This window comes from Aquila chrysaetos, chromosome 25 (genome assembly GCF_900496995.4).
Source record: "Aquila chrysaetos chrysaetos chromosome 25, bAquChr1.4, whole genome shotgun sequence".
NCBI classification, from domain to species: domain Eukaryota; kingdom Metazoa; phylum Chordata; class Aves; order Accipitriformes; family Accipitridae; genus Aquila; species Aquila chrysaetos.
Genome location: NC_044028.1, coordinates 1,033,015 through 1,093,962, shown reverse-complemented (window position 1 = coordinate 1,093,962; position 60,948 = coordinate 1,033,015). Strand labels below are relative to the sequence as shown.

The 60,948-nt window shown below is 45.9% G+C and overlaps 2 protein-coding genes and 1 long non-coding RNA gene across 5 annotated transcripts in view; all 3 read left to right on the top strand.

The window, feature by feature from the left end:
* The first annotated feature begins 2,878 nt into the window (after nucleotides 1–2,878).
* On the top strand, nucleotides 2,879–35,187 carry RBBP6 (RB binding protein 6, ubiquitin ligase). The gene is made up of 18 exons (XM_030002362.2): nucleotides 2,879–3,564; nucleotides 11,255–11,354; nucleotides 14,042–14,078; nucleotides 18,950–18,994; nucleotides 21,402–21,490; nucleotides 21,603–21,699; nucleotides 22,542–22,681; nucleotides 23,582–23,754; nucleotides 24,517–24,620; nucleotides 25,048–25,403; nucleotides 26,493–26,589; nucleotides 26,670–26,748; nucleotides 26,841–26,898; nucleotides 27,805–27,869; nucleotides 28,057–28,408; nucleotides 28,766–28,867; nucleotides 30,302–32,050; nucleotides 33,194–35,187. Exons 1-18 carry the CDS (start codon nucleotides 3,399–3,401, stop codon nucleotides 34,761–34,763), a joined length of 5,379 nt encoding a protein of 1,792 aa, XP_029858222.1. The 5' UTR covers nucleotides 2,879–3,398; the 3' UTR covers nucleotides 34,764–35,187.
* On the top strand, nucleotides 5,080–6,434 carry LOC121232601. The gene is made up of 2 exons (XR_005931397.1): nucleotides 5,080–5,260; nucleotides 6,307–6,434. It is a non-coding gene; the product is annotated as an uncharacterized LOC121232601 (long non-coding RNA).
* Nucleotides 35,188–46,093: 10,906 nt separating the features above from the next.
* TNRC6A (trinucleotide repeat containing adaptor 6A) overlaps nucleotides 46,094–60,948 on the top strand; it is a 105,487-nt gene continuing 90,632 nt past the window's right edge. For 2 of the 3 annotated variants that reach the window (XM_030001326.2, XM_030001325.2), the window contains exons 1-3: nucleotides 46,094–46,377; nucleotides 51,009–51,079; nucleotides 51,592–51,660. In XM_030001326.2, coding sequence (XP_029857186.1) covers nucleotides 51,595–51,660 — 66 coding nt within the window. In that variant the 5' untranslated portion in view covers nucleotides 46,094–46,377; nucleotides 51,009–51,079; nucleotides 51,592–51,594. The remainder of the gene's footprint in view (nucleotides 46,378–51,008; nucleotides 51,080–51,591; nucleotides 51,661–60,948) is intronic. The other variant, XM_030001329.2, reaches the window with a different exon arrangement.

The window sequence follows — 60,948 nt, the reverse complement described above, 5'->3', positions numbered from 1 at the left end:
GGAGGTTCCCAATTTGTTTTTTAAAGTTATGAATGTGGGCAACTGAGAACACTTTCTTGCTGCAACAGCAAGCTAATTGTTTGTTATGACATGAGCATTTCTGCTGAATGTGGTAAACATCGTTTAACAGGCATCAAACCTTTTGTGTAAGATGAATTTGTCTAAGTAAAGATACAGCAGCATTCCCAGGCAGTCAGGATCTGGTCACACATCCTCCTCTGGGTGCAGCTGGGTGGCTGCTGCCCAGATTACCATCTTTAACTGCTTTCACCACTCTCCTGCCAGAGGGTACTCCTCCGATCTCACAGCTCGGATGCTCATGGGTGCATCCCTTATCCTGCTTTGGTCCAAACGAGCAGCGTTAGCTCCAACGGCCTGAGCTGCAGATCATCACCAGGTCAGGCCATTTTGGCTGAAATGCTTGAGGGAGCAACCAAGCAAGTTCTGCTGGACTCTGGAGGGGGATTAACCTTGGGCAAGGCAGGGCTGGGCAGTGCTGTGGAGAGCTGGGAGGTGTAAAGCCATCGGCCACCTCCGATACATTATCTCCTGGCTGTGTGAGCAGACCCTAAGGCTGGGCTTCATCAGCCGTTGTGTTCATTTTAGGACGCCTAATACCAGATCAAAAGGGCTGGGATGACACAATGCAATGTGCTGACCTGGCAGAAACTCTGCTGATACAAATTTGTTCTGAAGTTTATTGAAGAGGTAAGTTTGTCCCAGCAGACCTTATCCAGATCAGGTATCAGCTGCTGTCCAGCTGCTGGCAAAAGCCAAAGGACAGCATAAACGCAGTATGGTGTCTGCTGTCTGAATCAGCCTGGTACGGCTGTGCCCACATCTGATTCAGAACAAATTGATACGGCAGGTGATCCGCAGTACACAGATCTGGTACTCATGTGGAAGCTGGTGTAAAAAACGGTAATCTGGGTATGTTGACGTTCTCTAATTATTGAAAACTAAACCAAAGACAATCTACTCCCCCCCCACCCCCAATGGAGACAAATTGTTTTACACAGACCCTATGTAGTTTGGAGACCCTATATACCTGACAGTCACCTTGTTCATGCAGATCCTTTTTCCACTGGAGTGGACGAAATCTCTAAATGTTACCTTTAGGGTTGAGGTATCAGAAGTCTCCTAGACTGAAGTTTTAGATGTTTTTTCCAAGCCTTCACTATTTTTACTTAAAAAATGTATTTGTCTTTGGATTTATTTGTTTGAGATAGCGCTGTGCCAGCTGATGTTCAAAGGTTCAAAAGGTTTTCTCTGTAAAGTGTTGCGGCCAGAGGGTTAGAAAATAAGTATTTTTTAAGTGGAAGATTGTACTTTGTAAGTTTGGACAAATGGATTGGATGTGCAACCAGTACATAACTTTAAACAGTTGGGGGTTTAATCATGACATTAATAAAAATAAGAAATCCACAAGAAGGTGACTAACATTAGTTGTATAATTTAATTTTCTGCAGTATATTAGTGGGCAAATAACTGGTAAATGAAAAATGAGGATTCATACAGAAATGTGCACGGTATAAATTACTTGATCTTGTAAAAAGCTTAGATGCCTGGAAAGAAAGTAAAGTGTGCATCATAGATTCGTGGAAATAACAAATAGCTCCTTTACTAAAAAGCAATCATCTGCATAATAAAACATTAATAGATACTTTAAGTTGCAGTCATTGCCTGCATAATGAAAACTATAAGATAGTAATGATTTTTCTGTCCTCATGTGGTGTATTTTGCTGTTTACACGCAGCATTTAATTCCCTTATTTCTGCTCAAGTTCTGTTCCCTGTTCTAATTAATTTCTTTCTCATTTCTAATCCAGACTACCCATTCTTCCCTTTGAAAAAGAGAACATATCTAGTCGGTTTGAAATCTGCTCTTTTTGTTTTATCAGTCACCCTGTCAGGCATGTCTTTGATACTGGGGTGGTGCTCGGCTGTGTGTCAGTAGCATAACTGCTTTGTAAATTCCGTCACTTGTGTTTTCACGAGACATTCTGAGATGCGGAAAAAAGCGTTGTTTTCTCCCGGCATTTTTGCCATCTGTGCCCCGTTCACGAGTGCCAACACGCTCCCAAGATCAGCCCTGCGCGGCGGGGTCCTTCTCCCACCCCCGGCGCCGTTGGCTTTGCGGGACGCTGGCGTGCGCGGCACGGGGGCTCGCTCCTCCGATCGGCTGACTGGCAGTGGGGGGCTTTTACCCAACCGCTGCTTTGGTGTGGCCCCTTCTGAGCAGAAATGGAAACCTAACGATGACCTGCTGTGTCGTTTGTTCGCTCGTGTGGGAGATAAGGGGAACGCTCTCGTTCTTTCGCACGGATAAGGCGGCAGGCCAAAGCCCCCCGAAGCTCGTGGGGGGCCAGGAGGGATGTCCCCTCCCTTCGCTGGCCCTGCGGCAGCCGAGCACCCCGCAGCAAAGCCCGCCGCGTCTCCCCCAGGCTGGCTGCTGACAGGAGGGGACACCGGAGGGTGACGGGCCTGGGGGGTGACAGGACATGGGTCGGTGATGGGCCCCGGGGGGCTGCTGGCACCGCAGGCCCGGGCGCTGACAGGAGGTGACGCTGGGTGGCGAAAGCCCGGGAGGTGACGGGAGGGACACCACAGGCCCCGGGGGTGACAGGACGGCGGGCGGTGACAGGCCGGGGGGGCAGCAGGGCCCGCCGCGACTCGCGGCGGTGACAAGCCCGGGGCCCCCAGGGCCGCTCCCGCCCGCCCCCGTCCCCTAGGGGGCGCTCGGCGTTGGGGCGAAGAGGGCGGGGCCGCCGCGCCCACGTGACGCGGGCCTTTTGTCATAATGCGCTGGGTCACGTGGGGCGCGGGGGGGAGGTGTGGGAGAGGGGTGGTGGGTGCGGTGCGCCGTTGCGCCTGCGCAGCTGAGGCGCTGGCCGCGGCCCGTGCGGTTGGCGGCCGGGAAACCCCTCGGCGCCGAACGCTGAGGCGGGGGCGCCCGAGCCGCCATAGCGAGCTGGCCGGGCCTGGGCGCGCTGCCGTGCGAGAGAGGGACCGGAGGCCGAGCCGGGGCCGCGGGGGGCCCGTCTCCCCGTTGTCCGCCCGGGTCTGCGAGGAGGAGCCGGGCGGGCGGGCGCCGCCGCGGCCCAGCTCGATCGCCGCGGGCCGGTAGTCGTTGCGGAGGCGGGGAGCGGGGGGGGGGCCTCGCAGCGCCGCCGCGATGGAGTCCTGAGGCCTCCGCCAGCCGAGTCTGCCTGAGGCCGCGGGGCCTGGCCATGGCGGAGCGCCGCGGCCTCTGAGCGCCGCCGGCCCGCCCGAGCTCAGCCCGCGCCGCCTGCCCCGGCCCCCTCCGGCGGGCCCTGCCCCGCGCCGCCGCGGGCCCTAACCCGGCGCGGAGGCCGCGACGCCGTCTGCCGCGGAGCAGGCAACCGCCGGGCCCTGACAATGTCGTGCGTCCACTACAAGTTCTCCTCCAAGCTCAACTATGATACGGTCACCTTCGACGGCCTCCACATCTCCCTGTGCGACCTCAAGCGCCAGATCATGGGCCGCGAGAAGCTGAAGGCGGCCGACTGCGACCTGCAGATCACCAACGCCCAGACCAAAGAAGGTGCGTGAGGGCGGCGGGCGCGGGGCCTCGGGGACCGCCCGGCTGGCGGCGGCGCGGCCTGCCCTTTGTGGCTCGACCCCGTGTAGCGTGAGTCAGCCTGGGGCCCGTCCCGCCGGCGTGCGGGGCGGGGGGGGGACGGGACACGACCGGGAGGGCGAGCGGCGCCGGGGATGCGGCGGGGTGGGAAGCGATAATGCGGTTCGGCCGCCGTCGGTAGCTGTGACTTGGCGTTGGGGGCCTCACAGGGCTGTTCTTTTGTAGTTGCTGTTCTGACAACTGCCGTCGGATGTGTGTTGTAGACGCGGAGCTAGGCACGGAAGAATACGTGGTTGGTGTGCGACATGCCGTGCTTACAAAAGTTTTGGTTTCCTGGGATTCTTCTGCGTAAAATGATAAGCAAATGTGGGAGGAGATCTTGTAATAACAAACTTGCCGGATTTCTTTGAAATCTGGTAGGGGAGGCTGAAACTGATGGAAATAGATGGCTAATTTGAAGGAAAAAAGTGGGTTTGGTGACTTAGTTTTGTCTTCAACTTCTTTTACCCCACTGCGTTGGAAAACTGGGTTTTGTGCCGGTTGCAGAAATTGCTCACTAGCAACGTTTGGGATCCAGAGCGTACCTATGAGTTATACTCTGTGCAGACCGTTTAAAGCCGTCTTGCACGTGAGTGTTCTCTGCATCTAAATTACACTTTGGAATTTCCTGTTAATGTAACTTGTTTTCTACACCAAAGACATTGTCATTCAGATGCTACTGAGTATCATTTCATCATTCATTTCTAACCCCCCCCCCCCCCCCCCGTACTATGTGTTAACCGTATAAGGATAGTACTGAAGTTTTATGGCAGAACATTTATGGTGAACATACGTCGGAAACGTTCTTGGAGAAGTCGTAAATTCTTTTAAATCTAATAAATGGTGTTTGATTCTCAGAGATGATAACGGTTTCGTATTACTTGGTACGATATTTCAGTTCGGTAATCTGCCATCTTGATAAGTTTGAATGTGATTAAAGACTTTGGGATGTGGCTTTTCAGAAATAAAAAGAATTGTAAAGTGTTTTCATTCCTTAAACCTTAATTTTTTTGGTTTTTTCCCTGTGGTGCTGTGACACTCTTACAACAGTCTTTTCTTTAAAATCTGTGCTAGTGTTTTTTTTTCTTTTCCTGTTTCCTGTATTAAAACTTAAACAGAATGATCTGTACACTGTGGTAACTAACTTCAGCCCTAGCCTTCAAAGTGGTTGGACCTTAAGCTTGCTATTTATTTACAGGTATTTAAACTATTTTGACGAGGATGTCTGTGAAGAGACTTAACAGTGCAATGTTAGGGGTCTTAGGGATGCCATTGGATTGCGTGACATACATAGGTAGAGGTACGTTTCAGAAGTCTTGAATTTTTCCAGTAGTATTGAATAAAATTTTCAAAAGCTTTTGAAAAATGTTTAATTTGCTTTAAGGGCTTTGCTGCAGAAGGGTCTCTGAATTTTGTCTTCAGTTGCTAATGTACTTTCAGCTTCCTAGCAGGCTGAATGTCCAACTGGCTGACGTCACTTCTGTAATAGTTGGGTCTGTGTAAAAAAAGAGCCTTAAAAACAGAATGCTGGATGGTAATAAACTGTGATGGAGGCCAATTATTATCACCCGAAGAAAAAATGTTTTGAAATAGGCCAAACACATGGATTCTGCTATAGCAGGTGAGGAACAGAAGGCAAAGTTTTAGAAGAAAAATTTATGGTCATAAATATGTTACCCCATAAAGTGTCACTGTACTAGACATAAGACTGGTCTTACCAAGTGTGTTGCTTTGTTTTCATACATAATCAGAATCCTGTGAAGAAAAAGTATGTGCTTCACTAGGACCTGTTAAATGTGGTGTTGCCTAAATGTGAAATTAAAGAAGGAATGTCTTTCATACTTCAAAGAGCATCGCTCTCGTTTAACAGGGACAAGATCCTCCTCTGCGTAGGTTGTGTTGCACTTTGACCTTTGTAAAATGAGTATAAAATTTTAAATAATATATTAGTGACACAGATGCTTACTGAAGTTTTTGTAAGGGCATTTTCTGTGTGAAAACGCAAAAATCCCCCAGTAGTTTTCAGAGCAAAGCTAGAGAATACATTTCTGTGCAATATATATGTATGCCAAATTTTTGGTTTATATGCATAAGTGTGAATTTCGGGTTTTATTCATCAGATGTAGATGCTTAAACTCACCTTCAGAAGATAAAGAAAAAAGTTAGACCAGCATATTCCGCTAAATGGAATGTTTGGAATTCTTACACGTGGACATAAAGTATTGGGGTTTTATAACTTTGTGCAGGAGTCCTGACTAAATGTTGAAATGATTTTGGAAAGAACAAAGTGAACCTTGAGTGAAGATGGCCTACTTGTTCAGATTTTTCAGAGTACTCTAGCCTTTTACAGATCAGTAACTGTTACTTTCATAATGGAAATCTAGTAATAGAAACAATGCTAATATAAGCTAAAAGTAAAGAGGACTTTAAATATCAGTGGGGAAAAAAAATGATGTGATGGACTCTTTTAAGATGCTGGGAAGGCAAAATGGATGGTTGGGAGCAGTTTTAAGAAAGGGGGGACAGGGTGTCCTCTTCCATGCTTACTGTAGAGGCATGTTCTATAAAGGCAGAATTCCCTTCAAAAAGCCTGTGCTCAAGAACGATGCATTTAAACTTGCCACCTTTTAATTTGATCTGAATTTCTTGACCTGTCTTTTATAATAGATGTTCTCACAACGTTGTGGAAGAACTGCAAACTCCAGAACTCAAGTTTCTTGAGTGCTCTGTCCTGCCCTGTAACATCCTGACTGAAAACACTTGGAGAATGTGCTATTCTGCTTATCAGACAAAATGCAAACAAAACCCCAAACAAACAAACAAACAAAAAACCCCGCAAAAATGTGACTCTGAACTGGTCTTTGATGAATAGTTTTAAGGAAGAATATTGCTCTTATAAGACTGTCTCTTGAACTCAGAACTTGCTTGAGTTCAGCATTGCAGCATGCACTTGACTGTTTAGTAATGCCACAATGTGATGCCTTCAAAACAAACTCATGCTAACTCTGAATGAAATCATTTGGCCTCACAGCTGATGTCTGTCTGTCTACTGGAATGTCTTCAACCCAGTGCAAACGTAGCATTTTAGAGAAAACATTTAAGCAACTTTTAAACCTTGCCCTTCACTGTGCTATTTTGTGTTGCAGTGCTAGTACGGGGGATTACTTTGGTTATACCTCAGAGTGCAATTAATTCTTGTGCTGCCATGCAGCATTACGGTGTAGAGCTTTCAGAAAGGGTATGGAGTTCCCTGTTTTCCTGGTTGGGTTGAGGGTAAGGCGTGTACCCATTCAAAAAAGATGATATTACAGTGAGCTCATGCACTGCCTTTCTGGGAGCCAGCTGCTTGGGCTCCGTCACCAGCAGGGTTGGGACCTCTTGGGGGTGTGCTGTCAGCTGGGTTAATGTCCCTTGGCCAGGTGCTTAGGGCAGGCTCAGTTTGGTTCATTACCATGTTGTCTCCAGCATTGCTTTCGCTTTCCCAGTCACACTGAAATGGCAAGCATTGCCAATAAGACATTGGGTGGTCTGTATAATCAGATTTATGATTGAAAGTATGTTAGATTTTATTAACTCATCCTTTCAAAGCAATATAGGTGCTCTTTTGGAGCACAGTACTGTATAGTAATAATGCAAATGAAAGTTCTATGAGCCGTTTGGCCTACTGAACTAGCTAATTCAAGAAATTATGGTATACCAGTTGTAGATGAGATCATTGATACCTGTTTTGGTGGAAGCTGAAAATCCAGCAATAGTAGTCCAGTCTGTTAATCAGGATGTTTCGAGGCAGTGCTTTCAGTGCTGGCTACATAGATGGTTTGTTTGTCGCAAAGTGTGCAGGTGGTGGTGATTAGAACAGAGTTTAAAAAAATCACATAATGAGAAAGCATATCTTTAAGTGCTAGGGAGAAAATGTGTGCTTGGGAGTTAGCCTGTTTTCTGGTAGAGGTAGTCTGGCATGTAAGTAGTCGTGTACATCTCTTACTCTGCAAATCCTTCCCCCAGTAGCATAATAGCTGGTTAGCACGGCATCTAAGCCTAATAAAGGCTTTTCTTTGTCGTTTCTCATATAGGCTTGCCTTCTGATGATTTCTGTTTTTATGAGCTTCTGTACTTTATCTAGGTGAAAATACTTCTCTAACTGGTGCTCAGAGGGATGCTTTTGCAGTGCTGTCAGACTCAAAATGGTGGATTAAAGCAGGCCATAAAGTAAAGCAGGAACTTTTTTTAGTAGCTTGTTTATTGTATACATATGACACAAATTATTAAAACTAGCAGATTTTCAGAATTATAGATCAATTTAAAAATGGGATTTTAAAATTGTGCATTAAATGTAAAGCAGTACAAACTTCAGAGCATAGCCTGAGCTGTTTGTACTTTTTTGCAGGAAGAAGGTTGTGGACCCTAATGCAATTGTTGATTTCAGATTTCTAAGTCAGTGTGAGGCAGCAGTCAAAGTAGCTGTTGTTTAACTTGTCTGCATCCATTCATTCCTTGAAGTACTTCTTCCCCTTGACTCTTTCAAGTATACTATTTACTTGTAGAATAGATGGCAAGTTTTAGACTGTTATGTCTCTTCTGCTCTTGACTTTAACATCTGAATCTTCCTTTGCTTTTGCAAGCTTTCTGAGTTAATGGAAACCTTATTTTTAATCACAGCTCAGATTGACAAAAGCACAGTAGCCGCTTACTGGCCATCACTGGCAGTAAAACAAGTTTTGTGCTGTAAGGAAATAGGAATCAGCAACGTTGTTACCTCCAGCTTTGTTGAACATTTCTATTGGAGCTTTGCTTTGACAAGTGTGAAAAGTAGCCTTGTTGAGCATGACGTCACTGCTCACTTTGCAGATGTGGAGTCATGTGGTGAGGCAGAGTGACACTGCTTTGTAGGTCCTGGCAGTTGCCAAGTCTCTACTAGGGGATGTAGCTGCCTGCAGGGAACAGGTTCCTGCTGGGAGATGCCAGTTTAGTCTGAGAGCTGTTAGACTAAGCTGGAGTCTGTTAAATTCAAATTGAGCAAACAAAAATTTCCAAGGCCTTCAGGAATAGCGCTCCAGTTTTAGTCCTTTCCTATTTAAAAAAAAAAAGTTAACTTTTTAGTCTACATTGTTTGACTTCACTTCTAATAAAATTTCATCACCAAAATGAATTCAGTTAATTGAGGTGACGGAAAAATAAATGTACTCAAGCCAACTGGTATCAGGTCACTTCACAGAACTAACTCAGCAATGTACTCTGCTGGATGTAAATGCTCTTCCACGAATTCTCTGACACAGTGATCAAGCTAGTGGGATACTTCAACTACCAACTACAAATATGTGCCGTGATAAGTGTCCTATACAAATAAAGCCTTTATTTCACCAAGCTGTTGTTGCTCTTCTGTTGATACATTTAAATGTGTACTGATTGACTTTTAAGGTGAATTCATTTTTATATCAGTCTGTTATTAGATGGCTGGAGCTCTTTTCACTGTGCACTTAATAAGCAGACTGAAAACAATCATGTATTTCTATACATACACACACAAGGATAGGCTCTTCAGAAGGCAGATGTCAATGTTTCTCTTCTAATGGACAATGAATTGTCACAAAATACTTAAAGGGGATTTTTTCCTCTTTTTGCATCATACACCTGTTGTGCATGTTCAAATTGACGTCTGCAGGCTTGCATAATTTGTGAATAAATGCATTGGTTGCTGTCCTCATACATACAATCTCTTTCTGGGAGAGGTGCTGCCACTTGTAATCTTCTGCAGAACTACCGCAATCCTCAGTTCGGTACAGGTGTGGCAAACTCCTGCCTTTTTGTGGAGCCACTGTTGCTTATCTTGTATCTCTGAAAACTCAGTCCAGTGGTTTATGATCTGGACCAGAAAGAATACTCTGTATGACTCCACTCAACAGGTCGAAACAGCTGCTTTGGGCTTCTAGAACTGCAGTGGGCATGATCTCCCCGTTGTTGGTCTGGGGCTCCGTACTCTTTGAGCTCCTTCTCCATCAGAAAAGTCCCAGTGTGGGCCTTTTTTGGCAAGTGGCTGTGTAAGGGTTAGATCTTCCTTTTGAGAAGAGCTCTAGGGCTTGGTTTAAGGATATGACTTCTGTAAAAGGCTCTGTTTTCATCACTAGTAGTCCTTTCTCCTACAGTTTTAAGCTACTGTGAAGTCCAGAGGAAGCTTGCTGTTCAGTTCCCTAGGGGAAGATCAGAAATAGTTTCAGCTAAATGATTTCTCAGTTTTCTGAAGAAGCGTTCTGTCATTTGGAAATAGAATTAACATTTCCATTTTGTTGTTGAAGAGATGTCTTCTGGTAGGTATGTTTTGGTCTATGGGAGGTTCCTGCCTGTAGGAATAATATACTGAAAAACGGAGCATAATTGTGAAATTCTTGTATTTTGTGTGTGAACACTGAGAAAAACCACCCTAAGAGAGCTTGACTAGATAAGATATACAGCATCTTTGGTTTTCAGGCCATTGTTCTTACCTGGTCTGCAAAGGTAAGGGCTTTTAATATTTAAAATTCTTGGCAGATTACAGGGAATGGCTGCTGATAGTGCTTTAAAATATTTAGTCATATCCAGCTTGTGTATGTACAATATAGAAACCATTCTTCTGGAGAGATCTTTGCTTTTTAAGCTTACTCAGTCAAAGTATCTCAGGTAGTTGTTTTTTTTGTTTGGTCCTTATGTAAAAGGTCAGAAAGCTTTCCTCCTTTTCAGAAGACTAACATGGTATAAGCCAAGGCAAAGCATGGGTAGCTTCAGGCACACACTGTTTTCAAAAGGCTTTTCAAGGCTGTCTTCATAAGTAATTTAGTTTGAGTCTTTCTGCTCTGCAAAAAGTGAATCGAAAGAATTCGCATCTCTGGTTAATTCGAACTAGATGATTAGCTTAAGGGGGGAGATACCACTTTAGTTTGAGCCAATTCTGCCCTACTTGCGAAAGCAGGCTCAGAAAAAAACCCTCATATTTCTGTGATCCAAGTTCTAGCACTGCCAGTTTCGTTTCCATTTAAATGTAAAGCACTGAGCAGCTGAGAAGTGTGGTTGTTGAGAGAGTAAGCTCCAAGAAATTGACAGAGATGGCGGGCTCTGTTCTCCTGTGTTCTGTCAGTCTTGAGCACTAGCAGCATAGGTGAGTCGTTTTTAGGTAACAGCTATGAAAGCAATGGCACAGAGTTTTCATGCTTTAGCTAAGTCCCTATTTTGTTGCAGGGCAAGCTGGTCAGTCTTTAGAATCCGGTTTATGCCTGTGGCTTGTTTTTCTCCAAAGATCTATTGGTTTTGTAGCCTAACAGAAGCAAAAGCAACTTAAGCTAGATCAGGAAAGAACTTCGTGCATTAGCAGGCTCTCTTTTAGTGACCATTGAGTCCATTTTGCTGTTGGCATTCAAACTATTTTAAAAAAAATAAAAATATTTTGCTGCTTGTGTTTGATTATCAAACCTGAAGATTTCTTGAAAGGTACTGTTAGTGTGTTGAGACAATAAAAGCGTGATGTTACATACAAAATTTTGCTTTTAGATCTGTAAAGGGATTCTCTGAAGTGCTATGTAATTACATGTTAATATACATTCTTATGAATTGACTAATGTTTTTTCTGTATTTATGTTGTTTTCAGAGTACACAGATGATAATGCCCTGATTCCTAAGAACTCATCGGTAATTGTTAGAAGAATACCTATTGGAGGAGTCAAAGCTACCAGCAAAACATATGTTATGTAAGTATCCATAAAGCATTGTAATCTTTGTGAGGGGTTTCAGTGTGTTAACTTTTTTTATTGATATTAGTTTACAGAGGCATTCAGATTGTGTCTTTCTTGTTAAAGCTGCTGTTAATTTTTGTTTTAATGGGGTAGATCTTAATTTATCTGTCCCAAAGGAGACTTAAATTTTTAGGCCTGCTGGGACATGGGGTTCAAACTCCAACAATGGTAACTTTCAAGATTGAGTTTGTTCTTGGGGTTGATTTTTCTGAGATCCAAGTTTTAGGTCCTGTTTCCTCCACGTGGGGAGGTTCCATATTATATGTGTTTGCTTTTATAGTAGACAGATATGCATTGTAGTGTAAATTTATAATTTGTTCTCATCTCAGAAGAGTCTGATTCTCAGTGTTTGACTATTTCTTGCATTTGGCAGAGGGAGGGGTGGGATATGGCAGGTATTCTTTACACCCCAAATCTGGGGGGTTTGCACACTAGCTATAGAGGCAAGATCAAGGATTGCCAGTTGGCGAACCACGCAAACAAGAAGTTCCATTCATAAGTGAATCCCATTAGTTTCCTAAAGACAATGTCCGTTTTGGGCAAGAGAAAAAGCACAGCATTCTCAAGTGTATCGCCTTTTGTGCAAGTATGATGAAGGAATAGTTAATCCTTTCCAAACCTGAAACTCAGTAAGCAGTTTAGCACATTACCAAATGTTACTAGCTATCTTTCTAAGTCTATTTTTACCCTAAGCTGATATCTGTGCTCCTGGTTTTAATTCTGTATTCCTAAGATTTATAGAGGGTAGAGGATCAGATGTATTGATTAAAATTACACATATTCAAATGCAATCCTGACTGCAGGATTATTGCTATCATTTATGTATTCATACAATCCCGTTCTATATTAGCTACATTAGCATTGTTTGAATGGCCATGTCTTCCAGCCCTCTTATAGATATGCCTCTTCACCACAATTAGTAGATATTACTAGCTTGTGGTTTTGCCCTCTTTCTCATGTTGGTTCTCTATAAATAGACTGATGAGTTACAGTGTGTCTCGGACAAACAGTACAGCAGCATCCTGGTACCCATGAAGCATTTGCAAGCTAAAAACCCTGCATTTGTGTGGCTCTGCATGTAAACTTTGGGCATACTACTGCAATAGTTGTTGCAGTGCTTTCAGGCACTACCTAGTAATTCTGGATGCCAGAGCGTTGGGCTTACAAACATGGCCTTGTTTGGGGGGTTTATTTAAATATGTATGCTGAGTGCTGTCTTGTCAATGCACCCTCCATTTCTGGTTGGATGGCACCGTCTCCTGGTATTGTAATGTTGCCCTAAAATGAGACTATAGATGCTGCTAGCATCAAAGATCAAATAAATACCTGTATGTGGGGATAAGGAAAGAAGGGTACTGCTGTTCTAGCATTGACAATTAGCCAGGCAGATTAGCTTTCTATTCCTTCAGCTGGAAACATTGCAGAAACAACTGGTAGAGGGGTTAATGTTTGGGATTGATGAATGTATGCTGTAATGGTGGAGAGGCCTTCAAAACGTGTTACTCGCCTTGTAGTATGTTCTTCAAGGTAAATGGATGAAGAAACCATTGTGTGGTAATCTAAAGTATTTCCTTGTACTTCCTCATCTTCAGGAGGTACGTGGCTGTACTTGCGAGCCTGGTGGTGTTCTAGCAGTGGCAGGAAGCACGAGCCTTTCTATTTGTACATAAAATCCACAGCAGCCTTTGAATTGCCTCTGCTCATGGGACACTTTGGATGATGTATGAATTGTTTGTTAACTATATCAATGGTTGCATGTCTGATTCATGATGAGTAGCATGCAGATACAGATCAATGAGTATGTGGAATCTCAGCAAGTTTTCAAATGTAATAAATATTTCCTAAAATATTGTAGCATTTTCAAGAGTATCTTAAAGCAAATTCTGGCAATTAAGACCTTTTTTTTTGTCACAGGACTCCTAAATCGCACAAAATCCTAGAAACTGCTTTCAGGTGACATTTCTACTACTATTTTTAGTCAATATAGCATATGTAACACGTTTAGTATTTTGGCACTTTCATGGCTAAATATAGTAGATATCTGAACACAGTGCTTGGGCTTCCACAAAGAAACACTGTTCTAAAGACTATGCTGCTGACATTTTTTTATGTTATTCCTTTGTCAGATGACTGATTTTTTTTTTTTTTTTTTTTTTTTTTTCCCCCACTTAAGTAAACTTGCACCTCGAAGTGCTAGACTATCACTGTTCTTCCTTAGAAATGAAAGTACTGTATCTGGTACCTATTTGTCATACTAGGGATATACAGATTGGCTAAAGCTACCTTCATGTTTTGATGGTGGATTATTTAAGAACACAAAACCATAGAACAGACTTCGTATTTTTGATACTTACATAGCAGAGACAAAATATCTGAGGACTTCCTCTTGCACTGTTGTGTTGTATATCTGTAAGTCTTAGAGTAATTGGTGACAAAGTAGAAATGTGATTTTTGGGGTTTTTTTTGGTTGCCCTGAATGTACCAAGAGAGAACACTTTATGTATACAAATAAATTTCCACATTCGCTAGACTATCAGAACACAATGTTTTGATGTTCAGGTTTTGTAATCTGTTTTCACTGCTTTATGTTGGGTACAAGTGCTTTATTTTTAAATTCTGATCACCTTTATTTCTTCTTCTAGAAGTCGAAGTGAGCCAGTGACTGGAACATCAAAAGCAGTATGTAAAAACACAATCTCACACTTTTTTCTACACACTGCACTTAATTTTAAACAATGTAGCCTTTTATTAATTTTCCAAACGTTAACTTAATATATTTTCCAGTAAAGCATAGTATATGTTGTAAATACCATGTATTTGATTCAGCATAGTAAAAACTGAGTAATACCATCATTTGCACAGTTCTAATGTGAATATTGGTATTTGTGCCTAGTAATGCATTGTATTTCATATTGAATATGCTAGAATATTTCCTGTATGACTTTGTGTTGTACAGATAATGTATGATCATTTTTAGATCATGTAGGTTCAAGGTTTGCACAATTGAACATGGTGCCATGTTCTACATCTGTCTGTCTATAGCTAGTAATATGTATGTTTGTATAGGTTGTTGTGTGCTTTTTGTTTCTTGCAATAAAAATTGTTTGGAGTGTATTTTTTGCCATTTTCACATTGTATCACTTAGCTTTTGTTTTTAAATACTTTTTTTTGCCTAATGGTTTTTGAAAATGTTATCAAAAACCACTGAGAAACCATTATTGTTAAACTTGATACTGTTTCTTACTTTTGACTTGGGGGTTCAAACAAATACCAAAACTAACATAGCCCGTATGTTTTGAGGACAGTTCTGTGCAGCTGAATGATTCCTTTTCATGTCCTTAAATACTTGGGTATTTGTTCCTAAAACTGTATAATTGAAGTGATATTGTTTGGGCCCCTCTGAGTACGTAAATGTCTTTAATAGATTGCCGTGAATTTAAGTATCGTTGCTACACAAAGTGGTATTCTAAAGTTCTGCATTTGATCTTTCCACTTTATCTGATGAAGCAGTTTAGCTTAATAGTTTGTCTGCAAATGAAAATATCTGATACAAATTTTGGTGCCAGGTTAGAGCCTGGTGCATTTGTGGGGAAAATCCCTGTCATTTTTCTTAACTTTTGCCTGCAGTACATTTTTGGATCTGGGTGACTTCAGGGTTGGATGCTGCTTTAATTTCTCAAAGGTTAAGCCTTTCTTTAGTATACCACCACTTTGAATTTACATTTGGAAAAGGTGCAGCATTTTTCGTCAGGTTTGAAAACACTGTCATTCTGCTGCTAAAATATAAATAAGTAATACACGGAAATACTTGACTCGTAATGATCTAGATCTTGATTTGCCACTTGGGTTGAATACTATGTGTAACTACGCATTTCAAAATAGTCCTTATAGTATAAAAATTACTATGTGGTGTTTTTTATTTTTCATCTTTATTTTAAGTATAACTGCTTTTTCTTCACTAGAATGGTGTGAGGCATTACACTAACCCTGGATCATTGGATCTGATCACTTGATAAGCTGTTAGGATAACTTAATCTAGAAATTCATGAACTCTGGGTCTGTGTTCTATGAAGAATACAGCCTCTGACTCTTATGGAATGGTATACAATCAACTTAAAATTGAAAACTTTTTGTGTCTAGGTCTAAAAACACTAAGTCTAAATCTGCATCGGTAATTCTGTTGTTGATTGATTTGAATTCCTTTTTGGACATGAATGCCTCTCATTGTGAGTTTGAGTTAGTTAAACTGGCCCAGTGACCCTAGTAGTTAATGTAATGCATTTATGTAAACCACGTTTATAGTATTTGATCTAATTCAGATGGGTTTTTATTTCTTGAAAAGTTATTTTTCTTTTTGTTTACTAGCATGTGTATAAACACAAATCACATGTTCATAAATAAAGTTAACATTCTTTTAGCCTCGTGTGTTCCCTGGCATGTCTGTATTACATTTCTAAGTAGCATCTCACCATAAGCTAACATAGATGTCTCAAAAAGAAAGAGGAAAAAAAAAAAAAAAAAAAAAAGAGGAAAAATCCTGGAGTGGGAGGGAAGACTTAGTGTTAGTTAGAACTAAAGTGAATGAAAGGCAAAGCAAAAACATTCCCTTCTTGTTTGCTCCAACTGTACCTGATTTGGGTTATGGGTAGCCATAGGGTGGAAGCCTTGCATCTGTCTTTACAAGTCCTCTCTCTCTCTCACTGTAAAAGCACTGCAGCCTCAGGTGCTTCTAGTGTTGGAGACACAATTAGCTTTATTCTTAAAGCTAACTCAGGTCTTGGTCTGAAGTGTGGGGGTTTTGTTTGGTTTTGTTTTTTTTTTAAATACACATATTTATATATTTCAAAGCAGAATCTGGATCTTAGTGTGGTAGGAATAAATCACTGGAAAGCTTGCCAATTATTGTTGAACAGTAAAGCAGCAAAATTAAAAAAAAAATCTTAACTAATTTTAAAAGAATGCACAAAAGCTTATACATTGAATATTTCTTCTTTTTCTTGCTCTTATGCTAGCTGTCATTCTGCAGTTGCAAATTTGTGCTGCTGTCCTACTGTTACTACAGCCAAAGCAAGGAAGTGGATCCTTTTTGTTTTCATATTACTATTTCAGTAACTGCAAGGATCTCTAGTTGGTATTTGTCCTTAGAGGCTGCAGAAATGCAGAGAGTCGTGCCCATTGTTTTAGTGCTGTCAAGGACAGCTGTGATCCTTCCTGGCTGAATTTTTAGTTTAGCCAGGCTATCTGATTTTAGGAAGCCACTGTAATTATGTAGCACTCCAGCAGTGAGATTAGCCTTTTCCTCCTATTTTCTGTCCCCTTTCCCACTTGCTTTATGTTAGTTTCTGTTTAGTCTTCTGCATGTGATGGGAGTTAATACATCGACTGTTGATTCTGGTTTTTTTGGTGGGGGGTTGTTGGTTTGTGGTTTTTTGCTTGTTTTTTTTTTTTCTTCTGCAGTATTATCTTAGGGTTGTATACAAGTTTCATGGAGATACTGTTTCTACTTGACTGATTTGAGGGACTGGCAGGAAATACTTCAGTAGAAATTTAAAGGGGAAAAAAAAGACACAAGAATGCAGGATCATTGGAAGATGGCCGTTGGGCAAACATACTAAATAGTACATTAATTATCCATTTGCTGCTTTTGATAACTGTTTAGTAGAAAGGAGTGCTATCACCTCCTTTAAGAAATTAGACTGTTGCCTGCAGGTCATATAACAACTGCTTCCTAAAGAAATACAAGAGCTAATGAATAGTTTATTAGCTGTTATGTTTCAGTTACTGGTCAATACTAGACTGTTTAATGTTAGGCTCCAATAGAAAGCTTTCCTAATTTCTTGTTTGCTTCTGAAAAACTACAAACTGATAGTGGTTGTGCCTGCCATGAGAGAGCATAGGCCTGTTTTTCCACATGTAAAAAAGAGTGGCATATGGAGCATGAAGCTTCAAAATACTTGATCAGACTTCCTTTTTAACAGAACTAGGTACAAAATGTTCTGAAAAGAAGGAAAGTTGAATCTTCTGGTAAGACTTGCAACAGAAAGAAGGTCTCTTTTTCCAGATCTGGGTGTTCCTCTCCAAAGGCACGTTTTCAAGAACTTTTTAGTTACTAATACAGTAATGTGGTATGTGCTTTCCTAAACGTATAGAGAAGGAATGATTAACTGGAGTGAGGAATCATCTTCCGCATGTAGGTATTTTTTTCCCCCAGAGTCTGCTAAAACTACTCCCTTGAATTCTTCTACTACATGAGGTAATAAAGGACAAGAGCTTTTTCCAAGGAAGGGCTTTAATCTCTCTTCTGATCAATTTAGTGACCTCTTGAGGAGAGAGGTCCTCAATAACATTGAGAAATGTTATTCTACATTTTTGAGCAATTAAGACGTAATAAGCAGTGATTCGAGTGTCTTTCTAATAATGTTTTGCTAGTGTAAGCTTAACTGCTGCTTGTGGCATAATATAATTCAATATACTGGAAAAGGAACTAGATAAGTTACCCTTTTTACTTGTGGAAAAACTGCACTTCAGTATTAGTTCTCAATAAACCCTGCAGTCCATTACTAACTAGTGGCCTGGGGACTTCATTCCTGCAAGCTGTTCCAGTAGGCAGCTGGGAGGGAGGAGTATGGGTGCAATGGCGAAAAAAATTACAGGATTGTGCTCTGAATCCATGTTTTCATCATCAAGAGTGTGCTTTACACTTTCTTGCTTTTGTTCATTTAGTACTGGGCTGCTATTAAAAATTGGTTTTGGTCTGGTAGCAAGGAAAATATTAAATTCTCACACTTCCCAAACTAATTTGGATAGTATGGCCTGTGGTCTAATAAAATACAAGAAATCAGTTTTCTCATTTTTTATAGGCTAACCTGTCATGATAAACACCTTTATTTAAATAATTTAAGCAGTTGTTTTTTTCTAGACAAAGTGGTGGGTTACTTTTATGGCTGATGTTTTAGATTGGTGGTTTTGTTTGGGTTTTGTGGGGTATGGTGAGTTTGCTGTTTTTAAAATTACTGACAGGAGGGGCAGAATTCCTGTTTCATGGCTGATAAGCCTGTGCTTTATTCTGACAGGCAGCTACTGTGTTCATAAAAGCATAACCATGTGCATTTATAAATGATGAGACATTAACTGATTAATTTACAAACTAAACTGAAAATAAGTTTCCTGTAGTGATGCTTCCTTCTCAAATAAACTTAAATATTTTTTTAAAATCCTTTTTAGCTAAAAATTGACAGCTTCCTTACCCCTTTGACTTTAAAGCAGTTGTGACCATTTGACAAGGGTCCCCTCTCTGAGATATTCTGGAGCAATAAGTTGATCTTGAGTGGGTTTGGTTATTTTAGTTTCTTACTAATCACATAGGCACTCTCTTAAGCTGTCATAGGTTTGGACTTTGTTTTGAATAAAACCAAATTACACTAGGTTGGAAATGCCTCTTTCAGTGACACTCAGAGGATATAGTACAGACTTTCAGACTACAGTAGAGGTTAACGATTGCTATGTTTTGATTGTAGAACTTGAATATGTGTTTAATTTTTTGTGAACAGATTGATGACTCTTCTGCATCTATTTCTCTGGCCCAGCTTACTAAGGTATATATATATTCTTGTCAAATACTTAAAAAAAAAAAAAAAAAAAAGTGTTTGCTTCCTATTTTTAAATTTATACTGTGATCTATAGGTGGATAACTGTTGTAATTTGAACAAAACTTTAATTCAATTTTTAATAATTTAAAGTATCTATTTTAACTTTAAAATGTGTGTATATCTTGATACTATCCTGTAAAGAGTAGTTCCCAGTTTGGGAAGATAGAAGGGGAGTACCTTATCAGCCTCAACATAATGTTGCAGTATTACTCATCTTCAAGACACAAAGAAGAAGCACTTCAGAAGCTGTTTACCGTTTTTCATACCTTTTGTTAATTTTGCGTTGGAAACTAACACAATTTTTACAGAAGAATTTAATTGGCTGTAAGTTATGGACATTCCAGGGGGGGTTTGCAACAGCCAAAATAGAAGCGTTTCTGTAACATGGACAATTGCATGACTATTTTTGAATTTCTAGTCATTATAGTTACAGATCCATTCTTTGAATGCTGCACAGTTTCGTAAATTGTAGTATATATACAGTGGACAACACAATCTAATTTGTTTGAACGCAGACTGTGTAAATTGTGTAAATGTACCTAATTGTTTATAGGAATATACCAATGTGTATGTGTGGCATATTAGCAGATGTGACCTTCTGAAACTGTTGTAATGCCATGTTTTGCTATGGAACTGCTTGCATTTTTTGCTCAACAATGTGTAACCTTTGTCTGGGAAAGCACTAGTGATTGCACTTTGTGAAAAGGTGTAGTGCTAGCCAATTAAATTACTAGTCTTTAAAGTTACAAAGATTAGAGAAGGCAGGGCCTAATGCAGAGTAGCTAGTTCTTTCTTCTGAAAATAAAGGCTGGAGTTCATTTCCAAGAAAGAGAAATCTCTTCCCACTGCTAACTTCTTCCCTCTCTCACTGCAGATATTAAATTGTGTACATTTGGCCAAAAAAAAAAAAAAAATTTTGGAAGGTAACCACCAAAATAAATTGGTCTCCATTAGTGCTGTCCCTAAACGTGTCCTTGGTTCTGTAAACTCATGTGAAGTTTTACTCTAAAATGTGAAAAACTGTCCAAGTGGTGTACACATTTAAGCTTTCAAGAAAATTTAAATATTTCGGAAAAATACAGGAACATAACATAAAGCAGCTCAAAACTGTTACTTACTCTAACATCTTTAGTGTAGACTGGCTTAGCATGGAGGCAATGTGTTAACAGTTTTCTGTTTTACTATTACTATGTATTAAATGCCATATTTGAATTTTGGTCTATTCCTACTAATGTTTTGTGGTTTTTTGGATGTGTTTTGTAAACCGTTTGGGTTCAAACAAATTAGTCAAGTATTTGTAAAGTTTTCTGTAAATGTTAATGGAAATGATTTCATAGATGTTGATCTGGATTATGTTACTGTTGAGAAAAAACTGTGTATATGAAACAACCATTTAATAAAATGTTGAAACTAGTTGGTTGCTTTTGTGAATGAATGCATATGAAAACAAAAACATGAGTGGTTGATCTGAATGATAGGTGCTTGAAGGTCCAAGTAATTTGCAGTCACTCCCTTAGACCCTGCTTGTATCTGGACTAGTGTGTAATAAAAATGTTTCAACAAATACTACTTAAAAAAAATCAGTTGGCTTCAATAATTTGAAGATCTAGTTCTGCATAAGGCTTATATTACAATTTGTATGTTAAAAGGACACAGTCAACTGGAAAAAACTGCAGGTTGTCCTTACTGTTGTTAAATCACTTAACATAAAGAAGTTAGTAGGGGGGGATCATGCCATTTGGACTACCTACAGCACACGATGGTCAAATTTCTACTGAAAAGAATCTTTTGTCTTGCTGAGGAATTATTAAAAAAGCTTGATTCCCTTTAATGCTTCTGTGTCATAAGCTGAATTTCAGCAAGCAAAACCAACTTCCCCAGCTCTCAAGTTGTGTGTCCTTTTAATGCTGCAAAATGTAAATAATGATACTTGCATACATCTTTCTCAATTAAATGTACAGTGGATATCTTCTCCTTCAAATAGTCTGGAGCTTAAAAATCAGTTTAAAAATACTGGATAGTGTATTTTTTCTGCACATAGCTTCAGTCCACTTTGAAGAAAATTGGATTGGTTACACAAGTCTTTCTGTAAGGTACAAACAGAGCCTAAGGTTTTGAGTGCCCAAGAATGCTCTTTTCAAGTAGGTTGACAGGCACATAAACACCATGTAATGGCATAAGGACTCCCCAGAACATCTTCAGGACAGCAGCATTTTATACAGGCTGCTGTTTTCAGGCAACCTCAGCTAGCATTGTGCTGCTCTTTACAGGATCGAGTGAGTGGTGTTGTCTTTGGCTGTGTGGGCTTAAATATGTTTCTAATGTGCGTGTCAAATAATTACCTGTTAAACAGACTGCCAATCTGGATGAAGCCAATGCTTCTGAAGAAGATAAAATAAAAGCTATGATGACACAGTCTGGCCATGAATATGATCCAATCAAGTAAGTGTTGATAATGTCGTATCTGTCCTTTGAAGATTATGAAAAAATTGTAGCTATGTTTAACGAAAGACACACATGCATACCTTTTTCTTTTATCCCAAAAAACTTATAGTTACATGAAGAAACCCTTGGGTCCGCCTCCACCATCGTATACTTGCTTTCGTTGTGGAAGACCTGGCCACTATATAAAGAACTGCCCAACAAATGGGGTAAGATTGTGGGGAACTTCTGGTGTTGCTTAAGTTTTTGATTTTTTTTTTTTTTTTTAACCATGGCAGTTACTGAACAAATACATGAATATTAAGAATTGTTTCTCTTGGGGTGAAATACAGCAGTTATATGGCGGTGTTGCAAAGCCCTTCAAATTCAAGGGAAACCTGGAATTATAAATGTAAAATTTTCTTCTTTCTAGGTCATAGGCATTAAACATGTCTATAGATTATTCTCTGTGAACTTTCCTGTATTTTTGGATATGTTTCAATATTATTGGAAATTTTTCTGGTTTTAGCTTTTTTTTATGACAGCTCACAATTTTTAGTATTTTATATAAAAAGATGTTTCTGTTGACCCCATCTATTGAATATTTGCATGTTTAAATTACACAAGTCTTTGGTTGAGTACTAATGCTATTTAACATTAGTCACTGAATGTATATTCATGAGGTATGAATTCAGTCTTCATATATAGATGGTGAATATAAGTTTCTCCAGTGACTGATTCAGAGCACTGAATTAAGCTGTGACTCTAAATTGCGCTTTGGAGGAGGAATGGGTTTGTGTCTCTTCTCTGACTGGATGGTGAGCTAGGGGATATGTCACCCTTAAGGAACCTGAAGTTAAGCCAAGGAATGTCTGTTGAGTTCAAAACACTGCTCAAGCCTTTGGAACATCCTGGGTATATTCATTTAGGAACATTAAGTATGTTAGTCAAGCAACCCTTACACTATGTAAAAGGAAGGGATTAAAGGTTTTGCTGCTTAAAATAATAATTGAAATCTCATTTTAAGTGTGAGTCTTAAGATGAGGTATGTCTGCATTGCTTTTCTTAACAGGACAAAAATTTTGAGTCTGTTCCCAGAATTAAAAAGAGCACAGGAATTCCAAGGAGTTTCATGATGGAGGTGAAAGATCCCAATACAAAGGGTGCTATGTTGACAAACACTGGAAAATACGCAATACCAACTATTGATGCGTAAGTATGGAATTAATCAGACTGACCAAAAAGCGAACAAGAGAAAACGTGTAAATGCCTGAGTGGCAATGCAACCAAGTTGACCAGTATCTGTAATTACAGGAGAGGAATTATTGTATCTCAACCTTGAAACCTGCGATGCTTTCTAATATTAGAATAGGGTGGTCCTATTGTTCATACCCCTTGAAGTTGGTTAAACTTGTGGTATGCTAAGAATCTCTGTCTGCACAACATTTCAGTAGTGTTTATCGTTTGAATCATTCTCTCTGAAAGCTTATTTTGCCTCTGCTTTATGTTTCAAAGGCTTCTTGCAAAATTTAACAAGTAGCTGTTGGACTGAGATTTCCTCCCCCTCTGACTTTTATCAAATCGCATGTGTGAAACAGACTGAAATTTTCCTGGTGCTGTAAACTAGAAAATACTACTGTGTGCTGAGAACAGTGGCTGTTTTAAAATGCACTTGGTAGCACTTCTGTTTTTCTGTCATGGATCTCTTTTTGTAGAAGCTGTAACGTAGACGTCTTTCATTTATAAAATGTAATTACTCGGAGACTAGCTTTATCCTGAGCCTGCAATTTACATTTACCCTCTGGCAAAGGAGAGATGGGATTCACTTCATCTGATTTCTAGCTGTCAGAAAAATATTTTTCTAGTCTGAGCTAATTTCTTAGTTGATCCAATGAATGGGAGAGCTCTGCAGATGGAAAATTGTTCCCTCCTCCCTCTTCTATTGTTGTGGCTTAGAAAAGTGGTTGAAACTAAATGCCTGTGTTTTAGAAGGCTAATGTGGAGAGAGAAGGATTCCATCTATTATCTTCCTTTGATAAAATTGAAAGGTTGGAAAAGTTTCCCTTTACCCATATTTAACTTTTTTCCTTTTCTTTCCCCACGCCCCTCCAGGGAAGCTTATGCTATAGGAAAGAAGGAAAAGCCTCCCTTTTTACCAGAGGAGCCGTCGTCCTCCTCAGAAGAAGATGATCCTATTCCAGATGAGTTGCTATGTCTGATTTGTAAGGATATAATGACTGATGCAGTTGTTATTCCCTGCTGCGGAAACAGTTATTGTGACGAATGTAAGTGTTACTCCCATGTTTGTTAATTCAAAACACCAAATATGATCTTCTGAAAGCAGAAATAGGGGATCATGAAATTGCTTTGTTACCAGTTCTATTTAATACTTAAATATACCCTGAATAGGAAAGGGCTCTTCTTGTATAAAGGAGGCGGGGGGGGGGAGGCAGATAGCTTTTTTTTTTTCGCTTCTTGCATATCTAGTTAAATCCTCTTTACATGTGGAAGGATGAGTATAAGAAAAGTGCATAATTGTGCAGGTAATTACAGTATTAGATATTGATTGCATTTAGTTTGTCCACAGCCCTTTCCCTCATACAAAATTACATATCCAACTCTGGCGACTTACGGTGGTCTGCAACAAACGGATAGTTAAGCATTTAATCCACATTCTTCTCCACAGGAGACTTGGTTAAAACCTTCAGAACTCAAACCTGCTAATTGCTTTTTAAAATGTGTTTTATTCATTAACCTTGAGGTTGTTGACTTCTCACTGTACTAGGTAGTGGAAAAAAGACTAGTTGAAACATCAAGACACAGCCTACTCTACATCTTCAAATGTTACAGTAGTAAAATATCAAAACCGTATAGTTATTTGCCACATACTAGAAATTTTTTACACTATTGAACATTTATAGCTTCATGCTCTCAGTTCAAGGCCATTATTCACCCATTAATCGTATACATATTTTTATAATTTATTAGAACACAAAAATTTCCTTAGTTTGGCTAAAAACTGTTTTGATGATTCTAATTATTCACAGGTATTAGAACAGCATTACTGGAATCTGAGGAACATACATGCCCCACATGTCATCAGACAGATGTTTCTCCTGATGCTTTAATTGCCAATAAGTTCCTACGCCAGGTAACATGATTACTTTTGCATAAACTGTTTGTAAGAAAAGTCTATTTGTAAAAAGCTGAAAGGGAAGAAAATATTAATTTACCTTTCCTTAAGCAAAGCTAGATTGAATAAGGCTAAATTTACTTTACAAATACATTATCTGTTGTTACAGAAGCTTACAACTCTTTAAAGACAATCTGGCAAATTCAGGTCACACTTTTGTTTAACATGATTGCCTCACTTTCAAATTTGGTGTTAACACTGAAGTACTTTAAATGCAGATACTCTATCAGGGTTTAATGTGATGTTTTCATATATCTGTATGTTGATTTATTTTAGGATTTAGCATTTACAGGAATACACAAGTAATTTTATGCTGTGGAGGCTTTTGTTTGTATGTGTACTGAAGTTTCATATTACCCTATTTTAAATGTTTTTCTGCCTCTAGGCTGTGAACAACTTCAAAAATGAAACTGGCTACACAAAAAGGCTCCGTAAGCAGATTCAGCAGCAACAGCAGCAGCAGCCACCACCGCCACCACCTCCACCACCACTCATGAGACAAACAATAACACGCAACCTGCAGCCTCTACTCCGGCCAACAATTTCCAGACAGCAGGATCCACTAATGATTCCATTAGCTTCTCTGGCTTCTCGTTCTGCTGCTGCTTTGTCATCGTTGGCCCCTGGTCAGTCATCTGTGGCAGCTGGGCTGCCAGTAAATCCGTCTTCTGTTGTTGTCTCCGACCTCCCTCCAGCAGTGTCCCTATCTCTCCGTGGTGAAAAGCCAGATGGACCTTTTCGGTAAGTAAATCTGTAGATCAACATGAATATGAAAGACACCAAAATGCTTACGTTAGATTCTTCTTCTTGAGCTTCTCAGCTAGCAATTTATGTATCATTAGTGACAGTTCCAGATAATTGTGGAAGTTTTTTTTTGTTTTTACATTGAATGAGGACACTTTAAATTGGAAGTGTGCCTCATGCAAGAATTTTCTCAGAAGTATTTCTTGTTTGGTTCCCTTATCAGTCATTCAGTACAGGTTTACCCTAAAAGGGGAACTTTTTTTTCCCCAGGAGCCATTTGATTTTAAGTGGCTAGCAATTCCTAAAGTAACCATTTAGTTATGTCAAACCTTCCTGAGTGCATTAATTTCTGTTTAGTACTGAGGAAATAATATTTTCATGAAAATTGTAAAAGCACAATTATAGGTAAAATTGACCAGGTGTTTTCACATTACTTTTTTCTACAGTATTTCTATCATCAATATTATAAGTCAGTCATCCTCAGTAAAACACAGTGTAGTCAGTGATGCATAATAAACATTGAAACACTGTAAATTTGAAGTGTTTACAAACGTGAAGGTCTAAGCTTGCAACCCAGTGAAGTCATATGAAAATACATTAAAAATCTGTACTAGTGTTTAGGGCTTATATCCTTTCAACTTAATGCCTTGAATGCAAATAGCCACTCTGTCCAGAAGGCTGTCAGGCTCAGCTGTACCGTTGAATACAAAGGATCATAATTCAAAAGAGCCTCTAAGGCAGCCTCTGAACTAGCACATAAACATTTCCTAATAGAATTTCAGTTCTTGCATCTTCCAGAAATTCAGTGTGTGGCTTATACGTACTCTAATCCTTTCAGGTGCAGCTAGCTTAATAAAATATTTTTCCAGTGAGCTTCCTCTTTAAATGCCAGTAGTCCAAATTGACTTCTCTTCAGTGCTTCATTTGGAATCAGCCAACTTCACGTTTGTGAATCTGGTGAAGATTATTTTTTAATTTTTTTTTTTTCCATTTACAGTAGTCAGCCTTTTCTCACATTGGACTTTACATTTCAAGTAGCACTTCAAAACAATGTTTGAATAATAAAAAATTGGTTTTTTGTTGTAGGGATGCTGATACTGTTATACCTCCTGCAGCTCTGGTGACTGCCGCTGAACTTTCTAAATCTTCCTCTCTGTCAATCAGCAGTTTGTTGGAAGAGAAGGTAAATTTTATTTCAACACATGCAGTGATTGTTGTATTTTAGTAGAGCTTATTTGCTAACTGTTTGCATTTATTCACAAGGGCTATCAGGTTCCTGTACTAAGACAACCAGCATTACCAAGTCTTCTGGGCCCTCAAGGACAATCAATACCCACAACTGGTAAGTAAATGTAACTTTGGAATTCTTCTAAATAAATGATCTTCAGATAAACTGAATTTTTTTTTTTCTTTTTCCTCTCCCCACTCCAAAAGGTCATCCAATGAGAGCCAGTACAATTCGCTCAGCAGGTGGCAGACCAGGCTGGGAACTGTAAGTATTCTACAGAAATTCAATATGTGACTACTTGTAACCAGTTAAATTAGGCCATAACATATAACTTATTTCATTATAAGTCAGCTGTTGTATAAGTATGCACAGGTAGTTGTGGAGAATACAAGTAGTAATTAATTTTTAAATGGCTTAATTTGAATTAGCTTTAACAAAGGGGGGTCTCTGCTTGCAGTAGGATTATTTAAAATAAAACTCCAGTACATAATTGAAAAGAGGACTCTGAAAAATGAACACTTTTTGAGGAAGCCATAATTACCTATAAAAATGAAATATAATTAAAAGATCAGATGGAAAGCCACCCTTTTGATTACTGGCTGAATAGGGCTGTAGAAATTGATTTCCCAATAGAAATCAGCCTCCAACATTCTTTCTTTAACAACTTGGTTGATACCGATTGAGCAAATTATTGGAAAAGTAAGCGCTGTTATTTTATGACAATTTTGAATTTCTTCAATTTAGTCATCTCAAACAGCCAAGCTGCTTTCTCTCAGTTGGAAAGAGAGGAGTCCATTTTATCTATTATCACAATGTCAAGTTAGTCCTTCATTTTGGTATATATATGTTACAGATAGATTGTAAGGGTGCAGTATTGTGTTTATAAAAATCTTAAAGATAAATCAAAACCCAGGATCCATCCCACAGATTGCCTAAAATCTCAAATTCAGTAAGCAAGAAAATAACAATTCCAGGGACAAGAACAGGCCAAATACATCACCATGAGGCAGCAACATAGGAAGCATATGTGGAACAAGTTAAAAGAAGTTTGAGAGATGAGTTACTATCTGTGCAGTACTGTGAAGTATTAAGTGTATCAAGGAGTGGCAGAGGAGCAGTGGGCACATGGGAGATGTGAGTCTCTTGAGCACAGGCAGCTTCTACCCACAGTCGCAAAGCTGAGTATGAGGAGAGCAGACTGAGGGAAGTGTTGGGGGTGAGGATGTGGAAGGCAAGTAGGAGGATCAAGAAATGAGCGTAGTCTCAAATGGGCAGGAAGCAGGGAGAAAAATGCCTAAGTTGAGAATAAGAAGTGCTCGCCAACATGCTCCCGCTTCACTGGCTTTCCTCTTTAAAATGGGGGGAGAGAGAGTAACAAACAGTGACACATGTGTGGGGGTTTCTTGAGAAGCTCAAATTGAGGCCGCCCGCACAGTGAACGTACCCAAAGGACTGGGGCCCCAACACTACCAGCATCAACACCAGTCTTTGTGCCTGTGCCTCCACCTTCCGTGTATCCTCCAGCAGCCCATGCGCTTCCTCTTCCACCGGGGGTACCACCAAGACCGTTTCCTCCTCAGTTTCCACCTGGTCAGCCTCCGTCTGCTGGGTACACTGTCCCCCCTCCAGGATATCCCCCATCTCCTGCAAACCTGTCATCAGCTTGGGTACCAAGAGCAGTACCAACGGCTCATTCAAATACCAACGCAACGAGACAAGCACCTCCTTTATCTAGGGAGGAGTTTTACAGAGAACAACGGAGACTTAAAGAGGAGTAAGTATTTGACTCAATGAAGTTGCGTTGTTTTTCATTTTTGTATTTCGATAGCATATCGGACTGCAGTTACACTAAAGTGCATCTGACATAAGCAAAAATGACATAGTGTTTCTTCCAATATACTTTTTCATTGCAGATGGTAAACATGCAAAACTAAAACAAGACAAATGTAATTCTAAAACTTTCCCTAAAACTTGTAGGAATTCTAAACTGTTTTTGCTTAAATAGGATGTTCACCTTTTGCATTTGCATGCAGTATACATTTTCTCATATTGGCCATGTTTTGTTTCTTGATGTCTTTTTGTAATAAAGGTCAAACTATAATTGTAATAAAGGTCAAACTTATTTTAACAGGGAAAAGAAAAAGTCCAAACTTGATGAGTTTACAAATGATTTTGCTAAGGAATTGATGGAATATAAAAAGATTCAAAAGGAGCGTAGGCGTTCGTTTTCCAGGTAACTGCTTTACATGTCCGTAATGGAGAAGCAGATTGTCTAGAAGAATCAGGAGGAGTTCCACTCCACCTCTCTATCGTTAGATGGATTGGATGATTCAAGGGATTAGCAGTGATAGGAGTTTCATATGTAGGTTACTAGCTCAAATATGTCAGAGATTACAGTTGACTGTTAGTTTTAATTTGGCAGCAGTTGTTAAGGAACAGGTGTCTCTTTTGCTAAAGCTTCTCTATAATGACATCCTTCACCTCCTGACAGCTGTGAGGAGGCTAGAAACTGAATAGGTGTAGTTGCTGGATTTTCTGTGTCTCCCTATTCTGATTGTAACCATTATCTCAAAGCACTTCGGAGGACATATGTGAGAGAAATTGTCTTCATTTCCTCTTTCGTTTATCTCATGTGGGTACACGGAGAGACTTTAACGTGGACTGCAAACTGGTGGCTTTTGCTAGTATTTTGTTGGCATTGTTAAATTTTTCTTAGGAATTAAAAGATAAGACTTGTTTTTAGGGAAATCTTAAATTGGTAAAGGACTTTGAGAGGAGGAATGATGCTAAAGAGCATATGCAGAATAATGTGAAATGGTTCTTTAAGAAAAATTAAAACTTGTGAAGAAAAAACTCAGGGTAGCTGATGTTTTCTATCCTGAAAAATCATTTGGGCAGGAGTCTGAATAGCTCTCTATTAGTAATGCTGTCAGTATCTTTCCTAGAGTAATGGCATTGAGTCATATTACTAGAGGCTGAGTTCAGAAGCTTTTAGATACGACTTTTCTTGAAATGCAGTCACTAGCCTCGGTTAGAGCTAGAGGTACGAGCAAAATTTTGCTAGGACATCTGGCTAGAAGTGTTGATTAAATAGTACTGTATGTAAGACTGCGGTACAAGTATTTTGCATCCTATACAAATTGCCAAATAAGTAGTGAAGTTAAATAGACTAAGCTGGCATTTTAAAATTGAGCTTTACTGTCTTCAGGCTAAATCGTGTTTTCTTGATGATTGATGCTGCGCTGTAGCCATTAAGACTTGCTCTTTTTGCATCTTACTGCAACAAAAATGATTTGCACTGCGTGTAGTTGCCGAGTAGTGAAAAATGTGCGTGTTCATGTACCAGTAGAGGCCAGTATACACCACCTTAAATCAATCAGTAGCTATGGTAGTTCATGTGATAGAAGTGAGTGGAAATAGACTTACCCTTCCTGTATGTTTTTACACTAACAAAGCAGCAGCTGTTCTGTCTTGTAAGCAGAAACTTTTACGTGTTATCAAGTTCTTCAATTTGCAGTAGCATTATGTCAGCAGCTGAAAGAAGCTTTGACATAAGCATATGGAGAGGAAAAAAAACCAAACCAAATTTGGGAGGAAAAAAATTGGGGAGAGTGACTGTTTTGAATTAACTTCATTTATTTTTTTTGTGTTGTGTTTTTTTTTTAAGGTCCAAGTCTCCCTATAGTGCTTCATCTTACTCTAGAAGTTCGTATACCTACTCCAAGTCAAGATCAGGTTCTTCCCGCTCTCGCTCCTACTCTCGATCATTTAGTCGTTCCCATTCTCGTTCCTACTCACGATCGCCGCCATATCCAAGAAGAGGCAAAGGGAAGAGTCGTAACTATCGTTCTAGGTCAAGGTCACATGGTTATCACCGTTCAAGGTCAAGATCACCCCCATACAGAAGATACCATTCACGGTCAAGGTCTCCAGTATTTAGAGGCCAGTCTCCCACTAAACGGACTATACCTCAAGGGGAAGGAGAAAGGGAGTATTTTAACAGATACAGAGAAGTTCCACCATATGATATGAAAGCTTACTATGGCAGATCTGTTGACTTTAGAGATCCATTTGAAAAGGAAAGGTACAGAGAATGGGAAAGGAACTATAGGGAATGGTATGAAAAGTTTTACAAGGGCTATGCTGTTGGTGCTCAACCTCGACCTCCAGTAAACAGAGAGAACTTTTCTCCAGATAGGTTTGGTCCACCTGGGACCAGACGAGAGAATTCACCATATGCTCGGGGACGTAGGGAGGATTATCCTGGTGGGCAGAGCCATAGAAATCGTAATATAGCTGGAAATTACCCTGAAAAACCTTCTGGAAGAGAGAGCCATGGCATCAAAGATCCTACAAAATCAAAAGAGAAGGAGGTGGAAAATCCACTGGGAGATGGCAAAGGAAATAAACATAAAAAACACCGAAAGAGAAGAAAAGGGGATGAGAACGAAGGATTTCCCAATACTGAGTTGTTAGAAGGTGCAAGAAAACCAAGAGAGCCAGTTACAGCAGAAGACGTTAAAACGGACACTCTGTTCATGCTCCCAAGCAGAGATGATGCCACCCCTGTGAGAGATGAGCCTATGGAAGCAGATTCTATTGCTTTCAAACCGGTGTCTGAAAAGGAGAAAAAAGAGAAGGATAAGCCAAAAGCAAAAATTGAGAAGACAAAGCGGAAAGTAGAAGTGGCTGTTCCTCCTAAGAAAGACAGTGTAATAAAACCAGCTAAAACTTCCCAAGAGAAGGTGGACGCCGATCGTGAAAAATCTCCACGAACGGAACCTCCTGTGAAAAAAGCGAAGGAGGAGTTGCCAAAGACAGACAGTGTTAAAACATCTTCCTCTCAAAAGGATGAGAAGGCTCTTGGTACCCCACGGAAAGTTCACCCCAAAGCGACAAAAGATCACCCAGAAACCAGACCAGCCAAGGAGGAAAAGGCAAAGAAAGACCATCCAAAAGAAACAAAGTCGGAGAAGCCCTCCAACAAAGAAGACAAGTCAAAAAAACCTGCTGAAAAAAGCAAACCTTCTGATGCAAAACCTGAAAAAAGAAAAAGAAAAGCAGATGAAAAGGTTGATAAAGAACATGAAGCCACTTCCATAAAGGTCTCTAAACCAGAAGCTGCTGAATCGAAAACATCGCCGAAGGGGAAGACTGAGCCTGATGGTGAAAAAGGAGAGCGAACTCCAGAAAAGGATAAATCTGCTTTTCTTAACAATCCCGCAAAAAAGATTAAACTTAACCGAGAAACTGGCAAAAAGATTGTGAGTGGAGAAAATGTGCCACCTGCAAAAGAACCTGTTGAGAAACCTGAGCCAAGCAGCAGCAAAGTTAAACAAGAAAAAGCGAAGGGAAAAGTGAGAAGAAAAGTAACAGCAGCTGATGGATCTAGTACCACTCTTGTAGATTACACCAGGTACCTCATTTCTTTTCATATTCTTTCTTTCCTCCTCTCCCCCTCCCAAACTGTGAAATTCTGTATGGTGACTAAGGAAAGGAACAGCTAAATCTGTGCTAAATGAGTGAATAATCTGTGATCTTTCCTGTTAAACTGTACTTTGGTCAAAATCAATTTTTTTTTTTAATGAAAACAAGCAGTCTGTACTGCACAGAAAGCTAATAAGGTTAATTGATTGGTGACATGTTTGACCCTTACTTCTGGGACTTCCCCCCCCCCCCCCCCCACTTCTTATTCATTACATGTTGACTCTGAGGTGTCCCCTCTGTCTTCTTTCAAATCCAGCTTGCTGCTAAAGGCAAGGTTAACAGACATGTCTATACCATGCAATGTTTTGCATTTTAAAAACTGCAAGGTACTGTAATGATCTACTTTTGTCAGTATGACACGAAATTATATCTTGCAGAAATAGCAGCTTGGTTGCCAATATATTATACGGATTTTAGCTTTGAGCACAGTGCCATGTTGACACAGCTACACTACTTCCAGCTCAGTGTCAACTTTTTTTGGCACCCACCTTGGAGATTTCTCTTCTATATTCCATTGTGTGATGTGGCAAGGGGGGAAGTGATTAGTGTGGAGCTGTTATTACTTACATTTCAGTGTCTAAAGAAGCAGGACTAAGCAAACTCAAGAATATTTGAGACATTGCTGGAGACTAAGATGGTGTCTTCATATTCTAAAAAGTTTTTAAAACATAGATTTTTCTAAAGAACAACACTGGGACATGAGGGTAAAACTTTGGTTGTATACACCTCTCCATAACTGCTTGCTTACATGTTGAGACAAGAATGTATATCTCATATATCTGCCATTGGTAGAAATAGGACATGAAGGAATTACCAGATCAGACGGTCCCCAATCTGATAATCTTGTGTCTTTGTTAATTAAATGTGTAGTAGCAAGATACTAAATTAATTGATTGCTCATAATCTTAGCTAGTGGACTCATCCTTTCTCTTGTGTGTTCCCTTAATTGAACATCTTTTGAAAAAATGCTGAAGATCTAAAATCGAAACAAAAGCCATTTTACAGAATGTTACAAAAGATGGCGATGCATGTATCTTACCCGTTACTAATGTATGCTTTTTTCCCCTCTTAGCACTAGTTCTACTGGAGGAAGCCCTGTTAGAAAGACTGAAGAAAAGCCAGATACAAAACGAACTGTCATTAAGACCATGGAGGAGTATAATAATGATATAACAGCTCCGGCTGAAGATGTCATTATTATGATCCAGGTCCCTCAGTCAAAGTGGGATAAAGATGACTTTGAGTCTGAAGAGGAAGACATTAAATCCACCCAGGTGCCCGCAAACGTAGGAAAACCTGCTAGTGTTATAAAAAATGTGAGTGTTAAGCCACCAAACCCTGTAAAACACAATGAAAAAGAGACAGAGCCTTTGGAGAAAACACAGAAAACTACAAAAGAGGTGACTTATGAAAGCTCCCAGCATGATGCAAAAAGTTCAAAAAGTTCTGTGTCGAATGAAAAAGGAAAAACCAAAGACCGGGATCATTCTTTGTCAGACAAGGACACTTCTGAGAAGAGAAAGAGCAGTGTTCAGCCAGAAAAAGACCATTCAGAACGTGCAACTGAACAAGGAAATGGAAAAAATATTTCTCAATCTTCTAAAGACAGCAGATCTTCAGAGAAACATGATACTGGCCGTGGATCCACTGCTAAAGACTTTACTCCTAACCGAGACAAAAAATCTGACCATGATGGCAACAGAGATCATTCTAGTTCCAAGCGTAGAGATGAAAAGAGTGAATTAGCAAGGAGAAAAGACTCCCCTTCTCGAAACAGAGAATCTACATCAGTACAGAAAAGTAAGCCAAGAGACGAACGAGCAGAGCCGTCCAAAAAGGGCACTGGAGATGCCAAAAGGAGCAGCTACAGTCCTGCACGTGAGCGGAAGCAGTCTGATCACAAAGCTGCTCACGATTCCAAGCGTACATTGGAGGAACACAAACCTCTAGATAAAAATTCAGGAAAAGAGAAAGAGAAGCATGTACCAGAAGTAAAGAGCAATAAAGAGAAAGAGCCGGCTGGTAATAAACCACCTTTGAGACAAGAATCGCCAGATGTAAAAAATGAGAAAGAGAGCATGACAGGACAAAACGATAAAAGTGTTGTCAAGCCCAAGCCTCAGGTAAGCAGCTCCTCACGGCTCTCTTCTGATCTAACTCGAGAGACTGATGAGGCTGCATTTGTACCAGACTACAATGAAAGTGACAGTGAGAGTAATGTATCTGCAAAAGAGGAGGAAGCTGCAGGAAAAAATCCTAAAGAACCGAAAGAAAAGGCTGTTGATAAGGTGAAAGAGGATACAGCAGCACCTGCTGCAGTTGACCAGCCTGAAGCAAGCCGAAGTCAAAGTCAGAGCAGTCCCAGTGTTAGCCGCAGCCGTAGTCAAAGCCCTTCTGAGAGTCAGACTCGAAGCCACAGCAGCAGTGCCAGCTCAGGAGAGAGTCAAGACAGTAAGAAAAAGAAAAAGAAAAAAGAGAAGAAGAAGCACAAGAAGCATAAGAAACACAAGAAGCATAAGAAACACATTGGAAATGAAACGGAATTGGAAAAGAGCCAAAAACACAAACACAAGAAGAAAAAATCGAAGAAGAGCAAAGATAAAGAGAAAGATGACCAAAAAGTGAAATCTGTCACTACATAGAATGACAGATAATAAAAAAATGACTTAATTCCTAAGTCATCTGTATTAAATTTTGTTAAAATGTAAACGAATTCAAGCGTTGTAAATAATGACATGAAAGACCCTGTGCTGCACTTAAAATATTGCTGCTTGATTATTTGATTTTTACATCAGAGCTTTATAAAAGTGAACATTTTGTACAGAATTGTGAGTTGTGACCGTGTAACATGAAAGGTTTTGCTGGGGCATCTTATTTTTAACCACCGTTAATTAGTTTGGGTGGAGTTTACTGTACTGTGAAAATTTTCACATTTGAATTTTTTTTTTAATTGCCTGGCAGAAAAAGCTGGTATCAGTTATAAAATATCAGCAGAATGATTTGCAGAATACATTACAGCCCTGTTATGTCACTTTTTGATTACAATAAAAAGTTTTCAGTAAACTATCCAATGTGATGAGATTTCCAGTGATAGCTGAACATTAGCAGAGAAAAGAGTAGTGACAGAAAAAAGCTACCTGTAAAAGCTTGCTGGTAGCTAACGTCTATGAAAAATAGCATATCAGCGGGTTTCGTTTTGAAGAGAATGGCAGGACTTCAAATCTTTTCAACTGATGCAATGTGGGGAGGTACTGCCGCCAAGAGGTGCACTTCTTTCATGTGCCAAGTGGACTTGTTTTTGTATTGTAAAAGGTAGTATATGGCCTCAAAAATACAGCCACTATTAACAGCTGGTACTGACTATTTTAAACCAATGTTAGATAGTAAGCTGTCACATTTCAACATTGTTCCAGTTCGTTTAGAAAGCTGTTGTAATTTGCCAGCAAACATTTACACATATACTTTAAGATCCCCTGTAATCTGTATTTTCTCTCAACGATGCTGATCACCAAGATGTTTGTGTTTTTTAAATAGAAGCTTTATTAGTAGTATTTTCATACAGTGGTGCCACATGATACAGAACTAACCCTTCCATTAAATGTGGGGTTCAGCAGATGAGTTTGGCAGAAGGGGGCCCACTAGAAAGGCAGGCTTCTGCTTTGAACAATGACAGGAAAGCTAGAAAATGCCAATTTATTTAGCTTGATAATTTTAAGACAGGCATAATTTAAACAAACAAACAAAAACAACCAGTGGCAGTGGTGGGTGTTGCTCAAGTGTCAGAAAGCCAGCGTGGTAAGAGATACTTCTCATTGTGCATTAAGGGCATAACAACCTAATTCAGTAGTGAAAGCCCTCGACTGTTTGGCTATGGGATTTGCCCCCAAAGAGTTCTGTTTCAAAGTACGATAAATTAAAGCACCATTTCAGGGCTTCCTGCTTGCGGAGACTATTTTGTTCAAAAAGTGTCGTTGTTTATAGGTACTGTTACTGGGGTATTTAGCGGTACAGAAATAGTAAAATAATAATAATTCATCTTGCTTTTCAATGGGGTGACTATCACACTTTAAATATTGGGTTAGAGACTGAGCATCCTGTACTTCTGATGGTTAAAACAAGAACAAACCAGAATTAGTACTGGATTTCACTTGAGTAGTTTGCACCTTTTCATGTCAAGGCATTCTTGGTGGATTTCAGGTGTTTTCTGCAGAAGGTAAAGCAGGCTTTCTGGTTAAGCTACTGAATTTTTACTTCCCAGAATCAAAAAGCACAGGTCTGTATTAGTCGTTAAATGTGCTCATCCAGTGTTTCCTATGTCTGGTCCAGGGAACTGGTATTGCCAGAGAGAACACCAGGTGTATGGGAAGGTAAAGCAACCTCAGACTCTCCCTTTGCATAGTCTGTGCTCCTGATGGTGAGGCTATGGAAAACACAAGATTTATTTTGCACTGTTCTCTGTTCCATTGGCCTAACGAAATGCAGGAAATTTAGGACTCGGTGAAATGGGATTCTTACTTGAGTTGGAATGTATTAAGTATGCTTTATTATCAAGGTTCAGACTAATTAGTAAACTTGCATAGAAGTAAAATTTTGAAAGTTTCTTTATGGAATAGCTCTATAAAAACAGGCAAAATTGTGTATTTTTATATAACTTTGTGCTGAAAAAGCTGTAGTCGATGCCTGTCAAAGCTCAGTTAAACTCCTCTGTTTTCAGAGTGCTATAGCAGTATTACTGATGATTTTCAGTCTCCTGTGAATTTAGTTTGCACATGGAGTTTCTTCTGATAACTTTTTTTCCAAGTTTTTTGAGCTGAAGACACCTGGAATGCAGTTATGCTCAGGCCTGAGTAGGTGATTTTTACTGACAGTCGTGCAGAAGTCTGGCTGAATTTCTGAAGTTTTTATGCAGTGCCTCCAGTAGTGTGAAGGGATGTATCTGAATAGGGCGCTCTGGGCCAGGGTAAATGCTCCTGGAACACATTTGACTTCAGGTGGTGAAATCCAGTGAAGATGATTTTACCACAGTGAAGGCAGGCATGCTTACAGAGCAAAGTAGGTTTTGACTGTTGCTCAGCCATAAGAAACAGTTTGAGTCAGTGACTAAATTTCATATGTTCCTTCTGGAACAATACTGCTTCGTCATCTGCTAAAGGTAAGTGTGGTCCATTCCACAGAAACGTTCACAGATCCCTGTATCTGTCTTCAGAGAACCCTTGGGCTAACGTACCTCACCTCCCATCTTCAGGTGAGGCTGAATGTGTCTGAGCAGTTTGAACATACTGAGAGGCAGCAACTCTCAAGCTGGAAAAGCTCAGGCAGGAAAGAAGGCGATTTGAAAATCTAAGTGGAAATGACCAAACAGAAAACTAACCCAAAGTGTGTGGGTGACAGACTCATAGGTTATCATCCACAACTCTGAAGTAAAGGAGCTGTGTGAAAAAGAAGACAAGGGCATAAGGTGCAGGGTAATGTCATGCATGGATAGAGGACACGAAATAAATTTGTGTTAAAATCCCTAGTAATTGTTTTGCATTTTGAAAGTAAAGGCCAGGAAGGAAAAGCTGATATCCATTGTTCAATGAGGGAGAAGAAACAGTGGTTGAAACGGTAGTGGCAAATAGACTTTTGCTTAGTCTTCACAAGAAAAGGTTGATTGTAACCAGCTTTAGGGAAATTTGGTTTAGTAAAATACAAGGATCACGGGCTAAAGGAAGGAGGTTGTTAAACAACATTGAGATAAAACTTCTTGAATAGTAAGGGTGCTTGCCAAAGTGCTTTTTCTAAACAGAGATGGTGTTATGTCCCAGATGACTTGTCGCTACCTTCCAAGGGGAAAAGAATTGGAATGCATTTACCTGTTGTGGTAATAGCAATCCAAATTTGGCTGAATATGTTCTAGTGTATAAACACACAGGAGAGAACAGGGTGAAGAACGGTGATTATCAAACTGAGGGACAAGAGTCAGACCCGGCCCTGTCCACAAACCCTGGTTGTGGGAGCGCGGGGTGGAAATCGGAGCTGTGCGGCAGATGAGAACTGGCTGTGGGGACTGTGTGCCTCTCGGCTGTGTCGGGCACGAACGCTCCAGCACGCTTACACGGGCTCCTTGGAAAATGGAGGTGAAGCTGCTTCATGTTGAAATGCATCTGTGAAGGGGGTGATGGTGCCCGTGGTTTATATAATGCCTCATAACGGTTGGGCTTGCCGAGGCAGTTGGAGGGCCAGAGTGTGTGTCCTCAGCCCGAAGCTTCGCAGCCGGGTCGCTCCCTAGGAATGAGGCTTGCGGAGCTGGGGGAGCATGTGTTGGGACGCTTCGTGGAGCCGGGATGAATCCCGGGCTTTGACGTGGAAGTGTTGAGCCTGAGGTGCAGGAAGGGAAACTTGGGGCAGACATCAATACGGATGCTCAGGAAGGATGGTGAAGGGCTGGGCTGGATTCCGCTGGTGCCTGCAGACCCCGCTGCGCTGAGCAGGAGGCAGAAGTACACTGGGAGGTCTGGGAGCTCAACCCAGCACAGGGAGAAGGGGGTTGTGTGAGCTGAATTCTTGATAGCTTCTGCCAACTGCTTTTTCTGATTCGAAACGGATTTTATAGGTGTGATTATGAAGAGGGTGGTGGCGGTTTTGTCAGTTGTTGGCGTAGGTTGTATTGTCTGATGGGAAACCACGAAAGAAAGAAAGGGTGGGTTAGGGGAGGTGCTGAAGGAAGCATAAGGGTTCCTTCCTTACAGGTGATGGAGACAAAAGCATTGGGTATCTGATCTGCCCCAGGACAAGGAATGAAACAGGTAATTTTGAGTCTATGACTGACAGCATCGCTGAAAAAGAAACGGTAACATGCAAAATCCCAAACCACCACAGTTAGCAAGGAGAACTAACGGAGAGGCTCCACGGTACTTGCACTGCAGTTTGAGTAGCTGAAAGACCACAAGAATGCTGTTCTTTTCTGTCGGTCCTCAGTTCCCTGTAAGCTGCAAAGGCAGACCCTGACACCGGGACTAGGTTATAAAGAGGGTCTGAGTCCACAAAATCTTGCCGTTTGCTCTGGGTAAGAAGCGTCTGGCTCTTGGGGGTTTGATGGACCTCGCAGTCCCCTGTGGCATGTCACCACGCGGGTAGGTCACCATAGTTAAAGGCACTATTGTGTATTCTTTAGTATCTTTTAGGCTTTCTTAAATAGCAAAAGCAGTGCATACCCATCCTTTCTGTGTAATGACCTCCACCCTAAAGGGGTTAGACATGCAGGTAACCCTGCTCATCATCTTTGATCAAATACTGGTTTTTGTGGAAGGAGGGAAATGGAGATTAACTTCCGCATGCAGCCTGGTATCTTCCAAGTCCGTAGTGTTTGTTACTGAGCTTTTTTTTAAGTTCCTGACTAAACCTAAATGCCAGGCCGAAAGCACAGCTTTTAAAGAAATGGTTGCCAAATTGGTTCTTGTATTCTTGTCTAGCAAGCTGAGGGGCTCGGTTTTTAGAGGCTGGGGTTTATATTGAAATGGGATCAACTGAGATTTGCTTTTTGCATCATTTCCTATGGAATCCAGTTCCAGGGCAGAATTTTAACATAAAGTAACACACCGTGAGCTTAGCTGTCCACTCGGCACGGATCCTGCATGAATCTAGCAGTGCTCAAGCCGTCCTATCTGCAAACCTGGCTGGAGCAGGACGCGGGGCTGGCGATGGGGCGGCTCTGGGGCACGATGGCTCGTGGGCAGGTTGGTGGGGCACAGCCGGCCGGGGAGCGGGGCCGGGTCGGGGCAGCGATCGCACCCCGGGGTTGCTGTAGCATCGGTGGCGGGTGAGGAGGGGACCTGGCAGGGAAGGTCACCTCCTCGTGGGCAGCAGCCCATCGCAGGGGGAGGCAGCCGCTGCCCCCCAGGTTCAGTTAACAGGTCAGGGAGAGAAAGCAAAGGCAGCCCAAGGTTGAAGGAGGCAACACCTCTGAATGAGACTAATTAAAAGGAAGAGCTAATCAAGGCCTGGAGCTTTCAGGAGTCCCGCTGGGCTGGGGGATGCTGGGTGAACTGGTGGGGGAGCGCACCTTTCGGGGGAAGGAGGCTCCCTAATTAAAAAGGGAGAGCAGCGCTCGGCGGTGGGGGCTGGTGGAAGCTATTAGGGCTCCGCCGGCTTTGGGAGCACCGCTCTGGCGGAGCCGCTCTGCTGTGTGTGATGGCAGCGAGGGTCCCGCTGGGGCAGGGGAGTGGAGCCGGACTTCTGCCTGGGGGTGATGAGCAATTAACTCGTTCACGAAACAGGCGGTAAAGCTCATGACCAGTTGGGGGACAGATTCACCTCAAGATGGGTAATCCAGGGCTTGCACAGGGAAGCTGGGCTCTGGCTGGGAGGGTTGGCCGGGGGTGGCTGTGGGGTGCTGGTCCCCAGGCGGTCCGGCTGGGCTGGCAGCAAGGGGTGTGGAGCTGGGGCAAAGCTCTTGTCCCAGCCCTGTAGGGAGGGCTGGTGGGGACGTGGCAGCCCTGACCCCCACCCCGGGTTGTTTTTGGGGCCCCACCACCCCTGGGGATGAGGCTGGGGGACAATAGCCAAGGGGCTGCCCCGTCACACTGCTCATCTCCTTAATTATGGCCCGTGGTTTAAGAGGTGACCCACCCAGGCGTGGTCCCCATTTCTGGCTGGGGAAGCAGCCCCCCACCCATGGCCAGTGGGGAGCTGGGGGGGCTGGGGGTCCCTCTGCTCCCTCCGCATGTCTGGGTGCTCGCCCTGGCCCCGAGTTTCTCCGCTCCCGGTGTGGACTGTTCCTACCCGAACGAAAACCAACTTGTGATCACGCAATGGAACGGGTTTTGCGAACGGAAGGTGTTGGTTTTGCCAGCTCCAATGCCGATCTCGCCCGTCCAGCCAAACGCAGCCTTCTCCCACCCTGCCAGGCCGCAGCTCTGTCCACACTCACAAATGAAAAATTCTGCTGATGTTACCTGTGATCAGTCTCTGGAGCTGGGAAAAGTCACTGGAAGAAGTTAGTGATTTTGAACTGAAGTTAAAAATTGCAAACACAAAGTTCTGTGTTTGGGAAATTTGGGGGCTTTTCCCATTTGCTGTTTAATTTCTAAATTATTTAGCCCCATTTACAGCCATGTAATTGCATTGTGTGAGCGATTCATGGGTTTGCAGAATTCCTCTGTGGAGGTAACAACAGAAATCTCTGCAGCTTTGTGAAGGCTGCTCTAATCTGCCTGGACAGAGTCAGCCCCTGAAATGCTTATGCCTATAGGGTGAGTGTGTAAGATCCTTATTTTCTTGTAAGTCTTGCTTTGCAAATAATTAAGTTAGGATTTTTGTTGCAATTTACATTTCAATTGGAATCTAAGCCAGTACTTTAAATTGTTTTTACAGACCTGGACAAAATATTGCTGAGCTAGGTTTTAATATTTTTTTGTAATACAATTTTCAGCAACAATATTGATTAAATCTTTTGTGATAATGTCGGAGAATCAAATACATAAAAAACAGGAGGAACAGCTCAGACTTTCCCATTCCCACACTGCCCTGAGAGGGGCAAGTATTGAATGCATGTTAGCCTGTAACTTCAGAAAGGATGCAGTCTGTATTTCCAATTATGAATGCCACATCTCATTTTCTATTTCACATATCTGTTTCTATTGTCCAGACCATCCTCTTCCACAACCCCCATTGGTGTGCTCAAATTATTGGTAAATATAATCTGATAGGAAATATTTTATGGAGATAACACCTCCTCCTTATCGCTGTTTATTTTCTACTGCAGCTGTGGTCCTTGCAGATGGGCTGCAGTCTGTACAATGTGCTCTTACACCTGAAATGTGTATTTATCTTTATCTGTTCCTCTCTAGCTGAAAAATACATTACACGTGGGGGTAGAATAAAATAATCATAGAATCATAGAATAGTTTGGGTTGGAAGGGACCTTTAAAGGTCATCTAGTCCAACGCCCCTGCAAAGAGCATGGACATCTTCAACTAGATCAGGTTGCTCAGAGCCCTGTCCAACCTGACCTTGAATGTTTCCAGGGATGGGGCATTGACCACCTCTCTGGGCAACCGGTGCCAGTGTCTCGCCACACTCACAGTAAAGAATTTCTTCCTCATATCTAGTCTACCCTCTTCTAGTTTAAAACCATTACCCCTTGTCCTATTGCTACAGGCCCTACTAAAAACTTTGTCCTCATCTTTCTTATGAGACCCCTTTAAGTACTGAAAGGCCACAATAAGGTCTCCCCAGAGCTTTCTCTTCTCCAGGCTGAACAACCCCAACTCTCAGCCTTTCTTCATAGTAGAGGTGTTCCAGCCCTCTGATCATTTTTGTGTCCCTCCTCTGGACCTGCTCCAACAGGTCCATGTCTTTCTTGTGCTGAGGACCCCACAGCTGGATGCAGTACTGCAGGTGGGGTCTCACCAGAGCGGAGTAAAGGGGCAGAATCCCCTCCCTTGACCTGCTGGCCACGCTGCTTTTGATGCAGCCCAGGATACAGTTGGCTTTCTGGGCTGCAGGTGCACATTGCTGGGTCGTGTTCTGCTTTTCATCCACCAGTACCCCCAAGCCCTTCTCAGCAGGGCTGCTCTCAATCCCTTCATCCCGCAGCCTGTATTGATACCAGGGGTTGCCCTGACCCAGGTGCGGGACCTTGCACTTGGCCTTGTTGAACATCATGAGATTCACGTGGGCCCGCTTCTTGAGCTTGTCCTGGTCCCTCTGGATGGCATCCCATTCCTCAGGCATGTCAGCTGCAGCACTCAGCTTGGTGTCATCTGCAGACTTGCTGAGGGTGTGCTCAATCCCACTGTCTATGTCACTGATGAAGGTATTAAACAGTACTGGTCCTAATACGGACCCCTGAGGGACAGCACTTGTCACCAGCCTCCATCTGGACATTGAGCTGTTGACCACTACCCTCTGGAGGCAACCATCCAACCAACTTCTCATCCACCAAACAGTCCACCCACCAAATCCGTATCTCTCCATTTAGAGAGAAGGATGTTGTGGGGGACTGTGTCAAAGGCCTTACAGAAGTCCAGATAGGCAACATCCGTAGCTCTTCCCTTGTCCGCTGATGCAGTCACTCTGACATAGAAGGCCACTAGGTTGGTCAGGCAGGACTTGCCCTTGGTGAAGCCATGCTGGCTGTCTCGAATCACCTCCCGGTCCTCCATGTGCCTTGGCATAGCTTCTAGGAGGATCTGTTCCGTGATCTTCCCAGGCACAGAGGTGAGGCTGACAGGTTGGTAGTTCCCAGGGTCCTCCTTTCTCCCCTTTTTAAAAATGGGTGCAACTTTTCCCTTTTTCCAGTCACCAGGGACTTCACCTGACTGCCATGACTTTTCAAATATCATGGAGAGTGGCTTGGCAACTACATCAGCCAAGTCCCTCGGGACTCTGGGATGCGTCTCGTCAGGTCTCATAGACTTCTGCATGTTCAGGTTCCTCAGGTGGTCACTGAACCTGATCTTCTCTTGCAGTGGGAGAGACTTTGCTCCCCCAGTCCCCATCCTGCAGTCCATCCACTCGAGAGATGTGGGAAGAGAGACTGCCAGTGAAGACCGAGGCAAAAATGTTGTTGAGAACCTCAGCCTTCTCCCCATCCCTTGTTACCAGTTTGCCAGTCTTGTTCAACAGGACGGGTACGCTTTCTTTGACCTTCCTTTTCTGGCTGGCATATCTGTAGAAGCCCTTATTATTATTCTTTGCATCCCTTGCCAAGTTCAGCTCCAGCCATGCCTTGGCCTTCCTGACCCCATCCCTACACAGTCGGGTGACATGCCTATACTCTTCCCAGGATCCCTGTCCCTGCTTCCACTGCCTGTGCATTTCCTTCTTGCCCTTTAGTTTGACCAGCACATCTTGACCCAGCCATGCTGGTCTCCTGCCTTCTTTTCCTGATTTCTTACACCTGGGGATCGAGAGCTCTTGTGCTCTATGGAAAGCATCCTTAAAGATCTGCCAGCTCTGTTCTGCTCCCTTGTCCCTGAGGGCATTTTCCCAGGGGGTCCTATTAACTAACTCCTTGAAGAGCTGCAATTTTGCTTTCCTAAAATTCAGGGTCCTGACTTTGCTCTTCACCTGTCCCATATCCCTCAGGAATGTGAGCTCCACCAGTGCATGATCACTGCAGCCCAGGCTGCCTCCAATCTTGACGTCACCTATCAGCTCACTTGTGTTGGTGACCAACAGGTCCAGTATCGCATCCCATCTGTAGGACTATTACATGGCTTAATAAGTTATCCTCAGTGCTCTCCAGAAAAATCCTGGATTGCCTACAGCTCACCGTGCTACTTTTCCAGCAAATGTTGGGGTGGTTGAAGTTCCCAAGCAGGATGAGAGCCTGCGAGCAAGATGCCTCCCGTAGCTGGAGTAAGAAGGCTTCGTCAACAGGCTCCCCTTGATCAGGTAGCCTGTAGTAGACACCAACCACTAATACAGCAGTCATTGTCTCTGCCAAAGTACATTTAATGTTTTAAATGTGTGCGGATGGATTTCTCTCTCTCCGGATGCCAAACAGGGGAAGCCATGGGCTCCTCGTTATCTGTCACTTAGTTTTTGACACGCTCCTGTTGAATACGTTAATTACAGTTATGTAAAGCACTGGGAGGTTTCTGCTTTAAACATTCAAATCTCTGTGCTTTTTGCTGAACTAAAGCTGTTCATGAGGTTTTTTTCGGCTTCTGTCGAGCACTCTGCCCGCAGCTGCACCGATCCCCGCGCAGAGTCAGGGCTGCGCGGCGAGCTGACATGCTGGTATTTTCTTAAAGACAGCAGGTAGAGTAGTTTGCTTGGGTGTAATGTCTTTCATTTAGCCTCCCTAATGTATAATCTTGGAGTCAATTTCAATTAAAAGTGAAATGTTTTGATGATTCCCAGCCTTAGTTTTAATTCCCCTCTGTGTAGAATATGCTGTAAATTGATAAAGCATAAAATTAGGCACTGCAAATCCAGCGCAGGCACTTCTTGCTGCCTTGTCCAGGGGGGTACCAGCTTATAAAATAATGGGTTCGCTTTTGTCCAAAATTTACCTTGTTGGGCTTTTTTTGCTAAATATTTGGTGGGTCTCCAAGCATTTACCTGCAGCCTGTCCCTGGCGTTACACCACTTCTCCAGCAATGTTCAATCCTGTTGGCTCTTCTCTGGCACAAAACCAAAGCCAGACAAACCAGCAAACAAGGCAATGGCACCAACCCGGCCGGCCACCTCGACTGGACACCGGCACCCCCTTCCTACCGTCTGGGTCTGGAAAGGCCAGCTGGGACGCCAGGGGATGGAGGTGCCGAGCCCCCTCCCGCAGGTCTCAGGGTTGGCCCTTTCATCCCAGGGAGATTCTCTCTCAGCGCTGCTCTGGGGCATCTTCTTTGTTTCCCATCAGCACGGTGTTTCTTTGCAGGAAACATATTTTCCCGTTCCTGATCTGACTTTATACCTTTTCACCCAGATGCTGTGTGCCGACACCTTCAGTCCGCCTCGATGGCTCGCTTCTTCCGCCGGTGAGCATCTCCCTGCGTGGCGTGCCGTGAGGGCGCGGGCTGCCGGTGCCTCCGCTCGCTCTGCCATACACCAGCACCCACGTAAGAGCTCATGGGCTCAGGGCACCGACTCGGGGCCGGCGTTTTGCGCGTGGGCTCATATGGCTTCTTTTCTCCCTGGTGTGGTGTGTGCAATGCATGAGTTGGCAGCACCTGAGCCGGGGCAGGGGTGCGGGGCACACGGTACCGGTGTGCCGGGAGTACAGGTGCCTGGCGAACCACGATGCCCTTGTGGACGGTCCCGGCTCCGCGGCGCGTGGGGGATGATGGCACCTTTCCAGACCCATCACGGCTGTATTTGTACGTACAACAATGAAATAACGCCCCGTTGGGTCACGCCAGGCTCGTCTGGGCAGGGGAGGTGGTGGGAGGGTTTTGGAGGAGGAGGATGACGATGGTGATGAGGAGGAAGATGCTGTGTGGAGGACGGGGTGTCTGGCAGGACTCCGGGGCTTCAGCTGCGTTTGCTGAACCACCGGGGACGCCTGGCACCGGTGCTGCCCCGGCTCGGCGGGGCTGACGTCACCGCCGGGCACGAGGGGCCGAACGCGCTGGCTGCCGAGCCCGTGACCCGGTTTCCCTCCCCACGCAGCGAGGGCTTCACTCACAAATTCAAAGCCCTAATCCGGCGCCGATCCCGCGCCGGGCTGCTGGCAGAGCCCGCCCTGGCGGGTCGTCCAAACGTCCTCTCCTCCTCCTCAAGTGGAAATGTCTCCGCGAGGTCCGCCAACGCCCACCCCTTCGAGAGGTAAGCGAGAGTTGAATAATTAGCGACGATGCATTCGGTGGCAAAATTCCTCGGCTTTAATTTATATCAGCTCCGCTATCGTGCATCGCATTGGGCCGGGCTGGTGGCGGGGGGGGAGGCAGGACGGGGCAGCTCTGGCCGGGCACCCTCCCACCCCATCACCCCTCCGCGGGCCGGGGCAGGGTGAGGCTTTTGCAGGCGGTTTTTCCATCCACATTTTGTGTGTGTGTGTGTGCGCGCGCGCACGCCTGGGCTTTTGTCGCCCTTTTGTGAGCGAAATGGTTGTTTGGTAGCAGCGAGCAAGGGCTCCTTGCCAAGTCTGCCTAATTAAGATTAAGCATATGCAGATTCGCCTTGTTTTGAGCTAATGACAGCTGCAAACAATTATTTGTCATGCTGGCTGACTGTTGATTGGTAAAGGCGAGGCCGGGCAAGGATCGTACAATCTGCCTTTGCACGGCAGCGCTGCCGGCCGCGGCCGTGGCTGCGAGCGGTGTCTGCCCTCCCGGCGTCTGGTCGCTGCTCGGGGCTCAGCCCGTGCCCTCGGCGGTCCCCGGCTGAGCGCGTCAGTCCTGCCCGAGGGCTGCGGGACGGCCGATCCGGCATCGCCTCCGCAGCTCCTTGGGTTGGGGTCTGCTGGAGGTGGGATTTTTTTGTTGTTGTTGTTTTCAGCGTTGCTATCAGCATAGACATATCGTGATGTTTTCACGGGAAAATAAAGAAAGATGTCTGCAAATGTATCTGACATCTGTAGTTGCCAAGCCAGCAGCCTTCATCAATTTTCTGCAAGCTGAGAACCAAAGCAGAGACTAAATGAGGCGGGAGGATTCCTGCCTGCAGTCCTGCTCTGAGTGCAGCTCAGGAAGCACCTTGGCATCTCTCCAAAATGCCTGGGCTTTTTAAGGATATTCTCAAAAAGAGCTTGATTTAATTTATTATTATTATGCTGATGAAAGGAGAGAGCCTTTTCAACAAAAGGATGCCTGAGCAAATGAAATAGCGTCGCAGATGAAAACACTCTGCGTTGTTTTAAGGACGGCATGGAAATGAGGACACGGTGGAAAAATAGTCACCGCAGAGATATAATTATGTTCTGTTTGACATACATCCCGCTCGGTGATATGTGCCTCGTGGACGTGCACGCTCTCGCAGCATCCCCTGCCCTGGTCTACAGCCCCGAGCCCGGCAGCCGAGCCCAGTGGCGGTGGACGCACAGGTCCATCTTCAGACGCATTCGGGATTCCTCCCTGGGTGTTTTGGCTGATTCCTGTAAATCTCTCCCTGCTGTTTCTAATCCAGGGCAGGGGTGGGGACCCCTCCGGCCCCAGGGGGGACGGTGTGGGGACCCCTCCAGCCCCGGGGCGATGGCGAGGGCAGCTCCTGCTCTGCCCCAGGGAGGGGGGTGGCCTGAAAGCGGGGTGCCAGGGGTGGGCTGTGCCCCCAGAGCCGCTCGGCTGCCGGTTCTGTTCAGGCTGTCCGTGTTAAGACTTCGTGTCCTTGACCCTGAGGGCCAGGAGCAAACCGTGCTTGGAAGCTGAGATGGCTGACACGTGGCAGCCCCGAGGTGAGGAGGAGGAAGAGGAGGAGGAGGCAGAGGCATCCCAATCCCGCCTGCAGCCCCGACTCCCCGGTTGCTTGCACAAGTGACACCCCATGCCCGGCCCCGGTGCCGGGCGGTCGCTGGCCACGTCCCTGGCCCACCGAGTCCTCCAGCTCTGAAACGAGCCCGTGCTCCTTCCGTGAGGAGCCTAGTCAAATGCTCAGACACTTCTGAGAGTATTTTGGAGTGTTCCTGATTTTAATTGGGTTTACTTAATTATTATTTACTTTGACTGAAGAAACTGTTGTATTTAAATAACACTTTTTGCCAAAAGGCTGTCATGGAGAAGCTGCTTTCCCTTTAGGAGCCCTCAAACATGGGCTTCCTTCCAAGGCCCTCGGCTCGGCGGTGCGTGGAGCATCGTCGCTTGTGCTCCTGCTCCTTCCCTGGCTGGGAGCACAACTCTCTGCTAAGGGATGGCTCGCCCGGCCGCACACCAGGCAGGCAGCAGAGAGGGCAAAATGAGAGCTTTCTGCTGTTTCCAAATACACCTTTAGCTTTTCTTGTTGGAGCCCGGCAGGGCTGAAGGTCTCAGCTGTGAACATCCTGCAGCCGGTCAGACCCCGGTGTGCCTTGAGGAGCTTGTGAGGTGAAGGGAGAAGGGAGCCAAAGAGCATCTGCAAACACGGGAAGGATAAATGACTGAACTGAGAAGACTGATGGGAAGAAAGCTGAACTGCAAAGGATGAAAAGCAGTCCGTGATTATAGATAGCAACAATAACCAGCAGTTGTACTGAATTATAAGCAGACTTTCTCATTTCAAATCATACTGTGGGGTTGGGTTTTGTTCCTTTTTTTTTTTTTTCCTTGTTTCTCTTTTTTTTTAAGTCACAGTTAAACAGTATCAAACTTCTCCTTGGAGCTGGAAATACCAGCTCTGGACAGCTGTGACTTCCCACCTACCTTTGATGCTTTGCCATCTCACTGTTCGGGACAGAGGCAGGCAAGCGACGCTCCACGGAGACCCAAGTCCAGTGTCCTGAACCCCAGCACTGCCGCTGGGCTGGGCGAGCAGAGGGTCTCCTGGGCTTTGGGATTTCTCTGCTGTGCCATGGGCAAGGCGGCAGGATGATCCTGGACAGAGAGCATGAAATCCTGCCTCTGCTCAATTCAGCATCCAAACTCATGTTGACTTAAGAGGGTCCAGGGTTACGTTTGGGATCCTTCTTTGACAACGGGGTCCCTTCCGTGTGTCAGCTCATGTCCCCCTGAGGGTCCAGGCAGATCGGGAAGGCTGCAGGGAAGGAGCCCGTAGGAAGCTACTGGGCATCTCAGAGGATTGAGCCCAGCAGCCCTGCATTAGATTATTGAAACAGCCTTTCTTTTAAAAGCTACAAAGAAAACTAGAGCCTGGGATAAGTGCAGGTTTGCAGCGAAGCAGTGCTTTCCTCCCTGGTCAGGATTGCTCTTCAGTGTGAGATACACTGAAGCTCTGATGTATGTTTTGATGTTGTCTAATGAGCATCTTGTATGCTTCTGCTATTGCTGCCTGGCGTATTGGAAGGAAATCTGTAGCTATTACACGGAGGAGATATAGGAAAAAACATCCATTTGTATGTGACTGTTTTCTGACTCAAGCTGCTGAATATTCAACAAAAATCATTTGTGACCTATATTCAGTGTAATTGCTGTTATTGCAGGGTAGGTAATGGAAATGTCAGTGCAAGTACCAAAGAACACAGGTCTTGTCTCTGCATCACGTTGTGCAAAAGGTAATTGGGAAAGGGAAGGAGGCAGCAACGGTGCCGCAGCCTCCAGCCGCTTTGCCAACATCTCCCTGCTCCTGAATCTCCCCTCAGACAACTCTTGCTTCTCAAAATCTCGATGTAAAGAGCGTGCAGTTCTAAAGAAAATCAAAGTAAATCTAAGCGTAAGAGGCCGTAAATCCCACCCTGATGCTCGGCACGTGGAGGACCTCTGTGCCTGGGAGCAGCAGTGCCTGGGGGCTGCCTCCGCTGGGAGCTGCCCTGCAGCAGGGGCTGCCCCGGGGACGGGGGGTTTGGGGTTTACCCAAAGGTGTGTGTCAGGCTGCGGGGCTGGTGCCGGGGAACCTCGTCCCCCAGCCCTCACGTTGCCCCTTGGACCATCTTTCCCCTGTTTGCTCAGCTCGGCTGGTTTTGTGCAGGAAGAGGGTGGCCTGACCTGCTCTCCGGCAATAAGCGTTGCTGCCCCTCCGGCCCCTCGCAGCCCCCTGCCCTCCTGCCACCGGGCGAGGGGCTGGGCGAGGGGCTGCGGCGGCGGCCGTGCCTTTCCCCCAGCTCTGCGGGGTTTGGGCTTTCCCAGCATTGCAGAGATGCACCCCTGTGAAAGCACCGTCCCTTCCAGCATGTGTGAATGATTTTTGCACCCAGTAACACTACTTTTCTATCATTTGGTCTCCTTATTTGGTATTTCTTTAATAATTAGTGGCAGATTTTGTACTTATGTTTGCAATTATCTAAATGCCTTTGGGACATGTTCTGCCAGATAATTGAATCTCCTTGGTATGTGACTGCAAAGATATTGTTAGTGAGCGCAGGCTGGAGCCGAGGAATGTTTTGCTGGCTTTTGGTGTCATGTTAAGACAAATTAGGCTTTTCGTTTAAAAAAAACTAATGGAAACAAGGCATTTTGCTTTGCTGTCCTCAGCAAAAGCTTTGCTAGAAGCCTATATCGGAGAGGGAAATACATTATTATCAGTAATTAACTGGATGTACATTTTAATTATATGCAGGGGTTCTTTCCTGGGCTGCCGCAAATCCTCCATGTGCCCAATTCAGAGCTGCAGCGACTAACGAAGTGCGAGATGCAGGCAGGGCGGGGAAGAGCGGGGCCTGCCTTGGGAAGATGGTGGAGGGGGGAAGCGGGGTCTCCGGCCGGACAGACGGACATCTGCATGCAGCCTCGCTGGCCAGGGCAGGAGAGGGGGGATCCCATGCCTGGCACCCCCATGCTGGTGCTGCCCGGTCCCCCGGCAGCTCCCGGGTCCATGCAGGGCGCATGTCCCCATCCCTCGAGCGTGCTTTTAATGTTTCACTTTTTCTGTCTTAGCATATAACGTTGGGATTTAAAGTGCCAAGCAAGGGAAAGGAAACCTCCCACCTCAAGTGCCATTCTTGAGAGTAAGTGCGGAATTATTTGGCTTCTAAACCCTTGTAATTTAGGGAGATTCAGTGAAATCCCTTCCGTCAGCATCACTATATCTTGTAGGGCCTGAATAGGCAGGAGATACGGAGGCTTGGCTGCATGCCCTGTGCTGGCCACAGCCGGGTGCGATCTGAGCCCATCCTCAGCCCGAGCTGCTCGGAGCAGACGTGGCTTCCCGCAGCGCAGAACGCCCATAAATGCTCAGGGTTGGTCAGAAAACGTTTTTCCCACTTTGCCAGGTTTTGGCGAGGTCAAAGCTGTGCTGTCATTGGCCGGTGAGCTACCGAGGAGGCTTTGGGGTGTTGCTGCTGCTTTTCCCCCTCTCGCCTGGGCAAGGGGGTCTGCATGCCCGAGGCTGGGGGCAGCTCCGCACCCCCCGCGAGACCCTCTGGCTGCTTCGCAGGCTGCAGAGCCATCGGGGTGGCTGGTGGTGAGGAGACACCCACCGCGCTCCAGCCGAGTAAGCTTGTGTTGTGTTTTGATGTAGGTAATGGAAGAATTGTCAAATCATGCCCAGGAAAATGTAACCGGGGATCTCGGGAGCGGAGACGAACAGGTAAGAGGTGCCGACCCACGGCTCTGCCTCCACCAAGACCCCTTGGGACCGAGGGGGGAGGAAGGGTCCTGGGGTGGAAGCAGCGGGGAGCAGCTCCCCGAGAGCTGAGCCCACTGGCCACAGCAAATGCAGCAGGGAGGATTGGAGAAACAAAAAGACTATGGTTCCCTTCACTTGTTCAACCTTGGCTTTATCTGACGTTTTCCCCTTCCAACTCATTCCCACTGCAAAGATCAAGAGGCCCCTTTTCGTAAAGTCTCGGCCAGGTGGGGATGGCCCTTGGCTCCCCCCGGGGATTTCTCACACCCCAGACAGACCCAGGTCCCCATTGCACAGAGGTCGTGCAGGGCCGGGAAGACGGGACTTTTCCCGGGGTCCCAAGAAGGTCCCTGCCTGCGGCTCTGGGGTGGCTCTCCCTGCACCAGGCAATGGGCAGCATCCTCCCCGCCGGCAGCTCCAGCAGCCGGGTGTGCGCCGTGCTGCGACCCGCTCCTCTGCCCGCTCACCCTGGTGTTGGACTAGTTTCTAGGTCTCGTGCGTGGGGTGTTGAGGGAGGGAGGAAAGGAATTCTGCAGTGAGGGACAGCACAGGGCTGCTTTGGTTGCAATTTGTTTCAAGTCTGGTTTTAAAATTGATCTCAGTCTTGCATGAAGGCAGTCGGGGCAGACGTCAGCTGTGAAGAAGAAATGGAACGATTTTGGTTTCAGGTGCAGCTGGCTCAGGTGTCACAGGGGCTGAGATGGCTCCTGCGGGCACCCCCGTGCCAGACCCTCGTGTCGCTTTGGTCCCTGGGTGAAGGCAGCTGGACCTGTGGCTCCGGGGAGGCTCTGTGCAGAGGACATCGTCTTCTCCCAGGGAGGGTCCGAATTCATAAACAAAAAGAGAAACTGATATGAATGACACCATAAAAATGCATGACTATGTTAAAAGGACAGCCTGGGTCTGCCTCAGCGATAACTCGGTGTTGCAGACGTTAAACCAGCCTGCTCTGAGCAATGGCTTTTCTGGAGCCTGAAGTATCCTTAGGGTTGCCAGGACTATTACTTATCTTGCATTACTCCCCCCCCCCCCCCCAGTATTGAATTTTCTCCTTTTTGAAATACGGATGTCATTTGCCTTATGCTGTACCCATCTCCCTCACAGCATTGTGCCGGGCGGCCCCACGGAGCAAGCGGGTGCTGCTGGGGTCCTGCTGCATCCGTGGCCACGGGCTGCGGGCAGAGAACAGGCACTGCGGGGATGCTGAGCACGTTAGGGCAGTGTAAGGCGCTTCGGCAGCTGAGTGGGTCCGGCCTTTTCTCCTCTGGTCTCCCCCCTTAGTGGGCTGCAGTTCCCTGGTAGATGCAAACGGTAACCATGGGTTGGCCCAGGAGAGGCTGAAGGTGCGTTTTGCTGTGAGGCATTGTTACTGGGCTCTGATCTGGGTTTGTCCCGTTGCGCAGGAGGGGGTTTGAGATGAGCCCACAGCTTGTCCTGGTCCCGGCTCTCACCGTGCCTGTGTGTGCTGATGGGGATTTGAGTCTGTTCATCAGTGCAGGCAGCGGGACCGGGCTTTTCACCGGAGCTTCTCCTCCCCAAAGAGTGGGGAAGATGCAACAACTGTGAAGATCTCCTACTGAAGTTTCAGTGCCAAGCAACAAAAAGTAGAGGTCTCTGTAAGGAACAGTTCTCAACACACGGCTGCGCAGCTGCTGGCCTCACACCGGTGGCTGCTCCGGAGCCGGAAACTGGAGGGATTTACGCTCCCTAAATTAGGGAAGCTTGCTCTTTCTGGGTGTCTCGTGGGAGAAAGGGAGCGGGGTGTCCGTGCAAACCTGCCCTGCCTCGTGCAGCACGCACCTCCCCAGCTCCGGCTGCCGCCTCCCCTGTCCTGGTGCAGGGCACAGCCAGGGCCAGGGATGCTGGCAGAGCTGTAGGCAGTGCCCCTTCCCCCGGGAGAAGCACCGGTGATCCCTGTGCTGAATGGCTTCGCTCGTCCTTTGGTTTTGGTGCTTCCTTTGCTTTTCTTTTAATCTCTCCATGGCTGGGATGCTGATGGGGACCTGTGCGCCGGAGCTGCTTGTTTATGGCTGTGCCCGCTGGTCACCTGTGCCCGTGGTGCTCTGTGGCAGCAGCTCGGCTGGCACCACGTGCAGGACATCTGCCACGTGAAGGCAGGGAGGAGCAGGGGGTGGGTACCTGCCCTTCGGCTGCTGCCTGAGGCTTGGGGACACCCCCGCTGGTGGGGACAACCCCTCTGGGTGCCTCTTTGCTCCTGCTCTCATCTGGGCAGGTCAGGGTGTTTGATTGCGCTGTGACACCGTGACCGGTGCACGTATCGCTTGGATGACTTTCCCTCTGTGGTGGCCCCGTGGCCACCGCCTGTGGGGCAGCTGTGGGGAGGGGATGCTCAGGCAGCTCTGTGTGCCTGGACGGCCTCGTAGGACTACTGGGAAACCCCGCTGGGCACAGCATCCATGAGTGCCGCTGGCACGGAGGTGGCGATGGAACCCTCCGAGCATCCGCATCACGTAGCCTTGAGGTGCATCGGCACTCCGTGTCCTGCTGGCCCCACCAAGACCTGCCCGCTGCCCCCCAGCCCACACGTGGGAGCTGCCCTTGCGAGAGGGACACCCGGCACAGGGTTAACAGCGTGCCAGCCCCCCCCCGCTCCCTGCCCAGCCGTCCCCCCACGCACCCCCTGCTCCCGCGCTTCGCCCCAGCCACAAAGCAGTTAATATTTGTTGATCGCGGCAGCGTGCTCGGCGCTCTGCGCGGCTCTCGGATGCAGCGCGATACTCCTCGGTCTCCAGGGATCTCGTGGCATTTTGCCCAGATGGCATCGGTCTGTGTCTCAAGGACATAACACGGCGCCTACGGCTCAGTGCAGCAGTGCCGGAGTGACAGATGAAGCCAGGGCGCTCCTTCGCCTCTGCCGAGAGGGAAGATAAGCTCCTGAAAATGCCGGGTCTCCAGCCGGCCGCTCCCTTTCGCCTCCACGAATGAGCCGGTACCCGGCGGCCGCCCGGCTTGCTTTGTGCGGGGGCAGCGCCGGCCGAGCACGCGGGGTCCCCTCTCCCCGCGAAGGAGAGGCCGCGCTCCGCTCCTTCCCCGTCTGCCAACAGAGCAGGTAGGTGAGACGTCCCCACCGTCCCTGCCGTGTCCCCGCCACCGGCTGCCCGCCGTGCCCTGCTCCGCTGCCCGCCGCATCCCAGCATCATCCCTGCCCTGGACCACCTTCGCCCTTTGGGAGCGGTGCTGCCGGTGACCTGCCCGCAGCGTGCGGGCAGGCGTGGGAAGGCATCGCTGTTCCTCGGGGAGGGTGGTCCCTGCCCTCTCCGCTGCCCACCCTGCATTTTAGCTGCAGGCAGAGCGGGGGGCCCAGCAGGCGCGGGTGGCCCGGCGATGCGGTGGGTCTCCAGCAAGAGGCCGGGGTGCGGCGCAGGACATCGGCAAAGCAGCCGGGTACGGGGCAGAGGCTGCAGCCAGAGGGCTGGCGTGGCTGCCCGGGGCTTGGGCCCGCACGAAGTTGTGGGCTGCACAGGTTTGTTTTCAGTTGCGTCCACCATGTCCTGGGCATCCCAGCAGCAGCACGGGGAGGGAGGCTGCAAACCTGCACCGGTGCGGGAGCTCCCACTCCATCCACAGCCCGTGCATGGAGGGAGGCTGCGAGCAGCACCCTAGGGACTCTGTTCCATGGGGTCTAGCTCCCCCCGAACTGACTCACCCCCATGCCGACAGCACCAGAGTTGTTAAATCCTGCTCTGCTGGGCCTTCGAGCATCAAGGAGATAACTCACAGTGATCTCAGCACGTGGCAGCATGAGGGACAGCTTGGTGTTTTGGGGACGATCGGAGAAGCGCTTTGCTGCACTTGTGCCATGATCACGGCTGGGTGCAGGGGGTTTCATGGTGCACCGGAGGGAGAGAGGGAAGGGCTGCGCCTTCTTCCCACCCTGAAGCCATGCCAGTGGCATGGCCGTGAGACCAGCTGAGTTTTCTCTGTGCACTGGCCGGTGAGAGCCAGCGGGGAGAAGAGGACATGGGGACGTAAGCAACCTGACCCTGAGCAGGAGTGCACGGGAATGAGCTGCTCTCGGGTGGGAGCTATGGCCACAGGTCACCCTTTCAATGACAAAGGTGTGCTGGGGAGGGACCCACCATCGGACGATGGGTGACATCGTCCTCTTGCGCTACCATGGGGTCCTGGGGCTGACAGTTGTACCTGTCCCCATACAGGTGGGACCCTGTCGCTGCAACAGCGCACGCAGGAGAGCTGCATCCCTGTGTGCTTCGGTGGGTGCGTGTCCACGTTTGGGGGGACAGAGGTGACCCAGTGTGCGGGACGGCGGGTGCGACCTCCCACCCCCAGGACCGGGCTGTGCACCGCAGCACTCGGCCAGGCTGGCACCGCAGAGCCGGCCAGCGGGCACCGAGAGCTGCAAGTTGCCTGATCCCAGTGTTTTTCCACTCCTTTTGGCTCCCCAGAGCGGGACGGCGCTGGCGTTGATCCCCCTCCCCGTCAGCTGAGCCGCCTCCTCTCGCAGCAGCCCAGAGCCCTCATGGTGCTCAGGGAACCGCAGCGAGCCCGTTACGGCAGCGGCACACGCCGAATTAACCAACAGAACTGAGCACGCCCCACCGATGGAAATGAGACACTGGCCCCCTCGTGCGCGGCGAGGTGCTGGCACGGCCACCAGCGCTCTGCCCACACGCCGTGCCAGCACAGTGCCGGGAGCGGGAGCTGCAGCCACCCGGCACATCCCTGCCACGCATGCAGCTGATTTAATAGGAAATGAAAATTGGGTTTGTTTTTCTCTCTTTTTTTTTTTTTTTTCCCCCTTTCCTCCAGCGTGTGGCCAATCGAGTGTTCCCTCGCCGCGGTTCGTTAGAGCCCGGCACAGCCGCAGACACCCGTTTCCAGCGGCTGCCGTGTGCCGGGAATGCCAATGAAGCTGCCGGCACGCTGCACGCAGCAAACTGCAGAGCGTGTTTGTCCTGAATACAGAATAATTAATGGTTTAGGGGAATCAAGAGAATTACACTGGAGCTGTTGCCCAATTAGTTAAACTAATTACGAAGTAAGGAGAGCTACCAGGGATCCAGCGCCCCGTGGCAGCCACGGTGTCCCCGTCGGCACGCAGACCCAACCCTGCCACAGGAACGGGGCCGTACCCAAATCCTCTCAGCAGAGCCAAGGTTTCCATATTTGCTGTACTGGTCGCTTTTCATAGGGAAAAATTTTCTTATTTATATATCTGATTTGTACGTGTTTGTGCACACATAACTAGATTTTTAATTTCAGCCTGTTGATGCCCAGCAGGGGTGTAGCTGGTTTGTGACCTGGTCCTTTCACCAAATATCACATCCCCGTTGTCGGGTCTGGCCCCTGGGGTAGTCGCGGTCCCTGCGTCCTTCCCCTCTGTGCTGGGGATATCGTGACTGTTGCTGTCCTTGCTGGTAGCGTGAGCAGCCCCCTCGGGTCCTGCAGGCGTGAAGGGGAAGGTCGTGTCTGGCAGGGAGGGAAGAGATGTTTATTTGTGGAATCGCAGAAATGTACGTGCCCTATTACTTTCTGCTTGAAATTATGAAAATTTCAAATAAAGCAAAATTCTGCACTTAATATGGCAGGAACAAGCCTTCCGAAGCTTCCTGCCGCTAATTCTGGCTGCAAAAAAAAAATACACATATATGCATATATATGTATTTTTATATATACATGTATATGTATATATATTAGGATCTCTATATGGGTGGAAGGGCAGGGGAGCGCCCTGCGTGCCGCCGGGCTGTGGGACCAGCCCTGGGCTTTGTCCGGGCAGCGTGGCGGGGACGGGTGGGCGCTCATTGAGTTATGCTTCCCCCCGTATTCGCTGTGACAGATTACAGCTTGATAGAGCCGCAAACACCGAATAGCAACAGAGGCGTCAATTTAGTTATTAACAAAGGATGGTATTCAAATGGTGCTGGCACGGCTCCAAGGCGCAGGAGCTTATGAGGAGCGTGGAGGGTGTATTAAATATTCATCGAAATCTTGGCATTTCGTTCCCATCTCTCGCTCTCCCGCTCCCTCCCCCCAAAATTATTTGGTTCTAAAGGTTAGAAGCCTACTTCAAAAATTAATTATTTCATTAACCCATTATAAATTAGATTTTTACAACTAAGTTTTTTAGGGTCGACGCAAAATGGGTCGTAGTGGCACTTCATCAGGTTTGCTCGTCACGTGAGCCCTGACCCCGGGCACGTGACGGTGCCGACCGATGCTCACGGCAGCATGTGACCCTAAATGCTACGTGAGCTCAAAAAAAAAAAAAAAAAAAAAAAAAAAAAAAAAAAAAAAATTTAAATACAAAAATATAAGCAGGTCTGTCTCCTGCCTTCACCTGCCCTGTTGTAGTGGAGCCGTACCTGCCGCCCGGAGACCGGCGGGCGCAGGGAGCTCCGTGCCGCCGCCGCGCTGCGAAAACCCTGCCCTCCAATTTGGCACCACGGCTCCCCATTTGGTAAGTTAACAGATACTTCCAGCAATTAATTGGCGCAGCTCTGCCGGCGCTGCTCATTAGCATGCAGGGCACGCGCGGGCGCTCCGCCGCGTGCAGCCTCGCGCCGCCGCCGCTCCACGGGAACCGCTGGCCGGCCCCGACGGACGGTGGCTCTGCCCTCCGTGGGGGGCTCGGAGCAGGGGGTCAGGCATTGAGGTTTGCGTGGGCTCGCTGGCGCGTGTCGGCGTCTCCGTCCTCCCGCCCGGCGCGTCCCGCCGCCTGCCTCCGTGCGGACATCGCGATGCTCCACAAAGGGCTCCTCGCGGGCGGGGGTCAGGGCGCCCGGCGGCCGCCGGGTTTTGCTGCCTCCATGCTAGGATTTAAAAAATGACGTGTCCCCGGTGGGGTGGGTTTGGGGGGCCTGTTTCCCTTTCCTTGCGCATCCGAGGGGCGGTTGGTGCCGGGTGCTCGCCGTGCCGGTGATCCATGCCCGCCGCCGACGCTGGGGCTGCCAGTCCCGAAGTGGCGGCTCTCAGACAACGCGGGTTTTATTTCGGCGCTCGGCCGGTGCCTCGGCGCTCCCCGGCGATGTCCCTGCCAGGGGCGCGGCGCTCCCCGGCGATGTCCCTGCCAGGGGCGCGGCCGCTCGCTCTCCCCCGTGAGCCGCCGTGCGGGAGCTGGGGCTGAATCCGTAATGCCGGGAGCACCGGTGCCGGCACTGAGCAGCCCCAGCCTGGAAGGGGCTGGAGGGAGCCGGCTGCCCGACCGATGCCGGCCGCCCATCATTAGGATGCAGGTCCATCGCCATCTCCCTGGAGACGATGGGAAAGGAGGGACGGGTGAATCGGTGTCTGGTACGGCTGGCAGCCGTGCTGGGAAGAGGGCAGCTGCATGCAGGCGCTGAAGGGCGCGGATGAATTACTGCCCCTGTTCAGGCGCAAGCCTTTGTTCCCCGCGCATTGTCAGCAGAGAAACGGGAGAGAAAAGTGAAATGGCTCAGGCGCAGCCCGCGGTGCGGGGCGGACAATGGGCCGAGCCCGGCTCGCAGATCGGACCGCGCCGCAGCAGCCGCCGCAGTTTTAAGCATCGGTAACAATTTTTTTTTGTCCTTGAACTAATTATCCACAAAAGCTCTTTTGAGCTGACACCAAATATGAATTGCCGTTCTGGTGTGGCATTGTAACTGTAGTGATCCCATATTTAATACTCAGGGCATTCCCGGGCGATCATTAGCCCCTTTGTGCCGTTGAAGGAAGCCATATGTTTCAGAGACATCTTTAAAGATGCTTGCAGAAACAACAAAAAAAGGGATTTCTGTGTGTTGCTGAATGCGGCTGCCAATCACCCGGCATCCCGCGCCAGCTCCCTTGTGCTCGCCTGGAATGCGAGGCGGCGGCAGCAGCTTCGGTAAATACGGGCTCATGTTTGTAGTCGGGATTTGCCGTCTGGGGGAACGAGCTATGCAAACTTTTAATTGGCACAAATGTCCGCCCTGCCCCTTTCTCACATTTGCTGGCACTCCCAAGTCTAACTCTTTTTTAATTCAAGCGGAGGGAAGCGGCTTCCGCGGCGTCGCTGCTTGAGAGTAATTTTTCTCTGCTGCTCATACAGATTTTTTTTGACTTGCAGCCAGCTGTCCCCGTGAACAAGCACTTAAACAAACAAACAAGTGACCCGGGCCCTGCCGCGCCGTGCTGTCCCCCGGCTCATTTCTCCAGCTCTCCCTGTAGCTGTTTGCTCATACCCTGTATTTTTATTCAGTTTAATTGGCTCCGTAATAGTTTTCATGGCAAGCAATTCTGCTCCCATCAAAACCTGCTCATGTGAACGTTCCCCTGTGGTATGAAGGAGATAAGTAATGAGGAAAATTGATCCCCGTCAGCCGTACGGACCCCAGCACAGACGTGTGCGGCACGGCCGGGGTAGCAGGGCCGGCTGTGCCCCACGCTGTCTGCCGGCACGGGGCGTGCGACAGGCTGCCGAGACCGACGTTTTCAGGGAAATAGCCCGGGTTGCGCTTGCTGCGAGGACCACGAGGCTGCTGCCACCAGCCCCACAAATAGAGAGAACATGTGAAGTTGTGTTCAGGTGGTTTTTAATTTACAAGGGCTTTTTGAGTACCGGGGTCCCGTGTGCTCCTGCTCGGGCAGCAGCGAGCCGTGCCGCGGGGAGCCCTGTGCCGGGGCTGGGGCGGCTGCAGACCCCGTGCTCAGGTCACAGCCTGCGCGTCTCCCCGCCAGCACCTCGGGCTCACCCGTGCCCGGAGAGTAGGAGCTGGCTCCTGGGGTCCCTTACACAGTGCGACCGAGAGGACGTGGCGGAAGCCCCCGCGCCAGCTTGGCGTCCCTCACGTGCCATGCAAAGCGCACAGCCCCCCGTGTTGCACACTCACACCCGGGTGTGCGCACACAACGGGTGTCCTGTGCGGTCTCGCTGCCGGTCTCACCGCGCCTGTAGCTGCGGGCATGGCTCCTGGTGAGTGCCAGGACATCGGCGTTGCCTCTCGGCTGGGCGTCCTGGGGGGCAAGGCCACTCCTGGGTGCAAACCTCCAGCTGTGCACCAGTTGTGCTGGCCGGCGAGTGGGGCAGACAAATTCCAGTGCAGCAACACCCCAAACTGCAGTCAGACACGTGCTGGCCCAGCACCCAGAGCTGCGGGGTGGTGGGTCCTCCCCAGCCCCCCCATGCAGGGAGGCTTCCTCCTCTCTCCTCCTCCTCACCCCCATCGCCTACCTCCCAGCTCTGGGGCTGTCGGGGGACCAGCTCTTGCTCTCTGTGCTCCACTCCTGTCTGTGCCCAGCTCCCCAGGGACGATGGACTCCCCGGGC

Bases quoted from the DNA above. Each gene is read 5' to 3' on its own strand.
- RBBP6 (XM_030002362.2), top strand. From the start codon at position 3,399: ATGTCGTGCGTCCACTACAAGTTCTCCTCCAAGCTCAACTATGATACG. The intron at 21,700-22,541 runs GTAAGATTGTGG...TTTTCTTAACAG, and splicing joins AGAACTGCCCAACAAATGGG to GACAAAAATTTTGAGTCTGT. The intron at 27,870-28,056 runs GTAGGAGGATCA...GCTCAAATTGAG, and splicing joins GGTGAGGATGTGGAAGGCAA to GCCGCCCGCACAGTGAACGT.